At 56.8% G+C, this 65,772-nt stretch overlaps 17 protein-coding genes and 1 non-coding gene across 18 annotated transcripts in view; 8 read left to right on the top strand and 10 right to left on the bottom strand.

Moving 5' to 3' along the window:
- Positions 1 to 1,781: 1,781 nt before the first annotated feature.
- On the bottom strand, positions 1,782 to 3,302 carry TRAVEDRAFT_175376 (phosphatases II; the record flags this gene model as incomplete). The annotated part of the gene is made up of 2 exons (XM_008046648.1): positions 1,782 to 2,879; positions 2,940 to 3,302. The coding sequence occupies 2 exons, from the start codon at positions 3,297 to 3,299 to the stop codon at positions 2,670 to 2,672; spliced, it is 570 nt and encodes a 189-aa protein (XP_008044839.1). The 3' UTR covers positions 1,782 to 2,669.
- Positions 3,303 to 4,145: 843 nt separating this feature from the next.
- Positions 4,146 to 6,480, bottom strand: TRAVEDRAFT_53722 (uncharacterized protein; the record flags this gene model as incomplete). Its single annotated transcript, XM_008046647.1, has 3 exons — positions 4,146 to 4,301; positions 5,233 to 5,716; positions 5,783 to 6,480. 3 exons carry the CDS (start codon positions 6,478 to 6,480, stop codon positions 4,146 to 4,148), a joined length of 1,338 nt encoding a protein of 445 aa, XP_008044838.1.
- A 2,029-nt stretch (positions 6,481 to 8,509) lies between these two features.
- On the bottom strand, positions 8,510 to 10,635 carry TRAVEDRAFT_24536 (uncharacterized protein; the record flags this gene model as incomplete). The annotated part of the gene is made up of 3 exons (XM_008046458.1): positions 8,510 to 9,693; positions 9,739 to 9,791; positions 9,863 to 10,635. 3 exons carry the CDS (start codon positions 10,633 to 10,635, stop codon positions 8,510 to 8,512), a joined length of 2,010 nt encoding a protein of 669 aa, XP_008044649.1.
- A 3,780-nt stretch (positions 10,636 to 14,415) lies between these two features.
- On the top strand, positions 14,416 to 15,507 carry TRAVEDRAFT_87598 (HET-domain-containing protein; the record flags this gene model as incomplete). The annotated part of the gene is made up of 1 exon (XM_008046646.1): positions 14,416 to 15,507. A coding segment is annotated over one exon (1,092 nt), but the record flags the coding sequence as incomplete, so codon positions are not given.
- Positions 15,508 to 21,473: 5,966 nt separating this feature from the next.
- TRAVEDRAFT_87812 (HET-domain-containing protein) lies at positions 21,474 to 22,607 on the top strand (the record flags this gene model as incomplete). Its single annotated transcript, XM_008046645.1, has 2 exons — positions 21,474 to 21,828; positions 22,036 to 22,607. Coding segments are annotated over 2 exons (927 nt in total), but the record flags the coding sequence as incomplete, so codon positions are not given.
- Positions 22,608 to 23,809: 1,202 nt separating this feature from the next.
- On the bottom strand, positions 23,810 to 25,863 carry TRAVEDRAFT_175371 (cytochrome P450; the record flags this gene model as incomplete). The annotated part of the gene is made up of 6 exons (XM_008046644.1): positions 23,810 to 24,048; positions 24,101 to 24,743; positions 24,795 to 24,924; positions 24,980 to 25,123; positions 25,173 to 25,203; positions 25,526 to 25,863. The coding sequence occupies 6 exons, from the start codon at positions 25,861 to 25,863 to the stop codon at positions 23,889 to 23,891; spliced, it is 1,446 nt and encodes a 481-aa protein (XP_008044835.1). The 3' UTR covers positions 23,810 to 23,888.
- A 3,300-nt stretch (positions 25,864 to 29,163) lies between these two features.
- TRAVEDRAFT_135647 (HET-domain-containing protein) lies at positions 29,164 to 31,023 on the top strand (the record flags this gene model as incomplete). Its single annotated transcript, XM_008046643.1, has 2 exons — positions 29,164 to 29,797; positions 29,849 to 31,023. 2 exons carry the CDS (start codon positions 29,164 to 29,166, stop codon positions 31,021 to 31,023), a joined length of 1,809 nt encoding a protein of 602 aa, XP_008044834.1.
- Positions 31,024 to 32,095: 1,072 nt separating this feature from the next.
- On the bottom strand, positions 32,096 to 32,552 carry TRAVEDRAFT_53717 (NAD-P-binding protein; the record flags this gene model as incomplete). The annotated part of the gene is made up of 2 exons (XM_008046642.1): positions 32,096 to 32,472; positions 32,528 to 32,552. The coding sequence occupies 2 exons, from the start codon at positions 32,550 to 32,552 to the stop codon at positions 32,096 to 32,098; spliced, it is 402 nt and encodes a 133-aa protein (XP_008044833.1).
- Positions 32,553 to 34,108: 1,556 nt separating this feature from the next.
- On the top strand, positions 34,109 to 37,407 carry TRAVEDRAFT_24534 (uncharacterized protein; the record flags this gene model as incomplete). The annotated part of the gene is made up of 7 exons (XM_008046457.1): positions 34,109 to 34,129; positions 34,268 to 34,286; positions 34,569 to 34,843; positions 34,902 to 35,472; positions 35,524 to 35,943; positions 35,998 to 36,509; positions 37,033 to 37,407. The coding sequence occupies 7 exons, from the start codon at positions 34,109 to 34,111 to the stop codon at positions 37,405 to 37,407; spliced, it is 2,193 nt and encodes a 730-aa protein (XP_008044648.1).
- A 1,001-nt stretch (positions 37,408 to 38,408) lies between these two features.
- Positions 38,409 to 39,785, top strand: TRAVEDRAFT_107532 (HET-domain-containing protein; the record flags this gene model as incomplete). The annotated part of the gene is made up of 2 exons (XM_008046641.1): positions 38,409 to 39,049; positions 39,113 to 39,785. Coding segments are annotated over 2 exons (1,314 nt in total), but the record flags the coding sequence as incomplete, so codon positions are not given.
- A 693-nt stretch (positions 39,786 to 40,478) lies between these two features.
- Positions 40,479 to 42,056, top strand: TRAVEDRAFT_61284 (PLP-dependent transferase). The gene is made up of 5 exons (XM_008046640.1): positions 40,479 to 40,623; positions 40,685 to 41,023; positions 41,087 to 41,101; positions 41,158 to 41,299; positions 41,358 to 42,056. Exons 1-5 carry the CDS (start codon positions 40,565 to 40,567, stop codon positions 42,033 to 42,035), a joined length of 1,233 nt encoding a protein of 410 aa, XP_008044831.1. The 5' UTR covers positions 40,479 to 40,564; the 3' UTR covers positions 42,036 to 42,056.
- Positions 42,057 to 42,169: 113 nt separating this feature from the next.
- On the bottom strand, positions 42,170 to 42,257 carry TRAVEDRAFT_t255. The gene has a single exon. It is a non-coding gene; the product is annotated as a tRNA-Ile (tRNA).
- Positions 42,258 to 42,406: 149 nt separating this feature from the next.
- TRAVEDRAFT_32061 (WD40 repeat-like protein) lies at positions 42,407 to 44,287 on the top strand. The gene is made up of 7 exons (XM_008046481.1): positions 42,407 to 42,551; positions 42,613 to 42,673; positions 42,735 to 42,980; positions 43,058 to 43,342; positions 43,395 to 43,484; positions 43,535 to 43,935; positions 43,997 to 44,287. The coding sequence occupies exons 1-7, from the start codon at positions 42,448 to 42,450 to the stop codon at positions 44,148 to 44,150; spliced, it is 1,341 nt and encodes a 446-aa protein (XP_008044672.1). The 5' UTR covers positions 42,407 to 42,447; the 3' UTR covers positions 44,151 to 44,287.
- Positions 44,288 to 44,425: 138 nt separating this feature from the next.
- Positions 44,426 to 46,852, bottom strand: TRAVEDRAFT_53713 (HET-domain-containing protein; the record flags this gene model as incomplete). The annotated part of the gene is made up of 4 exons (XM_008046639.1): positions 44,426 to 46,089; positions 46,157 to 46,376; positions 46,436 to 46,663; positions 46,724 to 46,852. The coding sequence occupies 4 exons, from the start codon at positions 46,850 to 46,852 to the stop codon at positions 44,426 to 44,428; spliced, it is 2,241 nt and encodes a 746-aa protein (XP_008044830.1).
- A 203-nt stretch (positions 46,853 to 47,055) lies between these two features.
- Positions 47,056 to 48,582, bottom strand: TRAVEDRAFT_135687 (HET-domain-containing protein; the record flags this gene model as incomplete). Its single annotated transcript, XM_008046638.1, has 1 exon — positions 47,056 to 48,582. One exon carries the CDS (start codon positions 48,580 to 48,582, stop codon positions 47,056 to 47,058), a length of 1,527 nt encoding a protein of 508 aa, XP_008044829.1.
- Positions 48,583 to 50,050: 1,468 nt separating this feature from the next.
- On the bottom strand, positions 50,051 to 56,819 carry TRAVEDRAFT_156351 (uncharacterized protein). Its single transcript, XM_008046637.1, has 2 exons — positions 56,398 to 56,819; positions 50,051 to 51,263 (listed from the first exon to the last, which is right to left on the bottom strand). Exons 1-2 carry the CDS (start codon positions 56,769 to 56,771, stop codon positions 50,150 to 50,152), a joined length of 1,488 nt encoding a protein of 495 aa, XP_008044828.1. The 5' UTR covers positions 56,772 to 56,819; the 3' UTR covers positions 50,051 to 50,149.
- Positions 56,820 to 64,140: 7,321 nt separating this feature from the next.
- On the top strand, positions 64,141 to 64,649 carry TRAVEDRAFT_32059 (uncharacterized protein). Its single transcript, XM_008046480.1, has one exon. The coding sequence runs from the start codon at positions 64,151 to 64,153 to the stop codon at positions 64,316 to 64,318; it is 168 nt and encodes a 55-aa protein (XP_008044671.1). The 5' UTR covers positions 64,141 to 64,150; the 3' UTR covers positions 64,319 to 64,649.
- A 597-nt stretch (positions 64,650 to 65,246) lies between these two features.
- TRAVEDRAFT_135978 (HET-domain-containing protein) overlaps positions 65,247 to 65,772 on the bottom strand; it is a gene marked incomplete at both ends in the record, with an annotated part of 1,377 nt that continues 851 nt past the window's right edge. Inside the window, one exon of the mRNA XM_008046636.1 lies at positions 65,247 to 65,772. This exon is cut by the window's right edge and continues 208 nt beyond it. Coding sequence (XP_008044827.1) covers positions 65,247 to 65,772 — 526 coding nt within the window.

The following is a 65,772-nucleotide window of genomic DNA, read 5'->3' as shown; positions in this document are numbered from 1 at the left end:
TCACGCTGCTGTGCCTGTGGGCACGCGTGCGGAGAAGCTTCGTACGTGGCCAGGCACAGGTCGGACACACAACGCACGACTCGGACGCTTCTCCTGTTCATGCTGCTTTTAGCGCTGGGTCGCTCGGGATTGGTTCGCGGGTATGCGGGTGTTTGCGAGGCTGCTGTCCCGGGCGGCAGGAGCATACAGCGGGACGAGAGCGGACGAGGGGACCTCGGATAGGCAGAGATATCGCCATCGGAGACTCGCGATTACGAATGAGCGGTGATTTGTCGTATAGCTGCATCTCGACTGAGTGGCGGCACTGTTGACTTGAGATCGAGCTGCACATCGAACGACTGTGGATTTATCGTGCACACCCCATGATCCAGCCACGCCAGAAGGGGAACGACGCTCACACTTTCTAAGTTCCAACAGGTTCCAACAGATACTCGCCGGCCACCTGCAGATGCACGCGTCGTTCAACTGGTTCACGCCTGCTCATTTCGGCGAACTGTGGCCCGCAACAATGCTCGCGTACCCACTTCGCAGCCACTCCGCGCTAGGCCCCCGCATTCCAATCCCGGCTCCTGACTCACCATCAATATAGTACCGTGCGAGCGCGTCGACGAGCACATTATGATTCACCACCCACTGGAGGAGGTGCGCACGCCCGATCCGGGAGCGCCGTGCAGCAGGCCCAAAGCTCACCCGGAGAAATACAAATTCCGGGCCGATGCGCCTCCCCCCGGCCTTCTTCCCTCTTCTTTCTTTCTCGCCGGCCCTCCCGCTTCGAAGAACAGACACGTTTCCGACTTTTCGACTCCATCCCCAGACCCCTCGTGCCCAGCCGTCCGCGGGCGTACCCCCGATCTGCGCGTAATTCGTTCCAGAGCCGCGGTCGCATCGCATCGCGCGCCACGACTCGCGCGCCACGACGCCGACTCGCGAGCTCGCGTCCGAGGTGCGGTTCACCCGAGCGCGCGGATCGTACGTGGAGTGGCGGTGGGCGTGTCTGGGCTTTGGTCGCCGGACACCCGAATTGTTCGCGGGATAGGCGGGACGCGTATGGGTGCTCGGAGGACCGACGCACACAATTTTACAGATGCATTATGTATGACGATCTGCGGCGCCTCTGCGCGCGATGACACTGTCGGTGTCACCCTCGCGGTCAATTGATTCCCCTCTTTGCTTTGAACATCCCTGCCACACTCGCATATTCACACGACGCACTACGTACCTACGCACGAGCACCGTGGGCGCGAGTGTGGAAAAGCGTCGAGTCGTACGGCGGCGGCCGTGGGACACCTCCCGACCGCCCGGCGCGCGGTTTTTAAAGAAGAGAACTAGCGCGATCGGATTCGATTCAAATTCCCCGCCACGTTCCGCTGGCTCGCTCACTCGCACCCCATATCGGTGATGCCATGTACGCTGTCGGTGTATGTATTATTCACGCACGCTTCGATGCACGGCCTGGCCCGCTTCGCGTTCTGCAGTCAGAACCTTGCCCGGAGCACCGGAGCACGCGCCGATCGAAGAAAGTTCCCATGGGCGATGGCAGACGCGCGTGTGCGTGTACGCGTCCGGACGCGTTTTAAGGTTAGCGTTTGGGGCGCGCCGCCGCGCAGGGGAACGCGTCTGCAGAATGCGGACGCGCTCGACATGGGCCAGGTTAATGTTACCGCCGTGGGCGTGGGCGCGCACCAACGCCGCGCGGGCTCGCATGCGGAGCGGGGTGTGGGCTGCAACGAAGCGCGAATGGCCAGGGATCTCCCGGCATTCGTCCAGGGCAGGCATAGGAACGCGAACTTGGGGCTGGTATTGGGGTGGTGATACATCGTGCGTGCGGGGACGCGCGGGACAATGGACGACTACTACTGCTAACTAAGCGTGCGGATACATACGGGAGAGCGGGAGAGCAGCGGCAACGGATGGGGTGTACACATACACGACGGCGAGTGAGTGCGGAAGGTGTACAGGTGCGGGAGAAGCGATGCGCGGTGGAGCGAGAACGAGTCCCAGTCGAGCCGGGGGCCGACTACCCAGGTGGAAGCGAGCGCGAGGGATCCGGGGGACCGAGGACGACGAATACCCGAACAGACTGTAGAGTAGGTGTATGTGCCGGGGAACGGGACGCGGGGAGGCGTGCGACAGCGGGGACAGTGACGGGGGAGACTGCGATTGTATATACATACTACAGATGTAGATTGAGCGATGTGCCAGTGTCCGGGAGCGTCCGTCGGAGTCGCGGGGAATCGAGGCGCAGGATGAGTATCGATTGTCGCAGCCGCTGCTGCGTCGGAGTGGTATATGCTTCCTGGGGAGTTTTGTCTTGGGTTTTGGGGCCTGGCGCGGGGCCGAAGACGCATATACTGGTACAAGGGGCCAACGCCGTGATCGGGAGCGCGCAGAGGTGGCGAGGGCAATTGAGAAGTGGAGGGGCTAGCTTGGCGCGCGCGGGGGTCTCGGAGGCACGGACGATGGATGGATGAGCCAAAGAGGACAATGGAGGATGTTTGCAGCAATCTTGGTGGGGCCCCGGAAGCGCGATCCGCCGGCGCTCCACAGGGACGCGTCTCGACCGCGACTCACCGCCCCCGCCCGACGTGGCCGCGCCCGACGTCGTACGCGCAGGCGAGGAAGCAGAAGTGGCAGGAGCGAGGAAGAGTGGCACGCGCGATGGGGGGAGCTCAGATCGGGGTGGTTTGGACGCGGCGCGCGTTGGGCCGCTGGGACGCGAGGCGCCATTGTTTCTCCCAGTCCTGGAGACAACGGACGAAGCCCGAGTTGGGCTTGATGCAGGCGCGTTTGCGCTTGACGAGGTCGAATGCGGAGTCGTAGGTCATGTTATGTGTGTAGATCAGATAGGCAATGACTACAGCGGCGGAGCGCGACACGCCCTGGAGAAGAGCCACACGACGTTAGTCAGACGGGATGAGAGCGAACGCGTAGGAACGCACCTGTTGGCAGTGGACGAGGACGTTGATGCCCCGCCGTAAACGGTCGTCTATCCAACGCACGGTAGACTCGAGGTGGGGGCGGAGGTCGGCGGAGGAGCTGTCGAGGATATCGAGACGATAGCACTCGAGCTTGTTGCCTTGCGCGGCGTGCGCCTCGACGGATGGGAGCCATGGCGCATCAAGCACCTGGACGAGGGCCTGTATGTGGTTGGCCGAGAGGAGGGTAGGGTCGAGGATGGCGGAGAAGGACCCGAGGTAGAGTGCGCCGGTCTTGTGCTGGGGAGACGCGGGGAGGATCTGGTGCATGGGGGTGCACATGGCCTGCATGACCTCTGGGGGAAGGTTGTCGAAGCGAATCATGGCTGGGGGAGGTGGCGAGGGTATGCGGGGGCTATGTACAGTGCAGGAATGCGCGACGGATTTGGGGATTGGTGGGGGAGGGAGGAAAGAGCGCAGAGATTTATAGAGGAGGTGCGCGCATCCGGATCGGGCAGGGACCTCAATGAAGGGCCACGTGCGGGTGCCTAGCCGGCTCCGCCAAGGATTTCTATACTTGGACGAGCTGGACTGGGCCGGTGCCTGTCCCCGTCCCGCTCAGATCGGATCGTCCTTCCTCTTTCCCAATCCCTCGGTTCCCCTCTCCCTCCACTCCGTCTTCCGTCTCCGCCATCTCCCTCCTCGTCCTCCTCGTCCTCCTCGTCCTCCTCGTTACCTATCCGACGTCCCCGCTCTCTTCAACCTCCGCATCGCATCTCATCGCTGTCCCGACGCTGTACACCCGACGTCTCCGCCACCCCTCGCCCCACTAGAGGAGGCGGGGCATCGCGGCGGCGTCCTGGACAGGCCACGTCGCGCTCACGCTCTGCCGGCGGTACAACACAGCTCTCGATCGTCGTTCTGCCTGTGCTTGACATGCTCGAGGCCGTGCTGCGCGCCCCCCGTCATCGTCTCTGGCGATCGCGGATCCAAGTCGTCCCGCCTCATGCATATATGCGGTATGCCCCCGCTTCGAGCCTGCGATTCAGATTGTCCAGGTGCGCACAGGTCTCTCGATGTTCGTATGCAGATCCAGGTGGGCCTCGCGAGAGCACGATATCTATGCGAGGTATGTCTACTTGGACATCGTGCTCGAGCTCTCTCGTTCCTATTGATCTCGAGAAATCCACCTCAGTGCTCAGTATCTATGTCATCGCGTTCAGTAGCGACCTAGGTGCCCGGCCTGGATCGTTTTGTGGCGCCCGCGTGCGAGCCCTCCAGGCCCGATCGCGTGTTGCTCATCTGCATCCGCGCCGCTTCATTCTCCTTCCGAGAGTACAACGAGCGTATACGGGGCAAGGAAAGTCTATCGCTATCGTATGTCGACTGTACGACTACGTCAGCCACCCCGCCCCAGTTGCCCGCGGGGTTGCTGGTTCCAGAAGCTGTCGCGACGGCAGGGTGTTTGCTTACGTCGCACGCCCTTCGCTCTTGCAGACGTACCTGCAACATAGCAAACATATGGCAAACTAGTGTTGTATGTGTTCTCGCTACCCTGCCCTACACGATTGCGTTCTCAGTAGTTATCTCTATATAGATTCATCAGCGCGGCACCGCGGCTGAGCTCAGAGTCATCCTCCGTCGTGTTATGCGCTCGCAGTGCTACATAAATCTTCTTTCTGCGATTCACTTCTGGAAAACTTTCTTGGACGTCGTCCCAGGGTTTTTCCTGCCATCCGGTGTGTGCAAAAATGGGCTGGCGTTCCCCATCCTGGTGGGCCTTCTTCAGCGTCATGATCAACACGGACTTCGGGGCTTTGGCATCGCTAGAGGCCAACCACTCGCCGACATAGAGGAATAGTGTGTTGGCTTTGGCCACCACACATCCCGAAGTAGGTCGTCCGTAAAGTCTGTCATTGACGCGCGCTTCGAACTCTACCCGAGGGTTGGTTGGGTAGATTGTCCTGGAGACTTTGCATCTAGTTCTGAAAAAGAGATGCGGCGATGGGCGCGGGGGCGCTGGCAAAGTTCCGTCCCGGGATGCATTCCGCAGCTCCGTCTCACTCCACGCGGAGGGGGTCAGGACGCCCGCAAAAAGTGGGATATCCGGGTTCAGGCTTTTACCATAGAGTGGGGCGAGGACCCGGATCCAATATGCGTCGACGTGAGTGCTGCATGCATCTGGCGGCGGCATGAGCCGCCAAAGAATTTGCGTCATCGAGTTTTCAACATCATGGGGCGTTATCTTTGCGGCCATTATGGTAGTCTGTAGTGTCTGGTTGTGTCGGGGTCGCAACAGATAACGCAAAATATGCACGATGTCCTCTTGGTTGCTGTAGTAGCGGGTAAATGCGCAGAGCAGGAGCGCCTCCACGAATTTCTCCCTGGCGGTAGCAGCCCCTTTCGGAAGAACGACCGTTGAGTCTTTCGGACAGTCGGTCGTTTGTTGCGAATTGGCGGCGGCGCGTTCCAAATCCTCGGCGGTATGATACTCGAATCGTGTTTTCATAATGTCGAGGAGAAGGCCAATGCAATCATCGCACTTATGGTCTGATGCGGGCCTGACGCCGTATGGGGCTGTGGAGGGTGACGTCCTTCGTGTGGTAGCGCCTAACAGCTGAGGGTCGAACATCTGTACCGGAGATTCTTCGGCCTTTGGCTCAAATTGCAGACCGTTGAGTGCTCCATCTAGAAGGTAGGGCAACGGAGAGAGGGCATAACGTGATGCTCCGTCGATTGTGAGGACCGTCAAGGTTTCTGCTGGGCCGCTGATACCTTTCCTTTGGTATTCCCCCAGGACCCTTTCGTGGCAAGACCAGATATCATGAGCACATACTCACAGAAACGGATGACAAGGAGATACGCACCCATCCTGCGCAATTTCCCATCTCCCGGGGCCGTGATCCCATCTATGAAGAACGACGGCCTTCTCACAGAGGTCCGTCGGCTCCTCCGCACAGCACATCTCGAGAAGAGACCACCCACTGTGGACGTGTGGCGGTACCGAAGCGGTATTGATGTCTAGAAGGTCTGGTCCGGCAGTCAGAGGGTGCGTGGGGACGACGATGCAAAGCTTGGCGAGACTGTATATGTCGCCCATGTGCGTTGCGTGCCACTTCCAGTCGTCGCCGCCTTCGTCCATGGCTGCGGGGCGCACGCACGCCTTGTCGAACCAGAGGTATTGGACGTTCCTGGCTTTGGCGGCATGGCATACGAGCTTGAGGAGCCATATAGGCAGTTTGTACGGCTCCGGTTCTTTGAAACCCATGAACGAAGTCGAGAGCACGGCATATCTAGCGCTGCCGATGGCGGAATCCGCCGGATGTAGATTGCTTTTCGGTGCGGGCCCCTCGAGGATCTGGACGTCCGGCGACCTGGAGGAGTCAAGAAAGTCGTCGCAACTCAGAAGGCGGAACCGCTGCGGGGAAGCTAGCTTCAGCAGCGACTGGTACTTGCTGTGCGCCACATGACCTAGTGAGCGGAACCCGTCCGGGACTGTCGTCGTTGTATTTCGCAATGATATGTTATGTGGCGGAGGGGCCGGGGTGCCTTTGATCGGCGACATAGTGCTAGTGCTAGCGGGAAGAGATGTGGAAATCCAGCGTGTTTAAAGCGGCTTCATATAACTCCCCGCTTCTCCAGGTGGCAAATACGCCTCCGGCCACATTCATTATACACTGGGGCGCGAACGTATTTTGAGAGCCGCGTACGCCTCCGATCATGACGCGTCGCGCATGTCTTGGAACGGCAGCAGTCCGAGTGGGGCGCCGTGCAGGCTGTCATTGGGCGCGTTAATAATGCGATAGGAAATGGAAGGACCCACTCACCGCCACCATGGTCGTCCATTACGGGAGGCCACCTGGTGATGGGACACATCTGAAGGGGGCCGCGGCGTGCCAGATCAATCAGTACACTCGTGGCACGACCTACCGCAGAGCGCTCAGCCCTCAGGCCGGGCGGTGATCCAAGAAAGCCGCCTGAAGGGGGTGGGTGTTGTGCGTCATTTTCCTTCGGCGTGTTTCAGCTCGCGCGAGGGATTGAACCTGAGATCATGATTTAGAGAGATCTCGTAACGCTGCAGGTTAATTCTTGATTGAATGCGTAGACGGTGCCCGGCCGGCGTTGTGGATCTTGCTAGATGGTAGGATATGCGCTCGGGAAAGGGACGAGAGTAACATCCTCTTCAAGCTCGTGGGGGATATAGATATTGTGAGGGAATACGGCCGATGTATCATCAGCTGCACGTACTTACCTGCAGGATTCAACTAGGCATGATTCACGAGGATATGGACGTGGGCGGCCCATGCCAGACGCGGGTTTCATAATATTAATAACGTCGTCCTTATCTAAGAGGTCATAATGAGAGCGTATGAGACTTTGATCTGGCAGAGGGGATTACATCCGGCACGCCTGCTTTCTTTCTAGACGGGAGACGTGACGGTTGTTATACTTCCCTCGCGAAGTGCGTTTAGCCCGTTTTCCTCATATGAAAGAAATAACCTACATTTACGCAAAACGACATCGACCCACCTAAAAGCCAGTATGCCACCAGATATCCGAGCAGAGTGCGTTTTCGTGATCCTGGGCTACGTGTTCAACTTACTGGTGAGTGACCCGGGCTTGGCGTACGGGGCGACGACTCTTTAGCATAGCTGATACAACTTGAAGCGGGTAAGTAGTATCTGGGCGACAAGCTTGGGCGAATTGACCTTTAGAGGCGACACTGTGACACAGTACGTAGATGACGGCGAAGCGTACGGCTCAGAAGATGCATTCGATGAAGCTTGAACTTGAAGCGGAGCGAACATATTTGGCAGCCCAGAGTATATCGGAATAGATAAGATAACCGCAGTGCTACTAGGCGCTCCCGGTGCGCTCCCGGTGCACGCGCGTCCCTAAGCCAGTCCCATAGCTTCGACTTGAACTCGACAACAACTATCGACTGTCCACGTCTCAAGGGTATGTGTCTGAAATAAATCGTACTATTTAAAGAAGTCGAAATGTACAGGTTATGTGCTTGTACTACGCTCATCCCTTCCTACTAATCGAGAGGCGCCTTACGCAGCAAAAACGCCGGAGCCTAGTGCACTCGTCAAGTCATTATCAACTTCGCGCAAATACTTGCGGACGCTGCCGCCCGCTCAGGCCTTTAGCCAAAATATGTCTACAGCTCGGGAAGCAGAAGTCATGTAGCCAGTGTGCGTATGCCGCACGAGCATTACTACGGGGGTCCGTTTCTCTGACGCCGCCAGAACGTGGCTCTTCAAGCTCATGGACCTCAAGAAAAGCCTCTTAATACGCCCAAGAAATCAAGTAGGAAGGTAATCTCCGGAAGAGCATGTGCACTATTATGAATTGTCGGAGCCAATCGTCCAATATTTGCGACAGCTTCGGTGTCACGGTGGTGAGTGAACTTGCGTAATGTGTTGAATATAGCATCACTTATATAATTTGCAGGAACAACGCTTCTACGTAGAGTACGGCACTTTTAACGTGTACGATACGGGATTCAGCACGTTCGGCGACGGTCCGCAATGCTGCTACGTACGAGCTAGGTAAGGTCATCGGTGCTAGCCTCTGTGCGTGTTCAACTATCAGTAGGAAAGCCGGAGGTCGAAGGAACGTTTCTGCACTACCCGATTATTGCTGAACAACTGCCTATCAATATGAAAGAATGACATGTCCCTGTCATGAAGCCTACACCACCTCTCCGGGAAGAAGCGATTCTGTACACCCTTGTCCTTCCGGATAATCATAGCCCTTTGACGGCCGTGTTTGCCAACAGGCATGCGAGCCAGTTCCTTTTCATTCTGATCCAGTATTTCTCTGCTCACTGCCCGGTTATCAGATTCAGAACCGACGAATCCTTCCAATTGTCCGATGTACACCATGTAGTACTGGCTGGCTGGCTTCGGCCGCAGTGGCCCTACTGCTTGCCAAATGTCCCCATCGGTGCTTGAGAATGCTCTCTCGCCAGCCGATTTCGGCAGTTCCTTGGATTTCAACGAGACCTCTACGGCGTGCGCATTGGCCAAATGGAGGATCACGGTACTGTCATCTTCGATCCTGAGCTCCGATATCGATTCCGGGTTCCTGATTAGGTGCACGTCCAGGGGGGCATAGTAAAAGGGCAAGTCAGAGCCGATCCCATCGAGCAAGGACCTGTAGGCATTGATGAACTGCAAGTCAGGGTGTTTCCATGCTTCGACGAGGGCAAACACCATAATCCAGAATATGGTATTTCTGTTGCTAGTAGGCGAATATGTGCGTGTAAGGGTTTTGAGGAATGTAATGTGTCCGGGAACGTCGCCAATCGACGAACGTGTTGCCCCGCAGACGTTTACCGCAGTCTTGTGTGCCGTCAGGGCGCCGCACAGCCAGTAAGTGAAATTGTGGGTGTCTGTCGGAACATTGCTCGTAGAACTCAGTGCTCGCTGGAAGGCATTGAGAAGTATAGCATATTCCTTCACCCCGTTCACGATGGACTGGGCTGGCTTGAGATCAAGTGGCTGATAGGGCTGTGCGAGCATTGCTAGGAGGAGCGTCCCATATACTCCGCTGTATGGGTTCAGTGGAGCAGGATCTGAAACCTGGCCAACTTGTGAGGGGATGCTGTAGACTTCTCCAAACATGTTTAATAAGCCTGAGTCTGACGTGGTCTTTTCGGAGGGTTTCTCCGCTTTTAAGGCTTCCGGATCCCTTTGTGTCGGTGCCTCCTTGAAAGTGCCCCCTTCTACGATTACGCGCAACAATGTTGCGAGGAACGAGATCGCCACACCTGGAGAATTGGTGTGTTCCGCACGAAGTTTAGTTACGGTCTCACAGTTGCGTACTCGCGCAAGCCTCGTCGGGTGGTTCTCTTCTTGATTCTGAGGTCTAAATATGAGTGTCAGTCAATAATCCATGCTAGTATGTTCATAAGTCAGAACCCGCCAAAATACACTTACATATCCGAGTCATAGACCCTGCTAGCCGTCACGTCAGGCCGCTGCGGGAAGCACCACTGTCCACTTCCGTATTCGTTGGGCCAGGAGTGCAGCACCACGACATCCTCTGGTTTGGGACAAACAACGTCCAATAGTGTTTGGTACGCGCTGAAATAATCGGTCCTTTTTTCTATGGAGGCGTGTTTTCCAAGTCCTGCCAAAAGCACGAGGCAAAAATCTGCGTTGCTGAAGATTTGTGACCGGTTTTCCAGGTGCCAACGCACGTCGCCTTCATCGTCCAACATGATGCACAATGCATCTACCCATAGCCACCATGTCTTGGTGTGCTCATAGGCGGCCCGCGCGGCGTCTTCCAAGACCTGCATGTTGATAGAGATGGATTGTGCGGGCCCCGCAAGCGTGATCCATCTCCCGAATTTCGTGTGCTCGTTGTCGTTTGGGGAAGCAGGAGTAGATGGTTTATTGTCGGCGTAGGATAAAGCACAGTAGCGAGGAAGACTCTGAACAACATCGGTTGTTTTGGAGTCGTTTTTTTCGGACACTTGAGGGGAGTGATTGTGAAAGACGCTATCGTTAGCACGCCCCACTGGGGCCGGAAATGCATAGATGGCCAGCGTAGGTGTCGTTTGAAAGAAAGCCAGACCGTTGATGAGCCGAAAGGTGCCTGGCCGTGTGGCGCCACTCGCAGCTAGCCAATCAGATGGTATGGTATGCGGTTGTTGGAACTCGTCACATCTAGGGAGTTGCACACTGAGTTGAGGGTCGGGATTCATGGTGAGGACACTGAGGGCTTTTTGAGATGCAAAACACAATATATATATAGCTTTTCGACGAGGCGTAGTGGCAGCGATCCGCAGCTCTGATAGATATGGCGGCGCCATCCTGTAACGAGAAAGTCAGACGTGGCGTGTTTTAATGGGCGCATCATCGAGGCACTCGCCTTAAGTAGCAGGAGGCGATAGCATCTGTAAATTATCGAGACTTTATGGGGAGCCGTACCGCCTCGGCGGGGATGCTGTGGCTCTGCGATACCTACGTAGCATAAGCCGAAAGAGATATACAAAATAGCTTCAGTGGTAAGAAGCACTGCCTGCTTGTGTGTATTCTATGGCGCTGGACTCCGTAGAGATCAGTAATCACGTTTGATGAAGTATGTTGAATATATGCGGCACCAACCAAAAGCGGTCCGTATATACGGCGCTGCACGCCCTACAGGGGGCGCAGAGGCAGAGCTAGTGTTTCGAGTGTCTGATCTGGGTTGCCACCATACAATACACATGGCAAGGTAGTATACTGCGCATGTCTGCCATGCAGTAGGAGGAGGAGGAGGAGGAGGAACGATTTGGTTCATTCAATGCGCGCCACTCAACTTGCAACACAAAAGCACCCGGAGTGGGCGCCAGTATCCAAACTGAGAATATAATCGGAGTTCTGAATTTGCCTTGCTTGCTGCCGTCACCTAGGTTTGAATCGATGCCACGCTCGTACTCACTCTTCTGCAAAGTGCGCGATACCCACAATCCTAGCGCATCCAAGGCGCGCTGGATATTGAAGATATATGCATACAAAGCCCACACTATTATGCCCTCCACGACCGCGATGCAGTCTATGTCTCACGCACTCTGTGCCTCCGGTATCTCTCAGTCGGCAGCCTCTGCATAATCAAAGACTCGCACGAAGACAAGATGCACGAAATCGTGAGCTGGTATCATACCTATTGCTGTGAGCATCTAGCAATCATCGACACCAGCGCGGATAGAGTCAGCGAGGGCTTTGTCAACAATTGGCCTTCCCCGCCACAGTTACACGTCGACGACCTGGATGCACCAGGTGTGAAGATCATCGATCCCTTCATCTGTATTCCGTGTCTTCCTACCTCCGCTGACAGGCCAGTAGACCACCCGGTTACGGCGGCATACACTTCGGTACACACCCGGCGGGTAAACGGGAGTCATAATCGCTCACTCGCGAGCTTGAACACATCTGCACACATGCCAGGTAAGTGCAGTGATACCCCATGTCCCCGAGCTCCCTCAAGTTCAATTCCAGGGCCCTCTTCTTCAGATGCCAGACCGCTACACAGAGCGCCCGCCGCTCCCGCTGTGACGTGATTGATGAGTAGTGGATCCCCCACTCACGCTCTCTTCCTCCTCCACCGGGTGGCCCTATGGGCCACAGATGCGCACGGTGCGTAAGCGTACTTTTTGAGGGAGTATGGGTTTTCACCAGTGAGTGTCCTGTCCGACATGGTCGCGCGCGTTGCCGGTGTAGAACAATTTTTTCGCGCCCTCTTCTCGGCCTCTCTCACAAGCATTGCGGGGTGATGCCCTCATTCACGGCCTTCTCTCTTTTCAAAGTACCGTGCCCTGATTTTGCCGTGGACGTCCGTCGAAGGTGACGTCTCACAGCTGTTGAAGACATCTCTGAACGACAACGCACTCACAAAGGTGCTGAGGTGCGAGGTGATTCTCGGAGACGCCGCACTTCCATTTTGGTGAACATCCTGGTCCGGGATTACGCCCGCGTCGAGCTGGTGACTGCAGCGTGTATTGTTGGCAGCTTACGATCGTGCCCTCCAGGTGTGTCACGCTGTCGACCGTACTCCTCAAAGATTCCCATTCATATTCCTCAACGTTTGCTAGCTCGCTCGACGCGCTCGGACGCGCAGTTGCTGACAGGGTAACATACAAGTTTCTGCTCGTGTTGGGAAAACCGAAGCTCAGATGATAGCGATGGCGGAGCTGAGGTAGGTGTATGGACAGGACTTAGATATGTGTAGTGTCTGACAGAATGTTTGACATAAATGTCCGCAGAAACCCGTTCGTCTCCGTCAGGATAACCACACGCATACACATCACGTCCCCTCAAGGCACGAGTATTGCAGGTGTCACGCAGGTGCTGTCTCCTTTCATACGGGACAACCTTCACTGCATGCGCACTCCGACCACTGCCACCCCCGTGTTGTTATCGCCTCTGAATGACGTGTTGCCCGCAAGGTGTCGTTTGGAGGGTGTTGGACGACACCGTCGGGCCAGTGCTAAGCGCACGAGATCATATATGGCTCTACTCATTGTGGCCATCCTGTACGCTCCACTTGCCATGTTCAAACGGTGCGTCGCTCGCGGCGTAGGCACGAGTCTGATATGTACGTGTATCGCATACACATTAATTCGTGGCTAATGATCTAGCTAGATAATCCGAGGACTATCGGGCGATTACAGACTAGCTTCCTGCTCTACACCATCTCTCCTGATCCGCACTCGCAATCTCCGTGCTTAGTTTTGGGCCTTTGCGGAACGTCGATTGGTCATTGGCCTACCTGTAAAGGCCTAATTCATCGTGCGATGCATGTCTCTTCATCCTATTGCTATACACCTGCTGTCCCGCAATGAAGAACCTTAGAGCACTTGAACAATGTTCCTGCTTCTTCGTGCTGTCTTACACCAGGCTCTGCGTACATAAAATTTGCCCGCATCGCACAAATATCGAGCTCCATCGCCATCCAACACCCGATTTCAAACCCCCACGAGTAGCTGTGCGGTGAGCCATGTTCTGTGCCCAGGTCCCACGCAGCCTTCGTTTCCTCGGGCCGCATCGCTCGGCTCCAATAGAATGGCACAGACCACGTATGGCTACCCGCAGGGCCCTGATAAGCGCGTTCATGAACTATCTGGAGACTGAACCTCATCCGTGTTCTGCGCCATCGACAAGTATACCGTCTACTCGCGTCACAAAACGTCCTCTCTACTGAACAATTTTTTCTTGTCAATGTCCATGGACACCACACTCTCTGGTCTCACAGCAGGTCCCGATGAATTAACCCTCTCCCAACTACCCTTCTTCTCCGAGGACTGTGTCTACAACACTCTTCCCATGCCACAGATATCCCCCTCTGTCTGTAAGGCATGCTGGAAAGGTCCCTTTGCCAGGAACCTAGGGTTGTTCTGCACGTCTTCCCGAGATCGTCAATGGTACCCACCCTGGCCCGAGAAAACTTCGTACTCCACCTCGTTCGCAAAATTGCAATCCCGTGCCGATGCAGGCTGCGTATGGTGTCGTTTCCTCCTCCAAAGAGTGCGAAAAGCCAACAGGAGATTCGGCAAAGGGTTGGTCATCAAATTCTGGAGTACTGTGACACCGTGGTACAATTACTGGGGCCGGCTCGACTGGGAACACCAGTATCAAGAGTTGACAGTGGTCATCAACGGCGTGTACGGCTTCTATAAACCTCATATCGTATCCACGGCTCCAGGTGCGTCAGAAAATACTTAGGTGTCGTTAAGCTGACTGCCAAGGTACTGAGCTAATGAAAATTATTAGATGATCCTGCAGCTTCCTACATTTCGACGCGAAATCACATTCGGGATGTAGGATCTCCTCGTGCTATGGCCCTCGCAAGACAGCGTATCGACGAATGCGTGCACGGACACATATGCTGCAAAGATTTGGGGTCCCCTAACGGGAGCCCGGGAGGCCGTCTCCCCACACGCCTCTTGGACTGCAATGACCTCGCCCACCCACGGCTGGTCTCACCAAATGAAAGAAACGTCGAATATCTTGCGCTCAGCTATGTGTGGGGCGAGGACCAGATACACAAGACCACGAGATCCAACCTTTCCACGTACAAACGTGGTATCGAACCTTCCCTTCTCCCTGCTACAATCCGCGACGCAATCCGAGTCACGCATATGCTGGGTTTCCGATGGCTCTGGGTCGATAGCTTATGCATCCTGCAAGACTCGGACGAGGACAAGTTGCACGAAGTCGGCCGCATGCATAATATCTACCGTTATGCGCATCTGACGATCATCGCCGCAAGTGCAGATAAAGCCAGCGAGGGCTTCCTCCACACGCGGTCTCCCCCAGAAGACGAGATAGTTCTCCCCTTCATCTGTCCACCCAATACTTTGGACTCTACGGGGTGTCGGGATGACCATTTTGAGGCACAGCCGCAGAGTGGTACGGTGTGCTTCGGTCCAGAATCTTTGGCGTGCAACTCGTACAGTGATGACTTTGGGCTCATGTGCAAGCGCGCCTGGTGCATGCAAGAGTACCTGGTGTCCCCGCGCTCCCTCATCTTCACCCCGAGGACACTCCATTTCAGGTGCCTTACGGGAATGCGAGGGGTTGGGGAAGGCTCGCTCGGCCCCGCGTACGACAAACCCCAGATACCCCAAACACTCTTCCTCCAGGACCCTCCCGTGGCAAAACCTGGTTCCCCGGAGTGGATTGACATGCACGAGGCCTGGCTGGAGGTCGTAGGCGACTACAGCAGTCGTACGGCTAGCGTCGAGTCGGACAAGCTGGTCGCTTGCGCCGCGGTTGCGGAGCAATTCCACCGTGTCCTGCGCTCTGACTATCTCGCAGGTTTGTGGCGCTCGGATGCGCTCCTCATCGACCTGGTATGGACAACTGTCGAGCTTGAAGATCCAATACCTGAACGTCCATTGCACATTCGACCGACAGCATACCGTGCGCCTTCATGGTCATGGGCGGCGATCGAAGGAGACGTCTGTCAGTCTTTTCCGATCACATCGTACTACGACGGCGGTGGCATCGCGCTCGCAAAGATCATAGACTGCCGAGTCACCCTCCAAGATGCTGCCCTTCCGTTCGGTAGAGTCACCGGCGGGATGCTCGTTCTGAGCGGGACCCTCTTGCCCTACCACGGTGCAGATCTGATGAAAACCTTCGCACCGTTCCCCGACTGGACTCACTATTACCCCTGGCAGGCCCCCCTACCGTCTCTCGAACAGACACGGCGGCGCCAGCAGAGGGGTTATGGTGAATTTAAGGACGATGAAGACGGAGACGACTGGATAGAGCCAGAGGGACTACACTTTTGCCTCGACTGCGAGGATGATACGGGAGTCGGGAGACTATGGGCTGTCCCCGTCGTGCGATATCAATTCGGACCGCTTAATTGGGCCCAACACTGGGTGCACGGTCTTGTCCTTGCAAAGGCTCCCCCATCAAGCAGCTCAGGATCTGAACACGAGAAGATTCGCTTTCGAAGGATGGGAGTGTTCAAGGCGGCTGCCGCCGTCTCGGGAGGGCCGGCGCATCCATTGTGGGATCCGCTCACTCAAGCTACGCAGGATGGAGAATGGCCACTGGTGGACATCGAGATTGTATGACCGCATGATGCTTACGGTATGTGGCAGCCTAGCTAGGATCATCGTGGACAATGGCCTCCTTTTCATGACAGACGCGTACGCCGTTGGTTTGGGTCTTGCAATGTTTACTTCTCGAAACTCCACAATGCTCCGCTCCTCTTTCATATCCCTTGATCCACGTAGACCGACAGAAGCACTATCGAATTTGATTACTTATTCGTACATGCTTTAACATGAAGAGAGTTATTAGTGTCTCCGAGGAATCGTTATGGCGTAGTAGTATGAAACGACCTCCCTAGCGCTTCCTCGACATCTTTCAGCAAAGCGCGAGGCCCAGATGGTGCGCGAGCATGTACAGAAACCTCGCAGCGATGGCCCTGGACAGGTAGCCCGACAAACCCGCTAGTTAAGGAAATATGAGCGAGCCCGCCGCCGTTGAGGCGCGCGAGAAACGTGCAATGTCCATATGTCTGCCTCGAGCGTGACCACGAGCTCATAGAACGCTCCCAGCGCCGCGTTTTCCGCCGCCACGTCGACACAGCCAGACACGGCCCAAGTCGAGGAGCAGTGCGACAGGCGAGGGCGACGACGATCCCAACCTTGTAGAAACGAGCTCGGCGAGAGCCCGCCTCAGGCTGGTGACCATCGAGCCAGCGGATGACCCTGTAGTGTGCGCGTGTATCGCAGGGGTGCAATGTAATTGCGATGCCGGTGCGATGCACCGAATAGACCTTCAGGAGCAACTTGGTCTCGGAAAACGTGAAACTGCATGAGAGGACCCCTTCAACATAGAACCTCGGGTAAGGTGGGTCACTCACTTTTTCCCCAATGCTCTCCCGGAGCTATGTAGCTCCACTCTGCCGCTCACTCTAGGCCGAGCGAACAATCTCAAAGCGTTCGCGATCGTCACGGCCTCCTGCAGACACACCGCGCAGGACCAGAAGGTCGAGCGAGTGGAGCCAGGAAGGGTAGTGTAACCAAGGCGCCGACTCATACGAGGAGGATGTGCAGCCTGTCTGTTGTGATAGAAAATCTTTCATCTACTTGCACGTATGCAAGACTCGTAGCTGACATACCTCTGGCGGGATGCTTCCGAGCGCCTTCAGGACGATAAGCCAAATCCCCAACTTCAAACTTTTGAGTCGAGTTGCAAGTCTCGCCATCGAGCCTCAGTCGTCGCGGGAAACCCGTCCTTGTCATAGAACAGTTACCTGTGATGTAGGATCAAATGGAAGTATCCGGCTCCGCTGCTTTCAAGTGTTAGTGTTCTAAAGCGAGGAAGTACCGCTCTCAACATACCTTTGCAGATATAATACAGATTACGAGGTGAGGGTCAACATAGGCGTATGTAGCATCTCCTACTACCAGTCTCAGCGCACAGAGATTCTGGAGGAGCGACGAGGCGCGAGCGGCCGCCTCGCACAACATTGCCTGGGTCATGTGTAGACTCACAAGAGTCTCTGTTGTTTTTAGAGCGTCCCTGTATATGATATCAAGTTCAACGGGGACTTCGAGGCGAATATGGAAGAAGACAGACGTCGTGGTAGCTGCAGGAAGAGCGTCCGAGTCGACCGAGATGTCCGAGGCGCCCCCGCTGATAGTCGAGCGCCAAATGTCCGGATAATCCCGAAGCTGACGCGCCACATGTCCGAGCCGGCACCGACGGAACACACACTCTTCACTCGACCCCCATGTACGAACCTCGATGCCCACGATAACCATAGCCAGAGCTATGGATGCCACGTCGAATGGACACAAAATGGGAGCCTCATGTCTCTCTGACACGATAAAGGGCGCTGGGTGACCTCTATGAGTATTTACTGTGCCATGTTCACCGCGCTCGCGGTAGCCTTCACTGGTGCGTGGCAGTATGCTTGTGTTGCTATCTGCTCAAAGCCTGCGCTAGGATCTCCCAGGCCGACGGATGGGCCTCGTTGTACACCCGATCGGGGTCATAACTCTTCTCGACATGTCCCAAGTCCCACATCTACGACGTCCATCCCCCGCCGGCTTCTCTCGGCGCACTCGGATCTCCCCCGTGCGGGCGGGTTTGCACTTTGCATGATATCGAGACGAAGTAGATGTATGGTCAGGACGCGGACGCGGACGTGCGAATTCAGCTCGTACACGCGACACGTGGGGACGACAACGACATGGAGCTACGTGCGGTCCATCGCTCCAGATCGCGCATGCGTAACGGCGACCATCCACCAAATCTCTCACTGCAACAGACACGCGTTCTACGTGCGCGGCATTGCGCTGAACCTGAGCGAACATGTGCACGGTGCACGCGGCAACAGGTGAGTTCATAGACGCGTACAAAAGTATGTGCATCGGCTTCCGTGTTTTTGTCTCTCCGTCCCCCTCCTCCGCACCGATCCGCTCGCGCTCATGAGCCTTGAACTGTTTTGCGTACACCGAGGGTATGTGGGAGCAAGCTTCTGGAATCAGTCACTGCTTCGGAGGAGAAGCAGATCGCGCTCTTCGTCGTGTTCCTTGCGGAGGCCTCGCTCACGGGCATTGGGGCGGTGGACGGGCCGCAGGTTATGGGATAGAGGATACCCTCATAGGTGCGTATCGTATCTTCGTGCAGTTTGTAGCTAACTAAAACATAGATAGACATTGAAACCCTCTCCGTATGTAGATTAAACCGCCGCTTCCAAATATATGTGGCATCTGCTGCGCCGGCGCAAGGAATAGCATCGGGCGACCGTGGACAGCCCTCCCAAGTTCCAGCTGGTCTTCGCAGGCCTCTCTCTGTTCAAGTCCACCATGCGCGTGGCATCTCCTTTGTGCCCATGTCCCTCTGAAGACATAGTATGTGTCCATGCAGGACGCACGCAGTTGGCTCGAGGATCTCAATCGGTTTTAAGAGGTGCGTGAAGATTGGAGCAGACCCACGTTGCGCGCGTTCATCATCCTCTCCAATTCCACGCGCGTTCATCATCCTCTCCAATTCCACGATCTCCATAGGCTACACTCGCTCTCAACCGCTCTGTCGCACTCAAGATCGTGTCCGAGCTGATGGACGTACCAGGCCGCCGAGGTCTCCGGACTCCACCCTGTCCCAACTACACTCTTCCTCAGAGGGCGCGTTGATAGGTCCCGTCACCGCCTACCCCTCCGGCTGTCTGCGACGAATGCTGGAAAGGGCCCTTCGCTATGCAGCTTGGGCTTTACGTCGTGTCAGCGCAGGACGGACGATGTGGGCGCCGGCGCATGAAGGTCTCGTCCTCGCCATTATCCGCGGAATTGGAGTCTCGTATCGATGTGCGCGCCGCCTGGTGTCAGTTCGTCCACAGGGCGCGCGCCGGATCTTGCCATCTAGGTGCGTCTGAGTACACACCAGAGATCTTTAGCTGAGCGTCGGGACAGGACTGATAAATATCATCAGACGAACCTGCGGAACCCACCAGAGCGGGGTAGACCCGCGAAGTCATGAAACAGATTGCGACATCATCAGCACGGTGCGTGTGTAGTGCTACACTCGAGCACCGCCGGACAGCGCGCAAGTGACACATCATTCTCGGAATCTAGCGTTTCGTTACGACTCAGGTTCGATCTGCGCGCGCAACCGTTTACAGGCGGCGGCGGATACTATATGCGCTATGTCCGCGTCTACTTGGTCGTTGGAAACGCGAATGCTTCTCGAACACAAGTAGACACTCTTGGCTTTTCGGCCCAAGACAACTCGTCGCTCATCCCCATCGAGGCCGTCATGGTCGGCGCGACACTCGTGCCGTACGCCGAGTGAACGTCCCTGAGAAGCAGCTTCATCCTGAACAACGCAAAGCTACGCGCGGCCACGATCAGAGCGACGTCTATGCCTGAAGACTGCCACTCGCTTTTGCTCGATGCACCCCCACCCACCCGCGACGAACGCGAAGAACTGCCCGCTGAGAACAGCCCATTGCGCTACGTCGGGCCCCGAGCCACCTCCCCGGGACAAACACCTCCGCACCCGGGACGCGCCCACATCGAGCCGATGCAGCGAGCACGGCTGACCGCTCACGATCGTATCCTCCGGGGAGCGCAACGCTGTCGACTGCGCTGCTCCCCGCGGGCACCAGTCAGGGCAACACTATCGGGACGGGAACAAACACGCACAAGCCCTCCTTCACGAGCGCTTCGAGGTACGGGAGGTTGTCGAGTGCTTGGAGAGCAGTTCGGCGCGAAGGCAGTCGTGCAGGTGTTGGGAGGCGATGAGGAAGATATGGTGCATGACTAAGCAGAAGGCGTCGCCGGTCGTGTCGAGCAGGGCGACGAGACGGTGGTGCGTAGACTTCGCCGACGCTGCCGTGACGATGTATGTCAACTCGCTCTTACTCGCTCGAATGATACTGATGCTCTCACTCATTGGTTATCCTGACCGGATATGGGTAACCACAGGGGTATAACTCGACTATCCTGCTCCGGTGGTCGCATTGCAGCTTTCGGTTGTAAGCTTCACGCCAAGGAAGACACCGGAACAGCTTCTTCGAAGCAATGGGCGGCCGCCCCCACCGTGTCCAGTACCACGATGTGCATATCCACATCCAGTGAGGTTATTATGACCCCTCTTATGCACTGAACCTTCGTCTTACTTGAGAAGACGTCTCTTTTCAGCGTCCGTCACACCCGGTTATCGTCTCCGGCCGCAGCGAATGGCCTCATGATCAGACGTGCAGAAATAGCATGACATGCCTGATGACTAGTTGACTCCCCGAGGACGCTCGTCACCGCCTCGACCTCCGCAACTCGATCGTATATGAAAGCTGGAGCTCATTCAAGGGCGGTATTGACGCGTCTCCACCGTAGGACCTCCTCCTCTGATCACCATGGGCGTCGGCGGTACTCTCTCTCAGCTACCGTTCTTCTCCGAGGATCGTGTCGACGGGTTCACCCTACCACCAAAACCACCTCTCATCTGCAAAGCCTGTTGGGAGGGCCCCTTTGCGATTCAACTTGGGTTCCCTTGCGGGCCGTCACAGGAGGGTCAACTGTTCAGGCGGTTGGGCAGGTCCTTCTCTTACTCGACCTCAACAGCAGATTTGAGGTCTCGCGCTATCTCTGGCTGTATTGCGTGTGAATTCTTACTCGCGGTATGGTCTGAGCATATCAGCGCGCGCAGTTCTGCAGAGTGCAGAAATTCGTTGTCAATCACGGTGCGGGGCTCTGCGCAGGAATTCGAATATTGGAGACCGAAGATCGTTCAAAGAATAGACGTGATAATTAACGATGAGGATGTCTTCACAGGGCTTGTGCATACCACTCCAGGTGCGTCAGGGAACGGAGAGTCGATACCACGCTAATATATATGGTTAGATGACCACGCAGCCCCCTACATCGTCATGAGAAGCCCCATCCGAGATGTTGGATCTCCTCGTGCGCTGACCCTCGCAAGAAAGTGCATCGACGAATGTGTCGAGACGCACGAAACCTGCATCGCTCTCGCAGCGTCGTCCGATCCTCACCTTCCTACTCGCGTCATCGACTGCACCAATCCTGATCTACCCCGGCTGGTCTCAACAGAAAGCCAACGCGGCCAGTACCTCACGCTCAGCTACGTTTGGGGCGGCGATCAGGTTCACAAAACCACCACAGGCAACGTATCCGCATACGAACGCAGTATAGACATTTCCCTTCTCCCTGCCACCATCCGCGACGCGATCCATGTCACACACGCGCTCGGCTTCTCGTCCCTGTGGGTCGACAGCCTTTGCATTATTCAGGACTCGGACGAGGACAAGCGACGCGAGATCGGGCGTATGCACCACATCTACCGCTACGCGCATTTGACCATCATCGCGGCGAGCGCAAACAAGGTCACAGAGAGCTTCCTCAACGATCGGCCACCCCCACCATGCTTCAGTGCGAGCGCTTTCAATGCGAGCGCTCCTCTTCCAAGCGGCGACTTAACCCTCCCTTTCATATGTCCTCCTCGTGTCCCCGCCGCATCAGAGCCACAGGCGGGCACCGTGTACATCACCGCGATGCCGAGCCGCACCTTGACGCCGGAAGAATGGCCATATAGCGCCCACCTGGGGCACATCGGCACGCGCGCATGGTGCATGCAAGAGTACCTCATGGCCCCGCGTGCCCTCATCTTCACTGCCAGGACGCTCCAGTACCGGTGCCTCACCGCGACGCACCATGTCGGCGACTCGCTCTGCGATACGTACGACAAGCGGCGGCTGCCTGATACCCTCTTCATGCGCGACCCGCCCCCAGCGCAACCAGGCTCCGAGGAATGGGCGAGCGTATATACGGCATGGTTAGGTGTCGTCTGGGACTACAGCCATCGGGCGGCGAGCGTCGCGGCGGACAAACTGGTCGCGTGTGCCGCGATTGCGGAGCATTTCCATCGGTGCTTGGACTCTGACTACCTTGCGGGACTCTGGCGCGCCACGCTCCTCGCTGACCTGCTGTGGAGCAGACGGTGGGACGAATACGGACACTACCCAGCGGCGTATCGCGCGCCATCGTGGTCGTGGGCGGCCCTCGAGGGGGAGGTATTCTGGAGTGGGCAGTGGTCGCAGGCGTTCTGGGCAGACAACGCTCTCGCGAAGGTCGTGCGGTGCGCAGTCACTCTGGAAGACGATGGGCTTCCGTTCGGACGGGTGACTGGCGGGAGCCTTGTCCTGTCCGGGACGTTTCTACCATGCGTCTTGCGCGCCTCGGCTAGCACCGCCGAGAATCGTCGACATACAATCCTCTTACGGTCTCTCGAATGCGCACGGCGCCAGGAGTGGGCAGAGACAGTAACCAGCACGTTGGGCGGTGGCGAGTTCGAGGGCTGCGACGTCGGAGTGGATCCAAAGCTGTCAGGAACCGCCGTGATTGACTGCGAAGCTAATGTTCAGTTGGGGAGGATGTGGGCAATCCCGCTTCTACTGGCTGAATTCTCGATGAACGGAATAGTCGTCGCTATGGCCAATAACGGGGCGGGCTCTCAGTCTACGCACGAGAAGGCTCGCTTCCGACGGATCGGGTACTTTTACTATCAGGTCGAACCAATCAGGGAGGAGCATAGGGACTCGGCGAAGGCGGCGCGCAGCCTAGCAGAAGCACTGAAGGATGGGGTATATCCGTCAAGAGAGATAGAAGTTGTGTAGCACTAGAGTAAGTCGTGCATAATAATGGTGTCACTGCTTTCTGTAACTGACGAGGAAAGCAGCGGTTTTGCCAACTGCCACCGTTGCTCAGGCTGCGACGAGACCACCTGATGTCCCTATAAAACATCATAAAACGTTCAATACGCGACATTCTATAGCATGTTGCTTTCGATCGAAGTAGGTCGGCGCCCTCTCGAGTGCATCCAAACCCATCCACACCCATTCTTCCACTCTGCAAGTTCCTCTCGCGCCAGGCGTGAGGGCGGCGTATTGATAATGATATGGAGAAATTCGTATCAGACGCATGTGCTCGTGGTCTGCTGAATGCTATAGGAGTGTGGCTGACAGTACTCGTGGCAAATGGACACTAAGACTCTTTCCTGTATTGCGCTTGTGAGTTGGATTGGACGAAATGCCGTGTATAAAAAAGCAGACTCACAGTCGATGACCGGAGGCACGACTCTAGACCGCTTTCCAGGCTGGACAACTTGTTGCGCAACGCATGGGTATTGATCTAGATGCCATTCAGCCAGCGGCTATACTTCCCATATGTTATCCAAGTGCGCCGTACAACTGCTTGATCAAATCAGCTGCCGAGGCTCCCAGGGGAAGTAGGTAGATAAAGGCGTACATGCTTACCTCGGGCACAACTGCAATATCCCTTGGATGGGTTGCACTCAAAGAACCGCCGGGCATATAAGAACAACTGGTGTATTGCACCAGCGCGTCTTCAAGTTGTTTACATTTCATATCAGGACTTGACCAAAAGCGCTGTGAATACCATGTCATTACCGAGCGCGACCAAACAGATTGCATTCAGACTTTCTCGAACACGAGCAGACACTTTTGGCCTTTCGGCCGAGCCGAGACAACCTGGTCGTCCATCTCCATAGAGGCCGTCATATCCGGTGCGACGCGCGTGCGGTACGCCGAGTAAACGTCCCTCAGGAGCAGCTTCATCTCAAACAGCGCAAAGCTACGCGCGGCCATGATCAGCACCACGTCTGCGAGCAACGACTGCCACTCACTTTTTCCCGATACAACCCCGCCCGCCCGCGGCGAACGCGAAGAACAGCCCGTTGCGCTCCGCCGCGCCCTCCGGCTCGAGCCACCGCTCCGGGACGAACGCGTCCGCGTCCGGGAACACGCGCGCGTCGAGCCTGTGCAGCGTGTACGGCTGGCAGCTCACGATCGTGCCCCCAGGGAGCGCGACGCCGTCGATCGTGCTGCCCCCCGCGGGCACCAGGCGCGGAAGCGCCATCGGCACGGGGCAGAACACGCGTAGGCCCTCCTTGACGAGCGCGTCGAGGTAGAGGAGGTCGTCGAGTGCGGCGGCGGGGTTGGAGTGCAGTTCGGCGCGCAGGCGGTCTTGGAGCGGTTGGGAGGCGGGGAGGGAGAGGTGGTGCATGAGGAAGCAGAGGGCGTCGCCGGTCGTGTCGAGCCCGGCGACGAGGTGGTCCATGCACTCGGACGCGGCGAGCGTGAGGTCTGCGTCTTTCGATTCGTAAAGACGGAGCTTGTCGAGGAGGGTGTGCGGGGAGACGGGTGCGGAGCGCACGGTGTCGAGCACGTAGCGCACGGAGGAGAGGCCGTCGGTGCGTAGGTTGCCGAAGCCGATCGTTTTGCCTAGGAAGCGCGCGAGGCTGGGGAAGTAGTACCGGAAGTATTGCTCTGACGTGCTGTGTCTCAGGACGCAGGATCACCGGATATGTAGCGGCATACCTTTGATGAGCGTTGGGTATGTCAGCTCCTCCATCATCGCGAAATCGCGCGGATTGGTGAGCGAGTGAAGGCCGTTTGGGTGGAACATGTGTCCGGTGATGCCGTCGAGGGCGAAACAATGGAGCAAGAGCTGTACGGCCACGAACCATCAATAACGGACCTGTGGAAGCAGATAACGCACGTACATAGACGTCTACACTGCGTCCTGCACTTTCGGCGCATTTTTCTACAAATGCGTCAACGTGCTCTTGCACGACAGCGCTCACTTCCGGGCGCATGATGTGCGTTTTGTTGTAGCGCTCAGCGAAGCGCTTTTTGACGTCAGCGTGCTGGAGACTGTGTGAATGCGAGAGATTGTGCGCGAGCCTTGCCGCGTACCGTGCCTCTGTCTAAAGTCGAGAAAATATTCCTGATGTGTAGCATGATGAGTATGAGATCAGGGAGGTACTGTACTAATCGGACCATAGCGGGCCCGGTTGTGACCTGTGACAGGTGAGATACGATGCGGGGCTCCGGGGCCGCGCGCTGTGACCGTGGACCGCCGCAGCGGAGCGGCGGCGGGAGCGAAAAATTTGGGCGTCTACACCCATTTGGGCCAAAGATCCGTATGTCACAGCCGGCGGCGGCCTCTGTGACTGAGGACAGCCGGGGAAATAGCGGGGCGGGGAGCCTCTGTGACTTGTGACGCCCCGCTATGGTCCGATTAGTACAGTACACGATAAGAGGCTTACGGAGTGTCGAAGTGTTCAAACAACCGGTAGAACGATGTCTTGTCGTATCCGCTGCCGCCCGACGTGTAAATCTCCTTCGCGGCCTCGCGTGTGGCGAACGAGACCTCGTCGGGGGCGACGCGCACGACGGGGCCATACTTGACGTGGAGGGCGTGGATCCATGCGCTCCTGCGTCCGGTGAACTCAACGAGTATGAGCGGGAGGCGGGTCAAGGCAGATAGTGCAGGACCAGGAAGGCGAGCGAGGGGAGCAAAGAAGAGCCGGTAGAGAGAAATCGATAGCAGCGCAACGGCGGAAGCTTGCGCGGCGACTCGGAGTAGGGGTGTGTCGTCCGTCATGGCGAGTGTACAATCCTCGAGCTGCTTGCAAAGCCACCACGACACCAAGACTCGTAGGCAGGCCTCTCGCAAGATGCTGCGAGACGACCACAGCGCGATAAGCCTGCCACTGCAATCTCCGACTAAGGTTTACCTTCTTGTCCCACGGCTCGAGCTTCTGACTTCGCAATTGAAACATCGGCCTTGGTGCGGGCACATGTCTTGTAGATATGGAAGAGTGACCTGCATTATGGATGACGTCCCCAGCACGAAGCAGAGCCGGTTCAGGTACCGAACGAGTATTCCCATGACGTTGATGCCCTCAATATTTTCTGTGGCCTCCGCGGTCACAGGATAAGATTCTTTAGAACGACGAATTTTAGAGCTTGACATACCTCCCCGCAGGATACGCAGATACAGATGCGAATCAACAACACATGAGGTGCACGAGGATGTTTAGCGGAGCGATGAGTACTTGTGGTTGGCCCGCGCGAGATGCCCATCGCACGTGGCACGTAGTGCGCGCGTAATCGAGAGAGATATTCCAGTTTCCCAATGATTCCTGAGTTATTCCGAGCAAATGAGGAAGACCTAGCGGTGGTTGTGGTGCACAGAGGTCAGGACGGGTACTGGTCAGAAATAGGAAGAGCACGTTGATCAACGTTGCCGCCAACCTTCGGGCGCCTATGTCAACGAATCCCCGAGTTGCCCGGATTGGCGCTTGCCTCCCGCCGCCACCGACGAAACGCCTGTTCCCCAGACTCGACTGCCACCGAGGTCCCTGCGACGAAGGCATTCTCTCCCTCATCCATTGGCCATCCCAATGTCTGTCTGCTGCAGCACATGTTACGCAAACTGGCGACAAACACACGCTTAAAGGGGTTACAAGCAATCAAGGTCGTTCACTGCGCTCGCGGTGACCCAAGAAGTAGTACTGGTGACCCTCCATGTTTGCTATGCTCTTCGTACTACCTGCTGAACCAACGGCTGTTATTTTCAGACTGACTCATGCTTTTCAAAGCTATCAAGGGCCTTCGCTATTCACATCCATCTCGCCTTCACCCGCAGAGACGCGTCCGGGCGCGCAGCTGCCGACCCGCCAGACTACGACTATTTACTCATCACGGGCACGCTTGACTTGGGGAGGCAATTACGGCCTATAGCCAGTAGACATATGGCAGGATGCAGATGTGTGCTGCCTCAGCTCATACTCATCACATGCGGAAACGACGTCAACGCAGGATCGACTGGTCCCGTACTAGCCCTCGTGGACTACAGAGGCTATCATCAAAGCTCTCTCTGGAAGGCCAGATGCAATATATGTCTCTACGGGAATAGAGCGTTGATTTGGCACATATGCCTACACGGCCGCAGGTGAGTTCGTATATGTATACGTCCCATCCGCCCCCACCCCCGTCTCTTCATCGCGTCCGCCCTCGACCGCTCCTGCCCTCTCGCGTCTGCAAGGCCTGAAGCTTGAAGGCCCGCACTGGTCTCGAAGTATTGTCCGTACGGCTGCCCCATTTCGTAGTTGGCGCTCCTCGGCGCACACACCTCGCGGGACCGCGCACTGGCGGTGGGCTACGGCCATACGGGGCATAGTCACAGGTGCGTGTCCTGCTTTCGTGACGCTTGCCGCTGGCTGAAACGTTGGCAGCCCTCGATGACCTGACGCCTAACGATCTCTCCTTGCTCTGCTTGTTCTTCGCACGCTTCACCTCGTACTCCTCGACGAGGGCGACTTCGATCTGAGGAATCTTCTTTGGATTTGCCGCCCTCCATTGTACTTGTACATCTGCTATCCTCCCCATCGGCAATGCATATCGTCCACGTCTCCCTTGTTCTAACCCAAAGTTGCTGTGCTGCCGGGTTGGTCGACTCTGGTATGCGGAGGAGATTATAGCCTATGCTAAGCAAGCAGGGTGTAACCAAACGGCGATTGTCAACACCAAGCCTGCCTAGTCCGGTAAATCCTGTTTGTCTTTCCCCCGTATCAACCTACCTCTGATGCATCTCACCGACTTGATACCCCGTAGATGTTCACCGTACACTCTGTCGTACAACGTCGCTCGCATGGTATCGTTGCGAATGTCAGTCGATCCATCTGGCGCTTTGCCCTGGGGTTGAATAGTACGCCTTTCGTGCGCTCGACTCGCGTGCGGGTCATCAGTGCGTATAATCTCACTGCGGAGACTCGCTGTACAACAGTCACTTTTCAGATGCGCCGCATTGTACGCAATCAAATCTGTCCGAGGTTCGATCTGTCATATTCCTCGTGCGTTCCTCGTTTTATTTCACACCTTCATCACGAAACATAAGTTCAAAGGCACTTTCAGCCCCTGTCGCTTCCAGAGGTATCGGCGACATCAAAGTCAACAACGCGTAAAAATCTAGATTCTGGCCAGGACGCCTGTACTCCTCGGCCGCCCATGGCTGAGGCGATCATTGTATAGCTTGACATCGTTATCTTCTATCTCTAGCGTGTTTCGCACTGTGTAACGCTGCAAAAAATTGCATGACACTCAAGTTCTGCAGCTGCATCTTTCGCGCGCTCAATCACACACTTTCCTGGCAGATGACATACACCGGCATCGCACGACCGAATTCCGACCGAGGTCTTCTATGTCTATTCCACGACCCAGCCTTCGCTCCTTCGGGCCGTGTCACTCGGCCAATGTAGCACGACATGCACAGGACGCGCACCACTGCCTGGCGAGCGGTGAGCGCTTCTTCGGAATGTGGAAACCGTGCTGCACCCGTCCTCATCCCCGCGCTCTTCGTCGTCTTTTACTTCCATCACAGTGCATCGTCCCCGCTAGTTCTCCCCTTTCTTTGATCGGCATGGATTCCGCACTCTCTGAGGCCCCCTTCTTCCCCGAGGATTTCACCCTGCCTCAACTACCCTTCTTCTCTGAGGATCGCGTCGATGATCTTCCTCTGCCAGCCACGCCTTCCTCTATCTGTGAACACTGCTGGCAGGGTCCCTTTTCCAGGCCTAGGCCCTTAGGCCTTCTCTGGTTATGGTCGCGGGACGGGCACAGGCGCCGGTGCAACGAGTTCAAGTATTGGACCTCGCCGGCCAGATTGATATCTGGTGCCGAGGCAGGCTGCGTATGGTGTCGGTTCATCCTCCAGCTTCCAGACGAGCACTGGCAATTCTATATCAACGAAGGGCTGATGATCACATTGCGGGGTAATCCGGCGAAGACCTGGGACGAAGAACCAGAATTCAACCAACGTTATCAAAGGATAGATGTGGATATCAACGAACACACCATGTTTAGAGGATTTATGTATACATATCTAGGTGCGTCGGGTACTATGACAAAGGCAATCTTGTTCAAGCCTATCAGCGTAAGGATAGAGCTGACACTAATTTTAGGTGATCCCACAGCGGCATACATCGAAGTGCGGGACCCCGCCCCAGATCCAACATCTCCTCGTGTCATGGCCCTTGCAAGAGAGAAAATCGAGGCATGTGTTCGGGGACATCGGCGCTGCCAAAGCTTGAGCTTAGCTTTCCCTGGTCCTCGTCTCCCTACACGACTTGTAGACTGCACCGACCTCGCTCAACCACGGCTAGTTACGATACCCAGCACAGAACACGGCGAATATCTCGCGCTGAGCTACGTGTGGGGCGAGGACCAAGTCCACAAGACCACGACATTGAACGAATCCACGTACAAACGTGGTATCGCCCTTTCCATTCTCCCTGCAACCATCCTGGACGCGATCCGCGTCACGCATATGCTGGGATTCCAGTGGCTTTGGGTCGACAGCTTATGCATCATCCAGGACTCGGATGAGGACAAGATGCACGAACTCAGCCACATGCATCGAATCTACCGTGGTGCGCATGTAACGATTGTCGCCGCGAGTGCGGAGAGAGTCAGCGAGGGCTTTCTGCAAAATCGACCACCCCCAGAAGACGGCGTCGCTCTCCCCTTCATTTGCCGTCCACACCCTCTGATCTCTCAGGCCAAGTATCGGGATGACCATTCCGAAGGCCAGTGGCAGGTTGGTCAAGTATACCTCTCTCCGCGCCAAGCGTTGGAGCCTAGGACGTACAGGTCTCTGTTCGGATGCATGGCCACGCGTGCTTGGTGCATGCAGGAGTACCTGTTGTCGCCTCGATGCCTCATCTTTTCCCCTCAAGGACTCCGGTTGAGGTGCTGTCAAGTCATGCGGTCTATTGGAGGTTCGTCCTGGGACCGAGCTTTCATATGCGACGATATCCAGCTACCCGACACTCTCCTCCTCCCCATCCCGCCTGCAGCAGACCATAATTCCGGGAAGTGGGAAACGTTGAACGGAGTCTGGGGGGTTATTGTAGGGAACTACAGCAACCGCACGGCGAAGGAGGAGTCGGACAAGCTGGTCGCGTGCGCTGCGGTTGCAGCGCATTTCCACCGCGTCCTGCGGTGTGACTACCTTGCGGGCTTGTGGCGCTCGGACACGCTCCTCGTAGACCTTCTATGGTCGGCACGAGGCTGTACTCGCCCAACAACGTACCGTGCGCCGTCATGGTCATGGGCGGCTCTCGAAGGATCCATAGAATGGGGTTTCCCAGATTCCCAGGATTTTGCGATGCTCGCGAAGGTCGTTCAGTGCTGGGTCACGCTTGAAGATCCCGGACTTTCCTTCGGTCGAGTGACGGGCGGGGCCCTCGTCCTATATGGGGTGCTGATACCCTGCTGCGGTGAACTCGCTGAAAGAGACGGCCATTTCTCCCGGTGGTTCGTCCCCCTTCCCCGGTACGAGAAGCGCTACCAAGGGAGCCGCGACAGCCCAACCTCCGAGCTGGAGGGAGAGGGTGAAAAGCACACAACAAACCCAGTCAGCATCGCACGTGTCACGGTCACCATGGATTGCGATGCCGATGAGCTTCCAAGGAGTATTTGGATTGTCCCGTTTGTGGGGTACAAACAGTTTCGTAGCGAAGATCAGGTAAACGGAATGGTCCTGGAACTCACTCGTCCTGAGGTCATCTCAGATTTCAGTGACGATAAAGCACTGTATCGGAGGATTGGGAAATTCTGTGCCGAGTTGCCCTCGAAACCAGAGCCCATTCGCATCGAGGGCTCGTCGACAGAGATTCTATGGGATCCGCTCACTTGGGCCAGGGAGGTTAGAGAAGGCTTTTTTGAAGACTCTTCCTATAAATGTATTGAGATCGTATGAATGATGTGGAATTTGGACTTGATTCGTCGTAGGGGTGCCGGTGAAGGCTACCGAAGTGATGAAGGTGTGTTCAAGAAGGCGCCTGGTAAACTTAATGAATTAAACTCTGAGGGATGTCATCGCGCCTACTAGTAAGCCTAAACTGGCCCGGGACTAACTTGCCGAAGTATGGAGTAGACGCACTGTGTTCTATGTGCTCACCAGTAGTCCCAGAGTCCAATCTATCATGGATGTATTCAGGGCCCGGAGTGTTCTTTATCCTCTCCCGATTTGGATTCCATCTTGGTCCCATTGGTGCACATTCGAACGCAGATGCAGTGTTTGAGGTATATAGAGTAGAGAGCGAGACGAGGGCGAGTCAGCCTGGCAGTGAGTTGTTGAATCAACGCGAATAGTTCCAAGTCATCGGAGCTCAATCCTGCTTAGCTGAGCATGAAATCTATGGTGGTGCTCATCGGCGCGGACTGCGCCGCGCGCGGAGTGCGCAGATTGGAGGAAGCGCTGGGCGACGCGGTCACTGCTCTACCACGACTACGAACGACGACGCACTCGTGCGAATGCCCACCGGCTCTCTATCAACGTGCTACCTACTCTGTGCTTCTATTTTACGTGCTCTCATGTTGTTCCGTACGTGCTGCTGTTGAGCGGATGCAGGCGGTGTTCGTTCCAAGGACGCTAGCTGCAGCGCTCGTTTTCTGCCTCTTCTCGTATGCAAAGACTTTTGCAATGCCCCGAGGCCTGCGCATAGCCCCGCCCAGGGAAAGAGCACTGGCCGAGCTTGTTGGGAAAGATTAAAACTTGTGTTCCTGCTCTGTGGTACGAGAGTGCGATTCGCATTCCTCATTACGATCTTCGTACGCTGCTTTCGTGTTATCACGTCTTATTTGCGGCGCATGGGTCACTCGTGAAGGTATGTGTACATGTTGTGCAAACCGCTCAGTAAGATGCAGAACGCAGACGAAGTACAAGCACGTACCCGATTTGGAAGCGCTGTGGTAGCCCAGCCCGGGCAACCCGATAAACCCGCCGATCGACGAGATCTGGATGAGCCGCCCGCCATCCCCTTGCGCGTTCACCTCCCGAAAGAACGCGACTGCCGCACGCGGGACATTCGCGGGGCCCCAAAAGTTCGTGTCGAACATCGCGCGCGCATCCGCCTCGCGCGCGCATCCGCCTCGCGCGCGGACTCAACTTCGCCGAATGTGCCCCACGCCGCGTTGTTTACCACGACGTCGAGCCGGCCGAACGCGGCCTTGACCTGTGAGAACGCCTCGGTGATCTCGTCGGAGTTGGTGACGTCGAGCTTGAGTACGAGGAGGCGGTCCGCGGGGTACTTCGCCTTCAGATCGTGGAGTGGGCCGGTGCGGCGGGCGGTGGCGACGACGATTTGGCCCTTTGCGAGGACGAGCTCGGTGAGCGCGCGTCCTAGGCCGGTGGAAGTGCCGGTAACTGAGGAGCGCTGAGCGCTGAGCGGGCGTGTTAGATGCTTGAGCTATGTACTCACTGAGCCAAATTGTAGGGGATGGCATAATGTCTACGCGGGTATTCAGAGTCAATGTACTGCAGTGTGGACGGGGCAGATATACTTCGCCCTTTATACACACGCGGTTCTCCGGGCGTCCGGTCTGCCACGGATAGTGAGTAGCTCGTCAAGTCGGCGTGATCTAGGGCCCACCAGTGTAGACTCGGGCAGAATCCCATGTTGCCCGATGTGTAATTTCGGCAGGCCTTTCAGTGAGCTATGGAAGCACGAGTTAGGGAGTACTGTATGTGGGCTGGGCTGTTCTGTCATCTCCCGGTTCCGGGATGAAGTGTCAGCGAAGTCGCCATTCTACTCGCATGCGTAGGTTGGGCGTCGCCAGCGTGATGGATCGCAATAGTTTGCAGATACGGGAGGAGACGCCGCGTGATGTGTCAGCCAACTGTGTTCGTGAAGAGCAGGGTTTGAACATACCACTCTGATTTAGTGGGTGCATGATAGGTGCTTCTGATACTTGTCCAGCCAAGGCTCGGGGTTGCGAAGCGAGATTCGTTGATTATATGGCACAGAAGCCTCAAGATAGTGCGCACGATGTGTGTCGTGTTGCAACGCCTGGCGATGCTTTGCTTGGTGTGGACGCATCAGGGAAGAAAGATGAAAGGCACCTCGCCGCATACTATGCTACTGGCCGGTCAAATGTGAATGGGATCGACGTAGATTCTGGGAAAGTGTTACCATTACGTGCGTTGGTAACCTGTTGAGCGGCCCTGTCGTTTTCAAAGTACAGACCGCACTATATCAAAACATTCTACATTTCAGCTAATCTAGTATCCGGAGTAAATCCAGATACGTACGCAAGTCAGCAGGCCGGAATCATGCTGGAGGAGCGATGACTCGGAGGCGACAGCGAGACCGTCTCACACAACTTTTGCCCAGGTGCGTTTATGGTCTCTTGCGTATCTTGTGGTATTTTTTCGAGTTCAACCCCGCGCGAAAGGTCAAGAAAAGAGCCGTATGTTGGCGGTAGAAGGAAGAGCGTTGAAACGTTGACAGGCGGCAGGCCAGCGACCAGCGCCTCCACACAAGAGCTTGACGTGCCTTGCTTTTACTCTCTCGTTCCCCACCGTCTAGAAGAGTATGGCAAATCTACCTCTGGAGAACCTTCCATTAATGATGAGATGCTCTCTCCCTCTCCTAGCTCGACTGCCAACTGTTGCGAGGGGTTCCCCCATGCGTAATACGACACGCTCCGACCACCAGTTTTTCAGCGCGCTCCACGGAGTTGTTGGCGACAAAGACGAGATTCCCAGTGTTTCAGGTGATCAAAAGCACAGGGTACACACCGTGGATGTACTGCAGATCGCATAGTGCACAACGATTCCGAGTTGAGCGAACGCAGTTTTGATCTGTGGTAGTGCGTCGGTGTTTTCCGCTAGCTACGTAACGTCGAGCTTGAGCATGAGGGCGCAGTTAGAGGGGTATTTCGCATACAAGTCGTCAAGCGAGTCGCTAGGTCGCTACTCAGACCGGTTGTGACGGCGCCGACTTTGCTCTTTGCTCTTGCGAGAGCTCGCCTCGATGAGGGCGCGGCACGGATTGACAAGCATGCCTATGACCAAAAAAGCGGTGAGTGCACCTTCACATATGTGCTTCGTAGACTCACCGCCCCATATTCAAGCTCTAGAAGATGTCATGATGTCGACCACTGATTCTGGCCGCTGACTCGTCTGGTTTCACCTTTCGATATGCTACGGGTATACCGAGAACTTTAAGCGAGGCAATTGTGTGTTCTCTGTAGTGTACGAGGACGAAATGTAGTAGTAGGACCTGACAACAGTGGATGAAGCTGAGAGAAGGAACGAGTTGAGTGACGTTGAACAGTGAACACCGCGATCGTACTGGCGCAAGCGCCCAGACCTTGATTACGTAAGTGACAAATCGTTCCCCCTGTCTTCCTCGGACTCTGACTCCAGGTTCTCACTCCGCGCCTGTAGTACACAAATCACCACAAGCAGGTCTTCCGCGTTGTATCACTGCTCTCGTCGGTTCTGACACACCTGTTCAGTGGAGGATCACCCTCAGGACGAGTCTAAAGCATCCGGCGCCTTCGATCACGACACATCCTCAGGCCACGATGTGCCCGAGTACGAAGCCTACAAGTACTATGGTGGTCTCTCTGGCTTCGGCGGCCGCGGTCCCAAACTCGTATACAGGACATCCACTGACAGATTCATCCGTCCCACGGGGCCCGAAGCCTACAGCCGGGTCATGAAGCTTGTGCAAGTTTCCGAGCATCACAAACTCGGCCAGGATGGTTTGTGGGACCGCATTCGTGTTGAGGTTCAAAGTGTCCTCCGACTCGATGTCAGCCATCTGCATGCTCACATGCTCACTCTAGGTGGTCACACTCCTCGACCGGAGAGGCATTTCGTTCTCGTCCGTCGACCTCGCTCGTTTCGCCTGGGTCAAAACGAATGTCCCAGTCTCAAAGGATGAGGGCGACAAGAACGAAGACAAAGAGGATCCGGCGAGCGAGGAGCAGCCGGACCACAACGAACTCCCACACTTCAAAAAGCGGGCCAGGGTCTACACTACACCCGCAACGATCTGGATTGGCGTCATGCCCAACACCACCACTGCCGAACAAGCCTACCATTCTTCCCGAGACATTCTCGACTTGCTCGCACAGCACAAGATTACGCACGTCGAGGTCGCATACCGCGAGTCGAAGGTCACGTTTTCGGGCGGGCCAGCGCTCTTCGCGCCCCGCCGCAGCTACTCCGATCCGCTCAAGGACGTCATCGACGGCCTGTCCTCTGCCCTTAGTGTTCCAATCGCCCGCCTGAGGATGGACACGCAGGGAACTCTTGGGCTCTACTTCAAGGCCGGGAATCACCTTTATGGGGTCACCGCGCGCCACGTTCTCTTCAAGAGCAACGAGCCCAACGTTGAATACAACTATGTCCGAGGTACGTCCTTGCCCCAGGGACGCAGTAGTTCCCCTCTGACTATGACCACAGGGGGAGCAAAGAAGGAGGTAGTTGTGATGGGACCGAGCGCATTCACTGCCCACTTGGAATTCCTCCAGAAGGCCGTCCGCGGCCATGAAATCAACGTCGAGTACTTGGAAAGGTGCATTCTATCGCTGACGGCTCAGGCGGAAGATATCGGCTCCGAGTCCGATGCAGAAGAGTTGAAGATGGCATTATCGAAGACACATAAACAGCTGACCGACACCCGAACAAAGATGGACGCGGTCGCAGCCCATCTGGAGATCGTGAGGGAGAAGTGGGGGAAGCTGGAGGACCGTGTGATCGGACGCGTCGTCTGGGCGCCTCCCATCGCCGCCGTACCTCCCCACCAGTACATGCAGGACGTCTGTGTGATCAAGCTCAACAAGGAGAAGTTCCACCGTTTCAAAGGGAACGTGCTCAGCCTAGGTGCGTGCTCGTCCGTCTTTCTAGACACGTCCAATCTGACGGTCCGTGTCCTAGGCCCGGAGATCGATCCTGGCAAATTCGAGGGCTTGATGTGCAACAACCAGTACGATGCACCGCGTGAATTTGAATATCCTCCCAGTGGTCTTCTCGAGATGCACGGCGTCCTCACCGAAGAAGAGATGCACACAACCCCGCCAAGCGAATCCATCCGCCGCGTCATCAAACGCGGCCCGAGCACGCTCACCACCATCGGCCGTCTCTCCGCATACGCATCGCACGTCCGCCGGTACTACCCCACCGGACCTCTCGACTCAGTCGAGACCGCGATTCACACCGACCACCCGGACTCGCTTCCGTTCTCCATGCGCGGTGACAGCGGCTCTGCCATTGTGGACGCCCGTGGTAGGTTCGTCGCGCTGCTTACGGGCGGCGCGGGCATAGACGAGATCACGTATGGCACACCCTCATGCGAAATCGCGTACGGCACGCCAATGCACTGGCTGTGGCCCCTCATCCAAGCCAAGTTCGAGGGTGCCTCACTCGAGTTCGGCAGCGACACCTTGAAGGTGAACTACTAGGGTTCGTCTCTTCTTCCTGCCTCGACCTTCCGCGTTTTCAGCTGATGGCCCTAACGTCAAGGCTTTGGCACAACGTCACGCCTCGTTTGTCTTTATGTTTTCATCCTCTCCGCTATCTTCAAGCAACGTACCGTGCACCATCATGGTCATGGGCAGCGATAGTCACTCGTAACATGCTCGATATATTGTTGATATATTGTGATATGTTCGATATATCTGCGATATATTGGCTATGTCAGAGGGAGGTTTTCCCTGATGTAGAAGGAGTCGTCAACCACTGGTCTACTTCAACCCGGCTTTCGAGGACCCGCAAAGCGTCGCGCTCGCGAAGGTCGTCGAGTGCCGAGTCACGCTCGAAAATCCTGCGCTTCCCTTCGGTAAAGTGACCTATGGGACTCTCGTCTTGAGCGCGACGCTGATACCCTGCCGTGGGGGACCCGCCGCAAGATCATCCGGTGGCTGGTGGTATGTGCACCTACCGTCTTTCAACCGCGTACGGAACCAGCAGCAGGGATGTGCGCTCGGTGGCTTGGACTCGCCGGAGGGAGAAGACGAAGCCGACTCGAGCAAAGTAGGGGACGGTGCAACGTTTATTATGGACTGCGACGCCGACGAGCTTCCGGAGATGTTGTGGGCCCTCCCGATTGTGCGTATCAAGGGGAATAGTTACGAGGACAAACTGGATGGGATCGTGCTCGAGCTCGCTCCTCCATCCGACCGCCCATGGCCTGAGCGCAAGACGACTCGCTTCCGCAGGATTGGGCAATTCTGGGAGATCATCCAAGTAGTGGGCAACACGGACTTCACGGAGCACCCGCTGTGGGGTCCGTTAACTCGGGCGATGCAGGACGGAACTTGGCCGTTGGTGGACATCGAGATCGTATGAGTGAGTGTTATGATGTAGTACGCTATGGCTGACTTGGTCCCCTGTCGTCACCCGTTCTGCACATCCATTCCGCAACGCCCCTCGAGTCATCCTTGCTGCTGTACCCCCGCGGCGCTGCGCCGCAGAAAAATACACAGTGCTCCAACGATGCGGTCGCACCCAGTGCGCCTGTTCCATCACACGGCTCGTCCAGATGACATTCGCCGACATCGCACAATCGAACATCAGTCGGGCCGCATTCGCCTTCCATGTTTCGGCTGGCCATGACAGGTCTTCTCACACGGCCTTCGTCTCCTCGGGCCGTGTGGTTGGGTGAAGATACATAGCACGACATGCACCATGCACAAGACACTCGCGTTTTCCCGGAGGCCGGTGAAAGTGATAGCGGAGACTGGGCAATACTTCGTCCTCGTCGCCTAATCCCGTCTCAGCATATACTCTTCATCGAACCTCCCCTTTCTTCAATCTCTATGGACGCCACCATCCATGAACTCCCCTTCTTTCCCGAAGAATTCGCCCTGGACCAGCTCCCCTTCTTCTTCGAGGGCCGTGTCGACGATCTCCCTCTGCCGCCTACACCTCCGTCCGTCTGCAACGCATGCTGGGAGAGGCTGTGTTCCAAGAACTTCGGGCTTCCTTGCATGTCGCCCCTGGACGGACAATGGTTCCAGCGCTGGCCTGAGGAGATCTCGTACTCGACCTCGTTTGCGAAGCTGGTGTCTCGCGCCGACGCAGGTTGCGCATGGTGTCGACTCGTCCTCCGCGGGGTCCGGGGCAGCGGCGGCCCCGAGGACCCACTAGACGATCCCGGCGAAAGACTGACTATCACGGTGCAGGGCTCTGTGGAGAAGCAGGACGACTGGCAGAGCTATCAAACGCTGGTCGTGAAAAGCAGCGCATTCTCAGAAGACCTGAGAGGATTTGTGTACGCGGCTCCAGGTGCGTCGGCGTGCATACAGGAGCTTTTACTAGGCCGATTGTGGGGATAGAGCTGATTCCAGAATTTGTTAGACGACCCTGCAGCGTCTTACATCCCCACGCGTAGCCTTGTTCTTGATGTAGGATCTCCCCGTGCCCTAGCCCTCGCACGACAGCACATCGACGAGTGTGTCCGCGGACACGCCGAGTGTTGCCAAAGCTCGGTGTCTACTGCTAGCCTTACCAGAGGTAGGCGCCTTCCCAAGCGTCTTGTGGACTGCACCAACCTCGCACGACCACGCGGGGAATACCTGGCGCTCAGTTATGTGTGGGGTAACTCGGAGCAGGCCCACCAAACGACCACATCCAATGTCTCCGCCTACGAACACGGAATCAACCCGCGCATGCTCCCCCAGACCCTCCGCGACGCAATTCGCGTCACGCATATGCTCGGCTTCCGCTCGCTCTGGGTCGACAGCCTCTGTATACTCCAAGACTCGCCTGAGGACAAGGCGCAGAAAATCAACGGCATGCATCACATCTACCGCAATGCGCAGCTGACGATCATGGCGGCCGGTGCGCAGAGTGTCGACGAGGGGTTTCTCTGTAGGCGAGATCCCCTCTATAACGATGATCAATACATCGCGGATGAGTCGGAACCTCCCATACCAGAAGATGTCGCTCTCCCCTTCATCTGCCCTCCACGCCCTGCGACCTCTATGGGGTCTTGGGATGACCGCTCCGCGCCGCGGCTGCAGGTCGGCCAAATGTTCGTCGCTGACTCGAGTACTGCGCTATGGCGATCGCACGGTGCCGAACTCTGGCGCATGTCCACGCGTGCTTGGTGCTTGCAAGAGTATCTGATGTCCGCGCGCGCCCTCATCTTCTCCCCCAGGACACTCCTCTTCAAGTGCCTTGCCGGTACGCGCGGCGTCGGCGGCTCACTCTGTGCCATGTTCAAGGAACCCCGGCTACCCAACACCCTCTTCCTCCCGATCCCACCCGAAGTTGAGCCTGGCTCCAAGGAGTGGAAGGACACACACACTGCCTGGCTGGGGGTCGTCAAGGACTACAGCCGCCGCTCAGCCAGCGTCGAATCGGACAAGCTGGTCGCGTGCGCTGCGATTGCAGAGCAATTCCACCGCGCCCTGCGCTCTGACTACCTCGCGGGCCTCTGGCGCTCGGACACCCTTCTCACGAACCTGCTATGGGAGGATGACAAGGTCGAGTCTTCGATGCTCGGGCGACGCCACACTCGCCCGACAGTGTACCGTGCACCGTCCTGGTCATGGGCGTCGCTCGACGGGGTCATCCAGCAAAGTAATCTATATACTATGGACTTCGAAGACACTCAGACCGTCGCACTCGCGAAGGTCGTTGAGTGCGTCGTCACGCTCGAAGATGCCGCACTTCCATTCGGCCGCGTTACGGGCGGGACCCTCGTTCTTCGCGGAGCGTTGATACCCTGCCGTGGCGGACGTGCTGATCGATATGCTCCCGCATGTTGGACAGTGCCTCTACCGTCTTTGGAGCACGCACAGCACCAGCAGTGGGGCCTTGGCGGTGTGAACGCGGAAGGAGAAGACGAACTTGGCGACACGATGAACGCAGGGGATAGCGTAGACGTGACTCTCGATTGCGATGCCGATGAACTGCCAGGGGAGATTTGGGTTGTCCCGCTTGTGCGGTCCGTCTGGAGCGGTCGTCGCGTGCACTTTTCCGGGATTGTCCTCGAACGAATTGCTCCTCTGTCGAGCAGCTCACAAGCTGGACACCAGAAGACTCGATTTCGGAGATGTGCATACTTCCGTAAGCTATTGATGGAAATGGAGACGGACTCGGAGCACCCACTGTGGGGTCCGCTAACTCAGGCTGTGATGGACGGAGAATGCCCTTCGATGGAGATTGAAATCGTATGAGAGAACGATGCTTGCCGTACTATGTAGTAATATGTGGCTCACAAAAGTTAGCGAGGAAAGCACACGATGACTGCCAGACAACGACTTTCGAGCCTGTCCCGTGTGCTACCTAGTAAGCGCCGAGCGCAACAAACTCCGAAAATATCGGAAAGATAACCGCAGGCGCGCCTTGCCTCTCGCCGCCACCGATGGAACGCTGGAAATCTCTCCTGACTCGACTGCCTCCTCCTCCTCCTCCTCTCCTCACCGCGACGAGGGCCCCCTTTTTGCCCTCTCGTAACGCACCAACGCTTGCTCTGTCTCTCCCAGGGTCGCGCAAAATGGCGACGAAGGCAGCCTTCCGTCTTTCTGACGCGATCAAGAACACCGGGCGACCGCCGTGAGTGCGACCTCCAATGGTGCACGATTTGCTCGCACTCCTGGCTGAAAACCTGCGTCAGGATTCCACAAGCGTATGGATGGGCCGAATCATACACTCCAACATCATCACGGCCCCTCCTCGACATGTCCCAGGGTGTCCCAGGCGTCCCTCCTCCATCCACCCTCCTGGACGCGCTCGGACACGCAGCTGCCGACCCACAGAACTGCGGATACCTCCCCAACGCTGGGACCCTTGAGCTCCGCACAGCGATGGCGGCAGAGATGAAGGAGGTGTATGGTCAGGATGCGGACGTCACCCCTCAAGATCTCATCGTTACTGCAGGGTGCAACATGGCGTTCGTCACGGTGGCCATGACGCTTGCCGACAAGGGAGACGAGATTATCTTGCCCGTACCTTGGTAGTGAGCTTCTCCTTGGTCCGCGTCGACGCAGCGTGCTCATGTGCGTGCGTCGTGATGCAGGTACTTCAACCACGAGTGAGTGCCCTCAAAGCGTGTATTAAATGTCTTGTTAACTCTGCCGGCGCGCGTAGGATGTCGCTTACGATGCTCGGGATCAAGCCTGTGCTTCTGCACACATACGCGCGCGAGGGATTCCTGCCATCCACGGAACGCTGCGCCGCGTTGATCACGGAGAAGACCAAAGCAATCGTCCTCGTCTCCCCCAACAACCCCGTGAGTGTTCTCAGGCGTTGTTTGCAACGAAAGCACCCTCAACCTGCGACCGGCACAGACGGGCGCTATATATCCTCCGAGCCTCCTCGCGTCCTTTGCAGAGCTGGCCCGCTCACGCAACGTCGCACTCGTGGTCGACGAGACCTACCGCGACTTCATCACCACACACGCCCCACACCAGCTTTTCGCCCCAGCAGCAGACTGGCGCAGCACATTCATCCACCTATTCTCCTTTTCCAAGTCGTACTGCATCCCCGGGCACCGCCTCGGTCTCATCTGCGCGTCGCCCGATGTCGTCCCCGCGCTCTGCACGGCGCTCGACTCGCTCCAGATCTGCGCGCCGCGGGCTCCGCAAGTCGCACTTGGGCCGCTCATCCCCTCTCTCCGGCCTTTCGTACGGGAAACGGCCGACGCCGTCGCGCACAGACATACACTGTTCAAGGCGAAGCTGCCGAAGAAGTGGCACATCGGCTCGCAAGGCGGATACTATGCGTTCGTGCGGCATCCGTTTAAGGGCATACACGCGAACGCGGTGTGCGAGCGCCTAGCGAAGGACATTGGGGTTTTGTCGCTCCCCGCAGGGTTCTTTGGCCCGAAAGGAGACGAAGAAGGCACCGTGGGAGACGAGGACCGTTGGGTGCGATTCTCGGTTGCCAATGTGGATGACAAGAGGGTTGAGTTGGTTTGTGAAAGACTGGCGGAGAGCGAGCAGGCCTTCGGATGGGAGCTAGACTAGAATCATTAAACATCCCCTAGCGCTCGAATTGCCTGGTGTAACTGTCAAAAACTCCCTGGAAGCAGCTAACAATGCTCACTTGGAAGGTGAAGGGGGTGGGGACATGATGGGGCGGACAGCAAGTGAGCAAAAAGTGGACCCTCCGAGAATCGAACTCGGGACCCTTGCATGGCATATGGTAACCTCATAAGTACAAAGCTCTACCGATTGAGCTAAGGGTCCGTGCTCCAATACAGCCCCTTGCATAAGTAGAATCTCGTCAGGAGTCATGCAAGACGCGTCTGAACGCGAACTCTCTCTCCCTTGAACTTTCCACCACCATCCTCTCATCCGCCCGCTCTTGTGCTTCCCCTGTCCGCGTCTTCCATCTTCACTGGAACAGGCTTCGTTGACTGGCGGCATACTCTAGAAAATGATACAAACTGGGCTGATATCGAACGCGCACAGCGACCTGGTGACAGACGCGTCCTATGATTTCTACGGCCTCCGCCTCGCCACCTGCAGTCTCGACCAGCGGTGCGTCTTCTACCCACCACTCAGATCCTCTACAGTATACCGAACGGCGTGCAACATGTAGGGTCAAGGTCTGGCAGCTTGACGAAACCACGGGTTCATGGTCGCTCGAGCATGACTGGAAGGTACGCCCCATTCCCTTTCTTCGTCTGAATGTCCTGCTCACGAGTGCCTGCATCCCCGCAGGCGCACGACGCCGCGATCTCAAAAGTGAGCTGGGCGCACCCCGAATTCGGCACGATCCTCGCCACCGCGTCCTTCGACCGCACCGTCAAGGTCTGGGAGCAGGTCTCCGCCGCAGCCCCGGACGCGGACGGCGGCGCGTCGTCCAGCGCGTCCGCCTCGCGCTGGGCGGAGCGCGCGATGCTCGTCGATGCCAAGGGCACCGTGCGCGCCGTCGAGTTCGCCCCATCTCACTTTGGCTTGAAGTTGGTGCGTATCTCATTCCGCGCGCGTGCTTGTGCCCACACACAAAAGATGGGTGTGACTAACGTTCCGCGCGACCGCAGGCAACGATCTCGTCGGACAACTGCCTGCGCATATACGAGTGCCTCGAGCAGCCTTCGCTCGCCGCGTGGCAGCTCATCGAGGAGGTCGACGTCCTCTCGCTCCCCATTTCGGCGTCGCCCGCCGCGCGCTCTGTCGCGCAGACGCTCTCGCTAGCCACGCCCACGCAGACCGCCTCTGCGCCGCTCGACAGCGCGTCGGTCTCGCTCGTCGCGCACGCGCTCCAGCAACAGGCCGCGCAGAACCAAAATCAACTGCCAGGGAGACCGGGCTTGGGCACGCGCGAGGTATGTCTTGAGATTCCTATATCCAGGCGTTGATGTTGAATGCAGAGTGTAGGCGGATGGCGGCTGGTCCATATCGTGGTGTAAAGACAAGTACTGGGGTGAAATCATCGCGGCGGGGTGTGGCATCGACGGTATCGTGAAGGTATAGTGCTCTACGTACATCTCGCGCTACATACTCTGACCTCGGTATAGATCATCCAAGTCACCCCTTCGCGCCGACCATCATCACTGCTCAGCCTCAACCCCGCGCCCGCGTCCTCCGCGCCCTCGGCCTCAGATCCGTCTATCAAATCACCCGCGGCAGCAACACATGGGTCCAGCGGCGCAGGATCAGGCGACGGGTGGACCGGGGCGAAGACGTGCGCGGTGACGTCCATCGCGTGGGCGCCGTCGTGCGGCCGCTCGTACCACCTCGTCGCGACCGGCGCGCGCGACGGGCACGTGCGGATCTGGCGCGTCAAGCCGCCCACGCCGAGCGAGGACCTCGACGCTGGGGCGGAGGAGGGCGACGGCGCGCAGTGGACGGCGAGCATTGTGGGCGACTTTGACGACCATAAGTCGGCGGTGGGGCGGGTGGAGTGGAATATCACTGGGTATGTTCAGTCTTGGCTGTGGGGTGGGGTCGGTCGGTCAGGACTAACGGGCGGCGCGCAGGACCGTGCTCTCTTCAGCAGGAAACGACGGTCGGGTCCGGTTGTGGAAGATGACGGCAGGGAACGTGTGGCGACCCGCAGGACACATCAGCGTCGAACAGGCCGAGGAGCAGCAGGGCGACGTCGACATGGGAGACGTAGCGGTTGACGACTAAGACACTGGTCTGTGTTGCTTGAAGGACTGTCTCTGCTCATCGCGCGAAGCCTGATATTAACCCCACTGTAACAGTGTGTGCTAGATGTACTTACCTGCAGTTGTCGAACTGTACGCTACGAATGTAGACGATGGTAATCAGTGGAAACTGTCAAGTATGACCGACACAGACATTGCATCGGTGCTAAGTATTCAAGATGCGCGCCAATAGGACGGGACGACACCGAAATCGGGAAACATGCTTATGTTCCTGTAGCAAACGTTGCCTATGTACGTTCACACAATCTCTACCTCTACGATAGGCAACCTCCCGTCCGGTAGAAGTTGCCCTAGGTCAAGGTCACCCTGCGAATTACCCTCCCTAGAGAAGAACCCGACCCTGCGATAAACCTTGCTGCTCTTAGTCTTCGAGCTGCCCTCGGAATGTGCCTCTGCAAGAACAAGACCTCTCACATGTCCGAGGGCCCGCGTGAGTGGAACAGCCCACGTCCTGCGTACGTCCAGATCACCTCCAGTGTCGATATAGATCCGCGCAAGGCACTCGAGCTCATCCTCGTCGTCCAAATCGGCGTATCGCAGCAAAATCCGATCGTCCCTATATCGCGCGTCCGCGGGCGACCCGCACGGCACCAGCGCGGCACACAGCACGAGAGAGCCATCGTTGACTTGCCCAAGCGGGAGGGCGGCGTCTACGGGGGCGACCTCACAACGTACCACTTCCGCGACCACGAGCCCGTCCAGGGAAGGCGACAGGTTTTCTTCAGCCATAGTCGAGACCTGTCCGTCGACAGCTGCCCACGACCATGACGGCGCGCGGTATACCGCCGGGCGAGGTCGGCGTGCACCGTCCGGCGTGTACCACATCAGGTCGCGGAGGAGCGTTGCGCGCCAGAGGCCCGCGAGATAGTCCGAGCGCAACGCGCGCTGGAACACCGCTGCCAGCGCCCCGCATGCGACAAGCTTGTCGGATGGGACGCTCACCGCGCGCCGGCTATAGTCCTCGACGACGTGCAGCCACGATCCGTGGGCAGCGACCCAGTCTTTGGAATTGTGCACCACGTGCGGCGGGTCCGGGCGGAGGAGCACGTCGGCGAGGCGCCGCTCCCCGTACCAAGAGTGGAACGCGCGTCCGATGTTGCGCGTGTGCGTCTGGCACTTGTACTGGATGGTCTGCGAAGTGAAGACGAGCGCCCGTGGGGACATGAAGTACTCCTGCATGCACCAGCCGCGCCCGCTGATGGGCTCCCAGTCGTGGCTTGGGCCCTCCAGCTTGCCCTCGACGTGCGTGAATGTCGGCGTGATGTGGATTTCGCCCACTTGCGGCGGCGCGACAGAGTCTTCAGCGGATACGGGGCATAAGAACGGGAGAGTGATATCTCGCGGGAAGATCCTGGACGTTGAGTACGCTGACGCCTGCCGGCGTTGAAGGAAGCCCTCGCTGACCTTGCTCGCGCTGGCAGCGATAATCGTCATGTACGCGAAGCGGTAGATGAGGTGCATGCGCCCAATCTCGTGACGCTTATTTGCGTCCGAGTCCTGGACGATGCACAGGGCGTCCACCCAGAAGTGGAAGCCCAGCGCGTGCGTGACATGTATTGCGTCGCGAATGGTGGCAGGCAGGCGGGCAGGGTCGATGCCCTGTTCGTACGCGGACAGGTTTGACACAGTGGTCTTGAAGGGCTGGTCTTCTCCCCACACATAGCTCAGCGCAAGATATCTGCCGCGTTCTCCTGGGCTCGAGACCAGCCGCGGGTGGTCGGGATCGGAGCAGTCGATCAGGCGTGTAGGCAGAAGAGCGTCGGGGGAGACGGAAAGTGCAGCGCAACGTTCGTGCCCTTCCACGCACTTGTCGATGCACCTCTTCGCGAGTGCGAGCGCTCGAGGGGACTTGACATCCAGGATCGGGCTTTCTGCCGCAAAGTATGGAGCGGCGGGGTCATCTAGGTATTTGAAACGGTTCACTAAGCCTCATCGTACCCGCCGAGACCAAAGTGCTTATAAACGTACCAGAAGCTGTGTGAACGTATCCCGAGAAGTAGAGTTCGCTGTCGATGGACACCATCAATTCTCGCATCTTGCGCGGAGCGCAATCTCTCGGTGTGATTCGGTCGCTCTCCACTATGACCCCGAAGGTGGCACCAGACCAGGTGGGATCGACACTGTCGCGGCCTTCTAGCACCACCGCAAGTATGAATCGGCACCACAAGCAGCCGGTGGATGCACCCGTCTGTAGTTTTGAGCAGGAGGTCGAGTACGAGTACTCTCTGGAGTACCCAGCGGGCTGACCGCGTTGCGCGAGAAGCTCGAGATGTACTGCGAAGGGGCCTTCCCAACAGGCTCGACAGATAGATGGCGGCCTGGGTGGTAGCGTGCTTCCTTGAGTATCGTCGATAGGAACACAGAGTACACGGGAGATAGCGGAGCCCATGCAGGCTCAACGTGAGGGAGACGAGTGAACGTCAAGCTGGTGTGTTGCTTGAAAAACGCGAGATGTTGGCAAAGAGGGCGAAAGTCCTAGGAGCAACATATATAAGTTTGCGAACACAAAATGCATTGCATGGTGTACATATGTACCGACAGACGTGTCACGGAGAACTGGTCAAAATTGGCGTTGAAGTCACTGGACCAAGGGTTGACGTCCAAGAGCAGGCTCAGAGCAGATGCGTGTACTTCAGCCCCAAGATACCGCAAGCCTCCCGACATGGAGGTCGGAGGAAGTGAAAGGCGTAGCCCGGAGAGAGAGGCGTCCAAGTCACTTTGTTGATGCACCGCTTTGCACAGCCTTCGCTCCCTTCAGTGTCCGCGGCGTTTTGTCGAATCAACTTGATGAGCATCGGCACGCCCAGCGTAATGTCATGTTGTATAGCCAGGCAAACCGTCAGGGCTCCGCGTGGATACTCACAGTTCTATACAAGCTCGACATTGACCGACGGATAGTCGTACCAGTCGGATTCTGGTAGAGGATCTCCCTTTCTCCTTGCGTAGAGCCATCCAATCCTGCGATAGATCTTCCCAGTGGCCGACGTCGCTGAGCCCGCTGACTCATCGAGCGCGAGCAGGAGACCCTCCATGAAGTCTTCATTCCGCACCAGTGGGGCTGTCCATGTCAACCGTACCCCCGCATCGTCCTCGCTGTCAAGGTAGGCCCATCCAGTCTGCCTAGGGTCCACATCGATATCGCGTTCGTCGTCTGACCCGCCGACGCCATGCCAGAGCCTCGCCTGGTGCGCAGACTGCAGCCGAATTCCACGCGCACCCGCGTCTTGGTGGACCAGTATACATCGCATCAGCGGCGTGCGCAGAACGAGCGTCCCCGCGACTACCTGTCCGAACGGAAGCGCAGCGTCCTCGAGCATGACCTCGCAGCCGACAACCTCTGCACACGCCAGCTTGTCCAGCGCAGCCTTAGTATCCCGGCCCATCGTTTCGACACCCCCGTCGACTGCCGCCCACGACCAGGAGGGCGCGCGATACGCAGCCGGGCGGGGCATGTGCGCGTTCTGGCGCTTGAACCACAGGAGGTGCGCGAGGAGACGGTCCCGCCACAGGCCCGCGAGGTAGTCGCAACGCAGGACCTGCGAGAACGCTTCTGCAAGCGCACCGCACGCAACGAGCCTGTCTGATGCGCTGCTCACTGCGCGTCGGCTGTAGTCCGTCACGAGGTCCTGCCAGGCGTGATGTACGCCGATGAGATCCAGGGAGCCGTGCTGCAGAAGGGGCGGGTCCGGGAGGAGGAGCGCGTCCGGCAGGCGGCGTTCGTGGAAAGGGTTGTAGAACGCGTGTCCGATGCTCCGTGTGGCGGTCTGGCAACGGAACTGGAGCGTCTGCGAGGTGAAGATGAGCGCGCGCGGGGACATGAAGTACTCTTGCATGCACCAGCCCCGCGCGCTGATGGGCTCGGAGGCGTGACTGTAGAGCTCTACGTCCCCATCTGCAGAGGTGAATTTCGGAGAGAGCTGTATCGTGCCAAGCACCTGGTGCTGCGTCAGTTCGAGTTGTTCTGGAGTGCTCGTCGAGAGGGAAGGATGTGTGGGACAGACGAAAGGGAGAGTGAAGGTGTGCGCTGGGGTTGGCCGATCCTGGAGGAACCCTTCGCCGACGTTCTGGGCGCTGGCAGCGATGATGGTCAGGTATGCGTCGCGGTAGATGCGATGCATGCGCCCCAGCTCACGACGCTTATCGGCGTCGGAATCTTGGATGATACACAGGCTGTCGACCCAGAGCGACTGAAACCCGAGGGCGCGAGTGACGTGGATTGCATCGCGAATTGTTGCAGGCAGAAGGCCCAGGTCAATGCCGTGTTCATAGGCTGATATGTTCGACGTCGTGGTTTTGTGGACTTGATCCCCGCCCCAGACGTAGCTGAGAGCAAGATATTTGCCACGCTGCCCGTCGGTGGCAGCTAGATGCGGGCGACCAGGGTTGGTGCACATGATAAGGCGTGTGGGTAGACCTGGGCCAGTATGGGGATCGACGGAGAGGGCCTGACAACGTGGGTGTTCGTGAAAGCACTCCTCAATACAGGCAGCTGCGAGGGAGAGCGCACGAGGCGAGCCTACGTCTGGGATCGGGCTTCGGTCGGAAATGTACGATGCCGCTGGATTCTCTGATGATAATCAAGTTCAGCTCTGGAGTGAATTGTATACAATGCGCAGGCATGCAGGCTCACCTGCGCTTGTGGATACGTTTCCGTTGAACCGACAGTCACCATTGATGTATATGGACATATCCTGAGACCCTGCTGATGCTTCAACAGGCAAGGTGGTCTTCGTTCCGATGACGATGTTCAGTGGAGCAGTCGGGTCGTCGTCGTTTTCGCATGTGGCCAATACGAAGCCGCAGAACAAGCAACCGGCACTGGAACCAGACTCAAATGAGTCCCATGAGCTACAGTACGAGTAACCTCCGCTGCAAGGCCTGAGGTCGCCCTCTCGCGATTCGAACTGGAGTGTTTCGCAGAGGAGCCCAAATTGCGCTGCGACTGGTCCCGTCCAGCAAATTTCGCATATCGAGTGCGGCCTTGATGGAGAGACGGGGCTGTCGACAAATGTTCTGTAATAGTCGTGTCTTCACGTGGAATTTGTGCTCACCTCAGCACCTCTGACCCGGCCTTCCGAGACGTGAGCGGGTGAATATGGGCTCTCCCGCGGCATATCGAAGTCTGCAGAGGACGTATTTCCAGTGCTGGCGTCAGGCACATCTCTGTTTGTGCCTTCGCGCTGAGTTTTTAAGCTGTGTTTGGAGATGTGAAGGACAGACATCGCGAGAGAAATGGCGCAACCCATGATAGTAAACGTAGAAAACGTCAGACTAGATGAAGACAAAGATAAGAATGAGAGGTTGGGCAAACCTTGGTTATGGCCGTCTTCCTCGTTTCTCTGGTGTACGTGCCACGTAGGCTACTCGTGCCGCAGGCCAGTAGATGTGATTCGGGAGTACTTAAACTTGAATCTGGATCTAGGTGACGCGACTCATCTACAAGTATCTGTGGTCAGCACGCAGACAGATACAATAAAGCAGCTTAAACGTAAGACATACAGGAGTGCCCATCTGAGTTGATAAATTTGCGGCGATGTGGTTCGGGAGAGGAGCTGCGACTCCAGGATGGTTCAAGCGCCCATAGCGTCTCAGGTAAGCAAGATTGACGCGATAGAGACGCGCGGATGTGCTTTCGACTTGTTCGCGTTCACTCCATCACTGGGGTACCGGTGCTCCGAACTATAGTTCGGCCCTGGTAGTGATTCTGTGCTAGTTTACGTTCCTCTCCGACGGCATCGATGCTGCATTCGAAAGATGTCTGCTCTACTAACTTGCCCCGCGCTTTTAGCTCTCAGACCAGACCGTCGTGGTCCAGGCTCGCTCATTGCTGCAGCTCCTTTGGCGGGCGTCAAGAGGCGTAAAGGCATTGCAGAAGTTTATATAGTATATGTACCAGCGTGCTGGTTCGCCTGATCCTGCGCCGAAGTCGGTCACAGCATAGCCTAGAATACTACCAATCATTCATATGATCTCGATGTCCACCAACGGCCAGCTTCCGTCCTGTACAGCCCGAATTAACGGACCCCACAGCGGGTGCTCCTTGAAGTCCGTATTGCCCGCCAGTTGGATGATCTCCCAGAACTGTCCAATCCTCCGAAAGCGAGTGCGCTCAGGCCCTGGGCGGTCGGATGGAGGAGCCAGCTCAAGCACGATCCCATCCAACTTGTCTTCGTAACTATTCCCTTTGATCCGCACAATCGGGACGGCCCACATCCTCGCGGGAAGCTCGTCGGCGTCGCAGTCCATGATGAACGTTGCACCGTCCCCTACTTGAGGCGAGTCGGCATCGTCTTCTCCATCGGGCGAATCCAAGCCGCCATGCGAGACTTCCCGCCGCCGACGCCGCACGCAGTCGAAAGACGGTAGGCGCACGTACCGCCAGCCACCGGATGATCTTGCAGCGGATCCCCCACGGCAGGGTATCAGCGTCGCGCTTAAGACGAGGGTCCCATCCGTCACTTTACCGAAGGGAAGCGCAAGATTTTCGAGAGTGACCCGGCACTCAACGACCTTCGCGAGCGCGACGCTTTGCGGGTCCTCGAAAGCCGGGTTCCACGTGGACCGATGGTTGACGATCCCTTCTACCGCTACCCACGACCATGACGGCGCGCGGTACGTGGTCGGGCGAGTATAGCGCCCTCCAGGAAGACGGGCAGACGCCCATAGGAGGTCGGTGAGGAGCGCGTCTGAGCGCCACAGACCCGCGAGGTATTCGGTGCCCAGGACGCGGTGGAACTGCTCCGCTACGGCGGCGCACGCGACGAGCTTGTCCGACTCCTCCGTAGCCGTGCGGCGAGTGTAGTCCAGTACGACTTGCATCCAGGCTCTTCGCAAGTTGTTCCACTCCTCGGAGCCATGTTCCAGGTCGGGCGGGTTTGCGAGGAAGAGCGTCATAGGGAGCTGGGGTACCCCGCGCTCGAACGTGGCGCAGAAGGAGTGGCCGACTCCCACGAGACCTGTGAGGCACTTGAACTGGAGCGTGATTGGGGTGAATATGAGGGCGCGAGGGGACATGAGAAACTCTTGCATGCACCACGCGCGCGTGGACATGCGCCCGAGGTCGTCACCGTGCGATCTGCGCGCAGCCGCTAACCCGGTGATGTACACTTGGCCGACCTGCGGTCGCGCGGCCGAACGGGCATCCGAGGAGCCTACAGATGTCGGAGGATCCGGAGGGCAGATAAAGGGGAGAACGAGGTCATCGTTTTGGTGAGATCGCTCCTGGAGAAAGCCCGAGCCTACTCCCTCCGCGCTGCCCGCCATGATCGTCACATGCGCATAGCGGTAGATGTGGTGCATGCGGCCGATTTCGTGCGCCTTGTCCTCATCAGAGTCTTGAATGATGCACAGGCTGTCGATCCAGAGCCACCGGAAGCCGAGCATGTGCGTAACGCGGATCGCGTCGCAGATGGTTGGGGGAAGAAGGGATGGCGCGATGCCTTCTTCGTACGCGGATATGTTCGACTTCGTCGTCTTATGGACTTGGTCTCCGCCCCAGACGTAGCTGAGCGCGAGGTATTCGCCGCATCGTCCGATCGTTGAGACGAGCCGCGGTCGAGCGAGGTCGGCGCAGTCCACGACGCGCGTGGGGAGCAGAGGGTTGGGGGACGCCGAGCTTTTGCAACGCTCGTGTCCGTGAACGCATTCGTCGATTTGCTCTCTTGCGAGCGCCAGAGCCTGAGGAGATTGTACGTCCGCGATGGGCTTTCGCGTTGTGATGTAAGGTGCCGCGGGGTCGTCTATCGATGTTTGTGAGCTAGATCCGAGTCCGTGTGCTTCGCATGGAGTCGCTAGTATCCGGACGTACCTGGAGCCGCGTACACAAATGCTTCATAGACCCTCTCTTTCACGCCGGGGAGTCCAGCTCTGACGACTTCCAAGAACAATCTTTGAAGAGTTGGATGCAGCTCGTCATACTTCTCCGTGGTACCCACCACATTGACGATGAAGTTCTCGAGGTGCGGCACGACGTTGGGCACCACGCCGAGAACCAGCCGACACCACACGCAGCCCGCATCGGCACGGGATTGGAGCACCGCCTTAGAAGTCAAGTACGAGACGCCTTCTGGCCAGGGCCGATACAGTTGTCCATCCCGGGGCGATACCAAGGGAAGTCCGAGTTGCTTAGCGAAGTGGCCCTGCCAGCATCCCTCACAGACGGATGACGGTGAAGGAGGCATGGGGAGGTCGTCGATGCGATCTTCAGAGAAGTAGGTCGATCGAGAGAGGATACAGCCCATAGAGATGATAGGATGACATGGTAGAGAGGATGCGCTCGGATGGGAGTGGACGAGAGATTGAAGGACTCGTGGGCGGCCCGGTCTGAGCGCAGTTCATGTCGCCCTCCGTGCGATCGCACGCCTTTCGGGCATGCCGCGTTATTTCGCCCAGCGATGTATACGGTCCGAACACGCGAAGGCTGCGCGGTGTTCTGTGCAGGGAAGATCTGCCATAGTGATTCGGAACCTGGTGGGCGGGCGATGCTTCTATCGATCGTGCGATGCGGGCCAACGTCAGCTGGACGGGGCCGTGCGATCAGGCGCGCGTAGATGCAGTCGCGTTGCTCGAGCGCTGTGTGGTTGTTCGCAGCAGCACAGTGTGTGGTCGGCAAGAAGAGGGAAGCAAGGTGCATTGCGCAGCGGATAAAAGATGAGAGGCGATGACGACGCAGGTGGGCGCAGTCGACCGATATGCAAACCCAGGTCATCTACCGGTAACAGATTAGCGTGATAGTGTTGGAAATTACCGCAGAGGGCATACCTGTATACAATGCCCGGTATCTCCTAGCAAGGACGCACTAGACCGATGCTCGCGGTACGTCCTTAACGCGCCCAGCGATCAAGGAGTTCAATCACCTGAGCTGATCCGCAGAAGGTGGAGGAAAAGTTAGCAAATCTTGGTCTTAGCGTGCGCCGCATGCACTTCTCCACATCCTCAAGCACACCCCGTCGTTGGAGAGAGCGTCACGCGTCCTGAAAACGCGTAAACGCCTACGATCACGCCGCGTGGGACGATGGCACACACTGGGAGATATCGCGACGCTGCGTGTATTCGCTGACGGCGATACGCCACGTCACGTACAAGCCCTACTGGGCCGCGAAGGGCCGCGAAGACGTGAAGACGTGTGTCTCTTCAAACGAACGGGTGGCGGACTGACTTGAAGAGAGGCGACGGAGTACCGAGCTGAAGGGTATACAAGGCAAGACGAATGGTGCGTGGATAGGACGTACGCTCGAAGGTCTCATAATCGTTGGGTGTGTTCTGCAGAGAGCGTGCGGACTAGAGACTGGCTGATGATCGTTTTTATTGAACGTCACTATGTCTTGCCATGAGGACGGAGTACATATCGCGCGCGCTGGATGTCCGAGTAGACAGACGAGCGCCATTCGGATTGGTGAAGTCCGTCCATTCGCCTTACCTACATGATGGTCGGGATTTTACCGTCAGTAGCACTCCTCAGCGACAGTGAAAGCGTATCTACATACGCAGCCCATACAAGGCATCTGGCGCGCAGTCCCGAGGTGCATGAATGAAGAGCGGGAATCAAAACGAATGCCTGCCGATCCCCACAAACACAAGCCGTAGTGCTGGAGATATTTCTTAAGACCGTATACGAGAAGGTTATGAACTTGGTAAAGGGTTGCCATTCGGAGGAGATGTGTCGGTTGCGAGGTAGCGCGAGAGTTGCAGCCAGAACGGAACACCGCCTGCACTTGCTCAACAGCAGGTACGAGCAAGCCAAGCACAGATAGGAGATTACTCTGTCGAGACAACATCGAGAAGAATCCGCGGGAAAGTGACTCGGAGAACTCGTGCGTCGTAGTCGGTGGTCGTGGTAGTGAACACTGAGAGAGAGAGAGAGAGCTCCAGCGTCTCCAAATCTTCCCCCATTTCCCGCTTACGTAAGCCCAATCCGAGAAGCGTTGATTGGACGCGCACTCGCCGCGTTCCGCTCCCTGATGCTAGTCCAGCTGTACACTATAATCTAACCTACTCGCCCTATCAACATCAAGAATTCATAGCACCTCCATAAGGGAGTCTGTTCGATTAATATTCAATCATCACGCGCATGCGCGGTCCACCGTATGCCTCGTTCTCCTCGAGCTGCTTTCTCGTGGTTCCTGCGTACGACACCTGGGCTCTCTCAGGCTGCATACCATCACATGTTTCACTTACACCTCTAATCTAGCTGAATAACTGCACGAATCACCCCAAACGACTTGGGTGCTTGTTACTTACATTGTCTTACGCTGGTCGACGCGTGTGTCAATTAGCGAGAACGTATGACAAAAATATGCACCCTTATACACCGCTACAAGGTGCGTCACTAGACCGTTCGTATCCAACCTGTGGTTACAGCCTTTGCATAGACTGTTTCTTGTGCCCGGCCGCATTGCCGCTCTTGTGTTCGCCTCCCCCCACCGTATGTAGCTTCCTCTACGTCTGCCCATCGCGATACCAGTACCTTACAACTGCGCACATGCTACCCTGTGGCGGGATTCATATTATTGACTTTGACCTCTGGTGGCACGTCGCCAGTGTTCACTTTGTGAATGCATCGTTCGGCTGGCATGTCTCTTTGAAGGTGCACGCAGCCTGCACGACTCCCATGACCCCTTCAGACGAGAAACAAGTTATATCAGTTTCGATCTGTGCGGAAACAGTCCACACGAGTTCTTATCGTCACAATTCCGCTCCGCATGTGAATGCACTCACGGTAGACTCATAGGAACTTTCGCCATGATCATAGTCTGCGGTCTAAATCATCACGACCATTTGTTGGTGGGAGAAACTCGAGCTCATCTTTCCTTACGTATCCTCGTGCATCCGCGCTCGGGCCTGTGCTGGAATGACGAAGTCGAGCCCCGGATCGGAGACAACAGGGATCACTGCGACTCCTCATCAGTATATCCGTGGCAGACCAGGGCCCAAGATTACTGCGTACGTGCATAGTAGAACGACATATGTCTACCCCATGATTAATTAGAATCAGACTACACATGCTGACAATCTGGTTCAGTGACTACACAACCGAGAGTCATACGACCACAATGTCCATCGCAAGACGTTCTCCGTCCGTCAGAGCCCTAATCAGCGGAGCCCACAGTGGGGACGTCCTGAAGTTCACTAGCCCTGCCACCGTTGCAATGTGGATAATGACGTGCCCGATTCTCCTAAAGCGAGTCTTCTCCCGTCGGGATTCCGGGGAAGCGAGCTCGAGGACGAGCCCCTCCACCGTGTCCTGGCCATTCCATCTAGTCCACAGGAGCGGGACAACCCACATCCTCTCTGGCAGTTCATCGTCATCGCAGTCCATAACGAGATTCGCATGGTCCGCTGGTTCTATCCAGTCGAGTGTGTCCTCGTCCTCTTCATCCGAATACAAGTAGCCGAGTCCCCACTGCCGGTACCATGCTTGCTCGAAAGTTGGTAGGTAAACGTGCCAACACAGGTTTAAAAAACCTCTTCGAGCGAATGTTCCGCCGCGGCAGGGTATCGGAACTCCGCGCAGCGCGAGGGTCCCGTCCGTCACTCGGCCGAAGGGGAGTGCAGGGTTTTCGAGCGTGACCCGGCAATCAACGACTTGGGCAAGCACAAATACGTTGAGCGGAACTTCCGAGCTGAAATCTGGGCTGGGATTTTCGGCACTGGCGGGATGGGTGTAAACGCCTCCGTCGATCGCCGCCCATGACCATGACGGTGCGCGGTAAGCTGTCGGGCGGGTATGTCGATATTTGCATCGTCTTTGCCCCAATATATCAGAACTCCATAGCAGCTCCAGGATTAGCCTGTCCGTGCGCCACAAACCCGCTACGTAGTCCGCGCGCAAGACACGGTGGAACTGCTCCGCAACTGCAGCGCATGCGACCAGCTTGTCCGACTCGTTGCTAGCGGTGCGGCGGCTGTAGTTCCTCACAATTTGGAGCCAGTTCAGGTGTATGTCTTTTTGCTCCTTGAAATCCAGTTCGGCTAAGGACGGGGCAGGGACTTGAAAGAGGATGTCGAGTAGCTCGGGATCGTCCGCAATGCCACGGAAGGCGGAGCCGACGGTATATGTACCGTCACGGCATCTGAATAGCAGTCCTCTGGGAGTGAAAATGAGGGAGCGTGGGGACATCAGGTATTCTTGCATACACCAGGCACGCGTAGCCATGCATGCGAACCCGGCACCGTATGACTGCCGCTTTAGGCGCGTCTCAGCAATATACACTTCTCCGACCCGCGGCTGTGGCACAGAGAGGTCCTCCGGGTTTCCCGCCGCCTGAGAAGACAAAGGAGGTGGAGGGCAGATGAAGGGGAGGGCTACGTCATTGTCCGGAGGAGGTCGCTTGTGGAGAAAGCCCTGAGTGACACTCTCCGCGGAGGCGGCGATGATTGTCAGATGCGCATAGCGGTAGATGCTGTGCATGCGACCAATTTCGTGCGCTTTGTCCTCATCGGAGTCTTGGAGAATGCATAGACTATCGACCCAGAGCCATCGAAAGCCTAGCATGTGTGTCAATTTGATCGCGTCGCGGATGGTAGCGGGGAGAGTGCCCAGGTCAATCTTGTCTTGATATGTGGCTTCATTGGATATCGTCATCTGGTGGGTCTGCTCCGAGTCTCCCCAGACGTAACTGAGCGCGACATATTCGGCGTGTGCATCGGTCGGGAAGACCAAGCGCGGACGAGTGAGGTCGGTGCAGTCCACGAGGCGCTTGGGCAGGAGTCTGGGGTTGGTAACAGACATCAAGCTTTTGCAGTACTGTAGCTTTCGATGCAACCCGGAGCGTCACACGTCACACGGGGGTCCTCCGCCCGTTTTTTGGCCGCCGTCACACGTCACCAAGGCCGTCCGGGGCTTTAGCGCCCGCCTCCGGCCGCCCTTTCCGGCGCTAAAATACTCGTTTTGGAAGGTGCCTGGGCGCCTCCTTGTCCCCGGTTTCGTTCCACCGTGTCACACGTCACCCCCCCCTCCGGGTTGCATTGAAAGCTACAGTACTCGTGTCCGTCAATGCACTGGTAGATGAGTTCCCTTGCGAGGGCCATGGACCGAGGAGATTGTATGTCCGGGATGGGACTTCCCAAGCTGATATAGGGCTCCGAAGGATCATCTTAAGAGATTTGTCAGCTCTGTCCGTACGCCGGATTTGAGATCGCATGTATGAGCACAGACGCACCTAGACCCGTGTACACGAACCCTTCAAACGAGTGATCATCTTTGATCGTCAAACTCAGCTTTTGATAATGAGTGCGTTTATCTGCATTCCACGTCTCCCAGGAACCCTGCAGCGTGACAGTGAAGCTTTCCTTGGTTTCTTGGGTTATGCATGCATTGCCAGCCTCACGGAGGACGAAATGACACCATGCACAACCAGAACGAGACGCCAATTTTTGGAACGAGGTCGAGTATGAAAGCTCATCGGGCCAGCTCTGATACCATTTTCCGCCCTGCGCCGGCACGCAGGGAATCCCGAAGTGCATGGCAAAAGGGCCCTGCCAGCACTCATCGCAGATGGACGGAGGCGTAGGGGGCAGGGGGAGACCGTCAACGCGATCCTCGGTGAAGAAGGGCAGTTGAGAGAGAGTAGATTTCTCGGGTGAGAAGGGAGGTTCCGAGTCAGAAAGAGTAGTATCCATGGAGATCGTAGAAAGGGACGTTTAGCAGAGAGGATGTGTCCAGATGGGAGTTGGCGAGGATGAAGGAGAGTGAAGGACGCGGGGACGAGCGCGCAGCCTAGTTTCCAGACGCTTCACAGGAGCACTGGTCACCGCCCTCCAGGTAGTGGTGCGAGTCTGAGGCGCGTCATGTGGTTTCCGTATAGCCATAAGGCCTGAGAAAACGAAGACCTCGGGGTGCGCCGGACAGAGAAGACTTTCCATAGCGAGTCGGATTTTGCCAGGCTAACGATATCTGCTCTATCGCAGTGCGGGACAACGAATGTCATTTCGGCGAAGGAGTGTGATCGAATGCACTCCTGCCCGAAAAGCACTTGCAGTCGGCTCAACGCCTTGTGCGGTGCTTGGTAGAGGGACAGCGCGTGTACCAAAAAAGGACATAATCATGGTTTTCTGCATTGCATCGAATGAGACTGTACAGAGACGATAACCGAGCGCTCGGCCTTCTGCGGGAATCTAGAACAAAACTTTTGAATAACAAACACGACCCATGAGAGATGAAACAGAACACAGACCAAGTCGCCTTCGGATCATCGGATTGGACTGCCAGCCGTATTAGTACGCACATATGAGTAGGAGTCTTCCTGAACGCGACGATGAAACATCGACAACCGAGTAAGCAGCTCGTGGGAGGAAATAACATAGTAGACACTTACATGGCGGCGAGTTCCTGGCAGAAGCTACGTGAACCGCCTACCACGTCCTAAGAATACCTCGCTTTTTCTGTTTGGCCGCGCGCGCCGTCGCCGCCTAAGGGTTGGAGCCTTAGGGAACAACAGTGAGGTAATCCTTGCGATAATCGCTGTCGTAGTCGACTGTATCTCCTCCGGTCGCTGGTGCCGATATCGCGCCCGCCTGCAAGTGCAGTTCTCGTACTTGTCAAGTATTCTGTAAGCGTGCTGGGGATGTTGAAAGGGAAACGATGACAAAATGGAAAGAGAGCGCGATACCACAGAGCCGCGAGTGTGGCTTACTTCTCACTCACACAATGCATGAACCTTGGAAGACATTGCTCTGCGCCCGCGGGCGAATGTGAGGTCGAGGGATGACTGCGGATGTGCGCGGTGCGCGGTGGGACTGGCGGGATGCGCAAGGAGATGGTACGCAGCCAGAAAGCCTTCTGCGCAATGTAAAGGGTAAATCTTGGCCAGACGAGCGCTGACCGGGACAAAATGTCTACTGCGGCGCGGGAGGACGCACTTTCAGCTCATCAACAAGCGGAGCGTAGTGGACATACCGCAGAAAATATTGCCTAAGCGATATGCACCTGTTTGCAGTCGTTACGCCTCGGAGGGCACCAGTAATTGACGTGCTTGTAGATCTTGGCCAAGAGGCCTACGTTTGCGTAAAGCATTGAAAACGGGTGTGTGAGGACGCGACGCGTTCGAGGGTAGTGAGGCATGTCGTGCACGGTTAAAGGCAGCCTACACGTCAAGCGAAGAATGCCGGAAGGCTGGTCAGCTTTGTTCGGACCGTAGCTCAGCTTGGAGACTTACCGGGAAAACGGTAGTAGCCTGGATAGCTCGTCGAAAGACTATAGTTGATAGTAGTTAGTACGAGCCTGACTATGCCAGGACAAATGGAGAACTTGATCAGTCCTTCGAGCGTTTCTCGGAGGAGCGGAAGCGGGTATTCAGTGTGATGAACACGGGGAAAGAGAAGGTGTACGCACGAAACCAGCGAGCGCGTTGAACGATGTCTATACAGAAAAATAGATATGATATACAGAAAAGCTTACGAACACAACAATAAAACAACACAGGATAGAAGCAAGTAGCGCGACGGAGGTATACGAATTATCTTGCAGCGGTATAGTCAGCTTCCGGCCCTTCTACACGCACAAACAGCACTTACCCATAGGTTTGGCCCATTCGCAACGACCAGTACGCGGTCACTAAACTCGCCTGCACAGCGCACCACAAGAGCGCGACAACGACATCGTGATCCTGCGCAAAGCGGGGACGAACCTCTGGGCGCGGGCGGGCCTTCTGGCAGACCGTGAAAGAGAGCTGGCGGATAAGGGCGAAATGGAGACTAGAAGGGGTGCGGGTGGTGGGCGCAAGCGGTGGCCAGTAGGGGCCCTTTTCGAGCGGAATAGAGCCTTGAGAAGCTGGCGCGGTACAGGCGCAACGCTGAGATCCAGGTACGTACCCTTCAATCTCCTGTATCGCGGCTGTGACTTCGAATATTCGTATATACACGTAGCCAGGCCCTTTGTAGAAACGTGAAGCGGCGAGGCGAAAAGGTCGCATTGAAGTTATCACCGGTTGTGCTGGGTAGTGTGAAGGCAATAATTAGAGGAACGTACCTCGGTGACATTGTCACTCCCACAGACAGCGGGAATTGTACTTCTTTGGAAATACGCGCACATACAATGCTCGAGATGGTGTTGAGGGGCGCAGTATGCTGTTGTCGACCCCGTTCTGGGGAGACTCGCGAGTGGAACGCGTGTATGCACGACAATCGAGCTCGGCGATCGTCGTGTGCGCGTGTAGGTCTCGCCAGGCGTCCTCCTCTACGTCTACAAGCACGCAAACGCACGGCACGATGTTTTAGGCTGCGGCCCTCTTGTTGAAAAATCTTGAGCTTGTTTGCGACCGTCTGCGGCCATCCAGAACCAAGTGCGCACGAGGTATGTCGCGAGCCGTGCAGTGTTCGCGCCTGCAGAGGGTTTGCAGTTGAGCAAGGTTTCGTACCAGAGGCTTACAAAGTACGCAGCGAGAGGGCGGCTACGATCGCGTGCCACCCCCGATGAGTCTGTCTCTGACGGGTATTTTGCGGTATCGTCGCCGACGATGGTATACTACGCTAAACACGGGCCGTTCCGACGCGCGACGGGCGGCAGAGACGCGTATGATAGCGTGACCGGGGAGATGCGGGGCGTCGAACGAGTACCGGAGGTTGGGAGTCGTGACGGGGTGCTTGAATTGACGGTTGTAGGAGGCGAAGAGGAGGACGCTTCGGATGCAGCGAGGTATGCTCGAGGGTCTTATAGCGTAAGACGGATTGCGATCGGCCTACAGCTTGATCCCAGCCGGGTACGCGGATTCGCCGAGCGACACGAAGCTAGTCGAGGTAGCGATGCCTCGGGCAAGTTTATAGCATATCTACAGGAACGGTACAGCCCTCTCTGTGAGCAGCTCTCCTCTGATAAGGATGACGATAGATGATGCAGCAATATGCTCACGCGATTTATGAGGATGCGACGCTGGGGGCGATGCGGAAAATATACGACGGTCTAGACATCAAAGCATTCCACATGACCATCTGCGGTCACTGTGTGCTTGATAGAGGGTCGCTGGCCGAAGGACTGTTGGACCGTGTCGAGGAGCTAGCACGAAAATTGGCGTCCTTGGAACGAACTCTGCCTGCATAGGCTCAGCAGCAAGTATGATAGATGAGACTGCATGACTGGAGTCCAAGTAGGCCAAGCGCGAAGAAATTAGCACACACAGAGAGCCGTGGATTGCCCGCACAAGGCTTGGAGAACAAAACATCGCCGTCGTCGTCGCTGGTGGTGGTGGTGGTGAGGAACATCGCCAAGCGCCTCCTTCACCCCGCGGAGTCCGCGCCAGTTTCGGGCTTTTCGGGCTTAGCTCAAAATGGACTTGAGGGTGAACGGCGATGCTCCGCACGCCAGGTCCGATTCCACCGGAAACTCAGATTTTGTACAATCGAACATCGTGAAAGTACAACATACTACAACACAACGCTCGGCCGTACCGGACAGGATTGTAACTGGGGACAGAGGTGTGGCTCGCAGTCTGTGGTGACGCCTGACGCAGCTCCTGCTAGGATGGACGGCCTGCAGACGGACTACTGACAGATTCGCATGCTACAGTTAGCGGGTCGCGCTAGCGGCCGGGCATGAACCTTGTTTCGCGTAGGAGGACGCGACGGGGCTGGTGCGGACGGTGCACCGACGTGTCGGCGAGCCTGCACCATAAGACGTTGTACGCAAAGTAACGAGATCATTTCTGCTCGTAGCACTACGGACATGTGTTTCGGTGTGTAGGTTGGCGCTGTGGCATTTCTGGTGCAGTCGGGACGGGCACTGCACGGAATGCGGGAGAGCCGGCAGGTGGGGATCAGGATGTAACTACACCCCGCGTACATTAACATACCGGTCGTGGGGCGCACACCGTGTCAGTAGGCACTTGATGGAACTTGGAGCCTGGTACGGTGCAAACCGCACATATGACAATGTGTGTCAGACTCGGAGCTTGCAAAGCTCGAACACAACGTGGCTGTCAACCCGCATGCAGCTCACATAACGAGCGAACAGGTCGCACGACGGAATGATGTCCGCGGCCACGTATCAATCTGTGTACATATTGTCGGCGTGTTGAGTATCTGCGGCGAAGCAGACCAAATTAGATACCACTGCTCGATTTGAGGGAATAGCGCTGGCAAGCCACTTACAACTTATGACAGCGCCTCGGCACTCGCAGTTTTAAGGCCAGCAGCATGGCTGCCTATAATGATATATCAAAGTGCGAGAGCGGCTTTGTGGAGGTATCCAGGGGAATCCATGAACAGGGGGACGATACTGGAAAGTTGAGGAGGTGGATAGAACACATCTCTGAGACGCGTCCGTGTCGCAGTCGCGAGGTGCAGACGCCACAAAAGACAAACAAAGACAAGCTGATACAAGCGCGCTAGAGTAAAGGGAAACTACGGAAATCCACGGACGAAGCCGGGTTCGCCTGGATTCACGTGACCAATCCATTTCTCATAGGCAAGACCGATTCTTTGTGGAATCGGAAAATCCGAGAAGCGCGGAGTAGACGCGCGAACTCCTACGACGACGCGAGCGTTGCTCCGCTTTCTCCTCGATCCTAGTCGAGACGTGTACCCTCGACTACGTGCGTCCGACGTTCAGAGTACTGGAATGACACGTTATTCAACCTTATCTCCCCTCGTCTCGCTCGCGATCGCCTATCTTCACGGCCCTCTCGCCCTCTGCTCTTCCCGCCTCTGTACTCTCCTGCGGCGCATGAATTCCCCTCCTGCAATTTCCCCACCACCCCACATCTTCCCTCAAGCTTAAGGGTACCATCTATTCCTTTATCAATTCAGCTCTTAAGCTAACTCATATATAGTTCCGCAGCACTATATCTGCACACTCACACCTTCGCATGCTCCCCGAATCGGATTTCTGGAGACTCTGCTTTGTCCACCACTGCGGCGCGCCTGGCGCGAGCAGTCACATCAAATTATTCTGTTTGACACGTGCGTTGGGTATTGCAAAGGGATGGGGCGCTATACCAGCATAAGGTGCGTTCCTAGCTCGACCGTAGCTAAACTGTGCTTACAACGTTTGCATAGCTTCCCTCTTACGCGCTCTCAACTACATACGTACACCCCACGTCAACTCGTCTTTGGAAGGTATTCAAGACTCTGGGATCACGTTACTGCCAATTGCAAGCACCAGCCCATGCACGTATCCACATTGCCTTCCGCTTGCTCAAAGCCCGTATCGGCCCTTGATCCCCACACGAGCATCATACGACGCTTCCGAGCGTACGCACGCTGCGTTGCGGCATCGTAAATCTCGTCGCCCTCACACGTCAGTGGCCAACTCATCTGCCCGCTCGCGTGCTTCAGGGCGCGTGTACTTTCCGCGTCATGGGGCCATCGATCGTTTCCATCAGCGAAAGAGTCAACTCAAGTGCGTATCGCCGCTATGTCACTCATCTCGCTGCATCACTCTGACGATAGACATTCAGGAGCTCTCGCTAACGTTGGGCCCTGCTCACGAATGCGTCCGATCGATCTGAATCTCGGCCGTTTGGTGGAGGGAGGTCCTCGAGCTGATCTCTTCGCACGAGGGTTCGTGTACCTCTTACACTGAAGATCTACTCGGCGCGTCAAAAGACACCTTCTCTGCTTGTATGGTAAGCGCGTCAGCACGCCAACGTACGCAACCCGTTGATAACCCAGTGTTCATATAGCTTCGGCGCAAAAGCGGTGATGCTCGCCGCGATGGAAGGTTTCACGCCCGCCCGCCGCCCATTCGGACTGTCCTCGAGCATCTGTGATGATCAAGCTTCCACACGACGGAACATGGTCTCCGAGCCTGCCTCAACTGTGTCTGCGGTGGCATCTGCGGCGTATTTGCAGGGCTGGCTGTCACGCTATTAGCAAAGGAGCCGATCTTCGTCCAGACATGGTCGCTAACGCATGAACAAAGTTCCGCTGTCGTCCTCTCTATGTTCTCGAGGCTCGGCAGACGGTGCGTCGTGTCGCGTTTGTTTGTGTACTTGAAATCTTAACGTGATGTGCTCCGTAGGTGACGTCACTATGAGAGGCATCGAAGTCGACCAACTCCCGTCTTGGCCATATGCCAATGCGACCAGGCCTGATACAAAGCGGGGAAACGACGGAGAACACCCCGAGTTCTCATCCCGACAGTCCAGCCCAGTAAGTGCACGACACAGGCGACAATCGTCGACGCGTTCACGAAATTGAAGACTACGTGTGGCGTACTCCGCGTCGTCTGGAACAACGCGGCATGAGGCGTGTTCCGCGATCAAGGTCGAGTCTACAGGAGAGGCCCAGGTGCGCGCAATGCCCTATAGTAGGGCGCCGTAAACATCCTGCACACTTCGGTTGGATTATTCCTTGAAGCGAACGCGCGCGGTGTCGGCGGACAGACTGTCGTCTCGATCTTATCAGTGGATGAGCGCACGTCTAGACAAGTTCGACAAAGCCCGATAACAATTCGTTGGCATACATGTAGAGGGAGGCATACGTAAGAGTATCACAGAATCCCAATAAACGTGCGTAGACAATGCCGTCGTATATAACGCTGTCCATACCATGAGCACAAACTCTTGTCCATGCCCTTCCGAATATGAATCACTCACAGATTACGAAGGCCGTTCACTCATACAATCACGATGTCCATCCAAGTGTGCTTCCCGTCCTTCACAGCCCGAATCAGCGGACCCCACAACGGGAAGTCCCAGTCCTGGTCCCGATACTTTGTGTCGTTGTTGCGGAAGCTCCCAATCCTCCGAAAGCGAGTCTTCTCGGCTTGGATTCCTGAGCCATTGGATGGAGGAGCGAGCTCAGCGAGGACAATCCCATACACCCGCCAAAGGCACTTTTGCTGTGTATCTTGTTGGCTCACCAACGGAACAAAATACACCCGCTCCAACCGCGGCTCGTCGAAGTTGTTGGAGTCGACATCCGAGTCGCAGTCCATGATGACTCGCGCGCAGTCTTCGCGTAGTGGTGGGTTCGTCCAGAGTTCATCTCCCTCATCCGAAATCAAGCCCCTAGTTCCACCGTGCTGCCGATGACGCCGCCGTGCTTGCTCGAATGACGGTAGGGAGAAATACCGCTCGGGGGAACAATATGCTCTGCTGAGTCGACCGGTATCGTGGCAGAGTATCAGTGTTCCGCGCAAGACAAGGACTCCGTCTGTCACTCGCCCAAAAGAGAGCGCAGGATCTTCGAGCGTGACCGAGCACTCAGCGACCTCCGCGAGCGCAACGGTTTGGGGATCTCGAAGGCTCAGATCTCGTGGATAACGATGGCTGGTTAATCCTTCGATTGCCGCCCATGACCATGACGGCGCGCGGTAGGCTGCTGGGCGAGTATGTGGATATCTAAGTCGGTCTGTGTTCTGTAAGTCAACGCTCCATAGCAGGTGAGCGAGGAGCGCGTCGGAGCGCCACAACCCCGCCAGGTAGTCGGATCCCAGGGCACGGTGGAATTGCTCCGCAACGGCAGCGCACGCGACCAGCTTGTCCGACTCGACGCTAGCTGTGCGGCGCGTGTAGTCCTCGACGACCTCGGTCCAGGCATTATGGATGTCCCTCCACTTCTCTGGAGTAGGCGCTGCTGTCGCCGTGTGCGGTAGGAAGAGTGATTTCGGTATCCGAGGTTCTCTGTCTGATACCCAGTGGTAGAGCGAG

The sequence above is a fragment of the Trametes versicolor genome (genome assembly GCF_000271585.1).
Source record: "Trametes versicolor FP-101664 SS1 unplaced genomic scaffold TRAVEscaffold_14, whole genome shotgun sequence".
Lineage (NCBI taxonomy): Eukaryota > Fungi > Basidiomycota > Agaricomycetes > Polyporales > Polyporaceae > Trametes > Trametes versicolor.
This window is presented reverse-complemented; position numbering and strand designations above follow the sequence as displayed.

Bases quoted from the DNA above. Each gene is read 5' to 3' on its own strand.
- TRAVEDRAFT_61284 (XM_008046640.1), top strand. From the start codon at position 40,565: ATGGCGACGAAGGCAGCCTTCCGTCTTTCTGACGCGATCAAGAACACC. The intron at 40,624-40,684 runs GTGAGTGCGACC...AACCTGCGTCAG, and splicing joins AAGAACACCGGGCGACCGCC to GATTCCACAAGCGTATGGAT. The intron at 41,300-41,357 runs GTGAGTGTTCTC...CGACCGGCACAG, and splicing joins TCGTCTCCCCCAACAACCCC to ACGGGCGCTATATATCCTCC.
- TRAVEDRAFT_32061 (XM_008046481.1), top strand. From the start codon at position 42,448: ATGATACAAACTGGGCTGATATCGAACGCGCACAGCGACCTGGTGACA. The intron at 43,485-43,534 runs GTATAGTGCTCT...ACCTCGGTATAG, and splicing joins GCATCGACGGTATCGTGAAG to ATCATCCAAGTCACCCCTTC. The intron at 43,936-43,996 runs GTATGTTCAGTC...GGCGGCGCGCAG, and splicing joins GTGGAGTGGAATATCACTGG to GACCGTGCTCTCTTCAGCAG.
- TRAVEDRAFT_156351 (XM_008046637.1), bottom strand. From the start codon at position 56,771: ATGACGATATCCAATGAAGCCACATATCAAGACAAGATTGACCTGGGC. The intron at 51,264-56,397 runs GTATATTGCTGA...GGCTGCGCGCAG, and splicing joins CAGCCGCGGGTCGGAGAAGT to ATCGCACGGTGACGACCTCG.
- TRAVEDRAFT_32059 (XM_008046480.1), top strand. From the start codon at position 64,151: ATGAGAGGCATCGAAGTCGACCAACTCCCGTCTTGGCCATATGCCAAT.